This window comes from Lygodium microphyllum, chromosome 4 (assembly GCF_053477565.2).
Source record: "Lygodium microphyllum isolate KBCC chromosome 4, Lygodium_microphyllum_v1.1.10, whole genome shotgun sequence".
Taxonomy (NCBI): domain Eukaryota; kingdom Viridiplantae; phylum Streptophyta; class Polypodiopsida; order Schizaeales; family Lygodiaceae; genus Lygodium; species Lygodium microphyllum.
The window spans coordinates 117,124,341-117,196,429 of NC_141138.1; the positions used below are offsets into that span (position 1 = coordinate 117,124,341).

At 39.9% G+C, this 72,089-nt stretch overlaps 1 protein-coding gene and 1 pseudogene across 1 annotated transcript; both read right to left on the bottom strand.

Annotated features, from left to right (window-relative positions):
• Positions 1-13,738: 13,738 nt before the first annotated feature.
• LOC148037520 (uncharacterized) lies at positions 13,739-29,279 on the bottom strand (annotated as a pseudogene).
• Positions 29,280-56,347: 27,068 nt separating this feature from the next.
• On the bottom strand, positions 56,348-57,155 carry LOC148037521 (18.1 kDa class I heat shock protein-like). The gene has a single exon (XM_087677320.1). It carries the CDS (start codon positions 57,003-57,005, stop codon positions 56,490-56,492), a length of 516 nt encoding a protein of 171 aa, XP_087533446.1. The 5' UTR covers positions 57,006-57,155; the 3' UTR covers positions 56,348-56,489.
• Between the last annotated feature and the right edge of the window lie 14,934 nt (positions 57,156-72,089).

Genomic DNA, 72,089 nt, shown 5'->3' on the forward strand with positions numbered 1-72,089 from the left:
TGAAGCTGAGCACAGATGCAAGTGAGCTTCTAGAAGACCCTACTATGTACAGACGCATAGTAGGAAGTTTGATTTATATGACTATTACCAGGCCAGATTTGAGCTATGGTGTTGGATTGGTAAGTCAGTTTATGCAGGCTCCAAGGAAACCACATTTGGATGCGGCTAGACGCATACTCAGGTATGTGAAGTCCACATTGCAGTATGGACTATTTTATGAGACTGGGGTTCATATACAGTTGCATGGATACACTGATGCTGATTGGGCTGGTAGTATTTCTGATAGACGATCTACCATTGGATATGTGTTCTCTTTTGGGAGTGCTGTAGTCACTTGGAGCAGCAAGAAACAGCCTACAGTTGCCTTGTCGAGCACAGAGGCTGAGTACAGGGGTGCAGCAATGGCTGCATGTGAGGTAGCTTGGTTGCATAAGCTACTTTATGATATGCATCAGTCTACAGATGGGCCAGTTGTCATTTATTGTGACAACATGAGTAGTATACACTTGGCAAATAACCTAGTCTATCATGCTAGAACAAAGCACATTGAGATGCATTATCACTATGTGCGAGAGAGGGTTTTACTAGGTCTTATTGATCTAGTTTATGTCAGCACAGAGGATCAGGTAGCTGACATATTCACGAAGGCATTGGGCGTAGAGAAGCTGCGCAAGTTCAGAGACCTGCTTGGTGTGCAGGAATTGGGATTGAGCTCGAGGGGGAGTGTTGAGATATCGAGCTCCACTCGTGATATGCCAAGGTGACCGTTATGTATTTATGTCACCGACTTGTCAGTTGCAGACGCGGTTGGTACACCGCCCATGAATAATAGCTACATGATAGCTATCCTTATCTACTCTAGTTCGTGGCTCAGTTAGTATGCCACCTTAGTTAGTTGAGTTTGGTTTGAGACCCATATATAGGGTTCTTCTATTTCTTTGTACTTTAGTTCTTTTGGCTTACACAACTAAGAAGAGGAAAACTGTTTTCAGCCTCCACCCTTGTGTGTATTCCCCCATTGTGCAAGCAAGAAAGCTACAAGTGAGACTCCTTCCTTCTCTCCCACAATCTTGACAATGAGCATACAAAATTTTCATTGGGATATCATGACATTCCAATGTGGAAACTAGGTAAGTGGAAAAATAAGCATAGGCTAAGGAAAAGGGACTTGCAATGTAGGGATAGGATGGATGCAAACTAGGTCAACAAAGAATGGTTGATGTATCCCAATGGAAATCTTGGATTGGTACATGAGTGTGTATTATTTTCAATAAGGCCCAAAACTTTCATAAATACAAAGTAAAAATGTTGGTCAACAAAGAAAGTAAAAGGCATAGCCAACAGATAATGTCAAAATTTCTTTACCAGCAAACACCATGGCTAAACCTTCTCTCTTTGGCCTGGAATAGTTCATTTTGGTATCCATGAGTTGTCTACTAGCGAAACTCACTGGATAGTCTAGACTGTGTTCACTAGGTTGGAACAACACTACTCCCACAATAAACTTTGAGGCGTTAATGTGGACGTGGAAGGTTATGGTCCCATTTGGGGCTCATAATATTGGTGGGGTTGTCAGAGACTTTTTCAACTCTTCATATGCACGTTGGCATTCCTTAGTCCATTTGAATACTATCAGCAGTTTGTAGAGTGGTCTAGCAATTAATGCATAGTTTAACACAAATCACTGGTAGTATCATGTATGCCCTAGTAAGTACTGAACTTCCTTGTAATGGTTTGGTGGTAGAAGGTCAACAATAACTTAACTTTCAAGAAGTTAGTGGCAATGCCATTCTTGGACACCACATGCCCTAGGATGCATCCATGCTTCACCCAAAAGTGGCATTTAAGGGGGTTCAATGAAAGACAATATAGTCTGCAATATTCAAAAACTGCATAGAGTTTGTCTAGCTGTTCTTTCTAGCTCGTGTGAACACATAGGTCATCAACAAACACTTCTAATCCCCTGCCAAAGTATGTCCTTGAAGATGACACATATGAGCCATTGAAATGTGGCTGGTACATTTGTTAGCCCAAAGGGCATGACTATGTAGGCAAATATGCCCTACTCGGAAGTGAATGCAGTCTTATGCTTGTCATGAGGATACACTTGCACCTGATTGTAACTTGAGAAGCCATCCAAGAAACTGTAGGCTTCTTTGCCAACTACTCTTTGGAGCACATGCTCAGTGTACGGTAGTGGATAGTTCTGTCTTTGTAGCAGTGTTGACTTTCTTATAATTGATGCACACTTTGATATTTCCATTCTTCTTCAATACAATCACGATGGGAAAAACCTAGTCTCTGTGTGCTATATTTCTTAAATGAATCTAGCTTTTAACACCTTATCGATTTCCTCATTGACGACATGAGCATGGTTGGGATTCATAAGATATGGTCACTGCTTGACCGATGTTGCATTAGGTGTCATGGGGATATAATGAATCACTACCCTCGGATCCACTCCTTTTAGCTTGATGAGTGACCAAGCAAAGATGCCTATGAACTCTCGTAGGAGAGTAATGAGACTTGCTTCTTCCTGCTTTCTCAAGTCATCGGCTATAAAGACATGTCGAGGTGTCTCCCCTTCCTCATCCAAATTAACCTCTTTCACTTTGGTAGGTCCTTCTATCGGTTCGCTCACTTTTCCTTGTCGTTTGGTTCCTAGCAAGATCACTACCCTATCACCTTTCTTAAACTTTGTGAATCGTTTTGGTAGGCCTTGCAATTTTGTATATTTCCTAGCTTCCAATTCCTTGGATTTCCTCTTCCTTTCCTCCTTCAACCATCGGGCCTTAGATGGATCAGTAGGTCTCCCTTGGTGCATTTTGTATTAGGAGGTAGAGGTATCTCATGGTCGCTATCTGACCTTAATTTCAACTTAGAGTCGAACTCTCCATCTTCACTAGAAGAGGAAGTCTCTCTTGGTGGTTGTAGTGTTGATGGTGATTCTATTCTTAATAGAGGCATGACACTTGGCTTAACTAACCATGTTTGCTCATAGTCTATCATCCCTAAATGGTCTAGCCAAGTGCAATCACATTCGGTTTTGAAAACTCATCTTTCAATTCTAAACGTGTTGGCACTCTCCGTGGCTTTGAGTCTACTCTGATCCGCTCAATTTCCCAACCATCTCCATGTCGTATTCTATTGTGTCGGTATCCTCTTCACTGTCTTCGTTCATGAGAGAGTAATTCTTGCACTCATCGTCTAAACTGTCCTCATCATCTCCTAGGTCTTGATACTCCATTTCTTTCTCTTCGGTGACTAAGGCCCAATTATACATCAAGTTCAAATCATGCACCTTGGTCCGCCTTTACTTGGGTTTGTCCAAGAGATCCTTGAGGGGTTTGAGATTAGTGGCTGGGTTGCCAGCTAGCTCGTTCATCAAGTGCTTTAAGATCTTGTGGAGCTCTAGCTTGTTGTTCTTTAGGTTATGGAATGTGATAAGGGTGGGCCGTCTACTAGGGATTTTGGCCATCATGCATAATGGCACTGAGGATTTGTCCTTGGGCTCACCAATTTTATTAGCAGCTTGCTCATATTCCTCATTGTCTAAGAATAGCGTATCGATCATAGCTAGCACGTGCATCCAATCACACTCATCCTCAGGGAAAGGGATATACTTCATTGGTAGCCTGTAAGATTTTCTAACCTAAGTATCACCCTTGGTGTCTCCTAGTGCTAGGACTGGCAAGACCACATGCATCTATATGCCTTTCCAAAAAGCATTGACACATAAGGACTTGGGCACTGAGTGTAGCATCAAGCTCAGTATCTGCATCACTGTATCATGGTCATGCAAGTCAACTACTGAAGCGGTCCTTCCACCCACTGTTCCAACTCTTGCCACAACATTGGATGCTACCTAAGCAAGTCTCCTAAGCTCAAAGTCATTGGGGTGGATAGTTGTCAAGATTGTGGGAGAGAAGGAAGGAGTCTCACTTGTAGCTTTCTTGCTTGCACAATGGGGGAATACACACAAAAGGTGGAGGCTGAAAACTGTTTTCCTCTTCTTAGTTGTGTAAGCCAAAAAGAAGTCTAATACAAAGAAATAAAAGAACCCTATATATGGGTCTCAAACCAAACTCAACTAACTAAGGTGGCATACTAACTGAGCCACGAACTAGAGTAGATAAGGATAGCTGTCATGTAGCTATTATTCATGGGCGGTGTACCAACCGCGTCTGCAACTGACAAGTCGGTGACATAAATACACAACGGTCACCCTAGCGTATCACGAGTGGAGCTCGATATCTCAACAATAGTAACATCATAAGAAGATCACCCATTACTTTCTTATCTCCTAATTTTGCAATCCTTGGCCAATGGCCTTGGCTAGCTTGCTAGCCCATGGCATTCAAGCTCTCTATGTTCGACACTGGTTGAGGTGCAATGGCATCTCTCGACTTCGGTCGCATAGGTGAAACCAGTGTGCTCACACTAGAGAGATCATAGATTTCATCCTCCAAGATGGGCTCAACGTTCTCTTTATGGGCTTCTCTAACCCACTCCTTGACCTTATCTATGGTTTCAAGTTGGTGCTTCGAATTGGGGTACTCCCTGACCACCTTAGCACTCCATTTTTCTGCAGTCTTCGGAGCGAACGTTTCTGCCTTTGTGCCCGTGACTTTCTTCCCTACGGGTATTGTTGTAGCACTCTCAATTTTAAGCATAATCTTTGCTTCACTTTTCTTCTTCCTTCGCATATGGCTCTTCTTTCCTATTGAGGCTACGTCTAGGTTGCTAGGCCCTAGCAGTGATACACAAGCCTGCTTTGTCTATGCTTGGGTCATAACATGCAACAGCATGGGCATAGCCTCTCCATCATGCATTTCAACTCCAAAAAGCCCCAACGGTATTGATGGCATGATTGTCGAGCTAGAGGATCGTTTTTGTCTAGGGAAATCAGCAAAAAATAGGTGGGTAATTCCACACTCTACGCATCTAACGTCATCCTTTTCTGGGTTGGCTTACTCCCTCTTGGGGTAGTGTGAGGAAATGTGCCCTGGGTGACTGCAAGTCCAACAAGCAATCGACTCTTGGGTTTGCCCTCCTAGGCCTATACCTCTGCCTAATGCCATCCTCAGCACTGTGGTCGATAGTTCATAAGGATCAGATTTTCCTCTTTGTCGTATGAGACGTAAGTGTTCACATATGCTTCTTCGTCATTTGGCTCCTCTACATAGTGGACTAGAGCATCGCTTGGCCGGTGGGTTACAAAAGGTTCAGGCGGCTGAGGCATGCCTACGGGATTAATTTCCATCCTAGGGATGGTTGGCTTCGTTTCATTAGGTACTGGAAGAGCCAATGAGGCTCCTCTCCCAAAGAAATTCAATGGCCTATTCCCTAGGTACGGTTAGTTGTAAGGTTGCAAGTATGAAAGTCTCCTTCGTAGTCTACAATGCATGGCATCATGACTGAACCTATCACAATTGGCGCAAGGTAAAGATTGAGGGTCTTGACACTCTCCTAGAATGTGGTTTCTGTTGCAATGCACACATTAGACATGTGGATGCGTAGGTCTCATTATGTTGAGGGTTGAGATTACTTGCTTTTTTGGATGACTTTTGTTGTTTTTGTGGACTGAATGGTTTATTTTTTATGGATTTTATATGATTATTAGTTGTTTTGGAAGTTTTTGGGAGTGTTTTGGATTATGTTGATTATGTTTTGGAAGCTCATGATGTTTTATAGTGGAGATACGATGCTATGACATGTTTTGTTAATGTCTTGTCAGTGTCTGATTGGTTCTGTTTGAGTCTGTTGAGCTTCTATTTTGCTCTATTTTCCTTCTGTATGAGGGATTGAAATAGTGATTGATGAAGTTTGAGAGTTTTTGGAAGCTTATTGATTGATTCTTCATGGTTTTTAATGAATTAAGTTGAGCTAAAGGCTTTATGATGTATTTATGTTAACCCTCTATTGACCATCTGTAGAGCCTCTATCTCTGTTCTGTTTTGTTCTGTATGCCTCTATAAGTGTGACGATGGATGTATATGTAGCTTGGGAAAGTTTTCCAACCTTGGGAATAGATGAATATAAGTTCAAAATATCTTGAAGAAGTGGAAGAAGTAGCTGCTAAAGACTTGAAGTAAAGACTGAAGTGACAGTGATAGTAGTGAGCTCTCAAATGACACTATAGTGGTCTTGGTGACCTTTCATACTAGACATACCTCCTTGGAGGGTTATCCATGATCTAAGAGGAGTTATCAATGATAATTTTTTATTATCTCATTGTATTATTGTAGAGCATTAGAGAAAGAGAGAGAGTGTGTGTGTGTGTGAGTGAGTGAGTGAAAGATAGCCAAATCTATGCAAAACAATGTATCTATGAGTGAGAGATTGTGATGAGAGAAAGCTATAAACCTTTGAAGAAGAATACTATTGTTATGATTTCCATTCAAGGTAGTGTATTCTCTTGTGTCTTTGTGGTATCTTGATGAATTCTTTGAAGAATATGAAGAGCATAATAAATGTTGTTCAAGTTAAAGCCGTGGGAGAATTGTTTCTATGAAGATGCGTGAAGATTTCTTATTCCTGGTAATCTTTTCCTTTTTGTGGTCACACCAAGTATGAAAAAGATATTTTTTTATAATACAATATAGATTTTATTATAGTAGAATCCCTATTTTCTTGGTGTTCGTCTTGTGGCTCCATGTTTTGGTGTGCAGCCAAGGAAAACTACCATCAACAAGCATCAGAATAGGTTGGAAATGAAGGAAATGGCAGTACCAAGAGGAGAAGAATTCAATGGATTCTTGCAAGGTTCTTTCTACCACTGAAGAATTGGAGATTCTCATTTCCAAAGCCACTTTCTAAAAGAAGCTCATCCCACAATGGTGGAGACATATTACCCTCATGATGTAGGCTCTATGTGGTGGACTATTTCCTCACACCTTGTTGAAGCAATAGAGATGTGCATCTTGGTAACAAACTATTTGGGAGCAAACTAAAGTGCAAAAATAGAGAGAATGATCATCCATAGGAGATTTAGCATTCATTGAGAAGTTTCCAGACATCATCAAGTGGAAGATTGTGAAGAACCTTCAGCAATTGTGGTCAGTGGAAGTTCACGGGAACAAGAAGGAAAAGGGTTGGAATCTGTTCTTGGATGCTCAACAGTAGGATATAGGGGATGCATGATGCACTGACAACCTTCTATTTGTCCAATCAGCAACCCATTGGAAGTTGGTGAACAGAGTGATCTTTACAACATACACTATGGAGACCATCCAAAGTTGGCATCAATATAATGATGGCACCACAACAATGCTCAAAAGAATGAGTTTTGATACCTTCATAACTAAATACCTTCCCCTCTATAGTGGATTGAAAGCTGAATTCAGAGATGTCAAAAAGATGAAATTAGAAGAAATGTTGGCAAGAGAGTCCTCTAGAGACTAAAGCCCTTCTGATTCTGTTGTGTGGAGTACATACCAATTGGGTGGAGCTAACTCCCTGATGAATGACACAATCAGAATGAGTCCAAAGGTATGTGAGACGAGAAAGGCAAAAATTAAATCCAAGAACTAGATAATAGTAGAAGCCTCCTTTGATGCCTTAGCAACACTCTTTATAGAAGTCTCCATGGCGACTCAAGGTTCCCTTCCTAGTCAGATCCATCCTAGAAATATTGATTGATAGGCCAACAAATGTAGTCCCATTGTCCATCTTTAAAGGAGAGTACAATGAAGACCCTGATCTTCATGTAGTAGAGTTTATGGTAGCGTGTGTAGCTAGCAATGCCAGAACCCCCGAGCGTTGGTTGGAAATATTCCCCGCCACTTTTAAAGGTGCGACATTTCAGTCGTATGAGAGACAAGCAGTAGGAACCTGAAGTTGGTCTTCCTCACTAAATTCAGGCATGAAGGTTTTGAAGAGTGGATGAGAGAGGCGTTCATGAACCTAAGCCAGACCTCTGGTAAATAGGTGGAAGGATATGTCTCTAGAATGGAATCCATATTGAAAAGATGGACCAACCATTACTTGGATGAAGGTATCCAAAAGGGAGTTTTCCTTAGAGGCCTACAACCAAAAGTTTGTAAGTTTGTCAAATTGCGAAGACCAGTTAATCTGCAAGCTGCGGTGGAAGATGCAAGACTATATGATCAAGTTGAAGCAAGGCTATCAATGACCTCAGAAAGAGGTGTCCTACATCCTCCCATGCTAGGAATGGTACACCCACCAAATGCAATCCGAGAGACAGTTCCCTACCCCTATCAGGCCCCTACCCTCAAATGCAAACAATCTTGTAATGTAGTGCATCGAATCCACAGTGGCTACAGATGACAGTCCCTCAAATGATGGTTCAACCACAACAATAATGGCCTCAAACGATTCCCCCAATGGAAACTCAACAACAACAATGGAACCCTAACAACCGGAATCAACAATCTCCAGTTGCACAATAAGAGCTTTGAATAAGAAATCAGAACTAAGGACCCTCTGGAGGATCAACCCAACCAATGTACGTAGTGATTACAAAAGCTTCCCAAAACCCTATTGCAAGTACTTCAAGAGGTGAAAATTTGAAGGACTACCTGTCCAATTCAGTCACAAGCATTAAGAAGGAGTTGATGATGTGATTACAGAATAGCTATATAGCTGAAGGAAAATACAGCCAATATATCCAGTCCAGCAGGAGGCAAAAGAGATGTGATGCAATCTAATACATGGTGTGGAAAGTTCCATCAAAAGTGGAACATTTAGCTATTGATGAATGTACTTGAAAACTAACCATTCATGGAGCCTTCTATTCATACTGATTGAGGAAGAACCATACATAAGATATCTACTCTCTGAAAGGAGATGCATAAAAGAAGAAAGAAAGATGAATAAATGAGGTTCAACTTGTTGGAATCAAAGATGACTACACAAGATATTGGACCAAAGCCTAGGGAGTTCAGTCCTAATTTGGGCCTAAGGAGATTTTCCTCTCAAAGTTACAGAGAATGACAATCTGTTGGCAATGGCCAGAGATCAGAAGTGGAGTGTTTCACATGTGGAGAAAAGGGTCATATCTCACCAAATTGTCGAAACCCTAGAAGGTCCATGGACTAAAAACCCTTATGCATTCGATGCAAAGGAGAAGGCCACACTGCAAGAGATTGTCCAAGTCCAGCTCCTATAAAAGCTACCTTTAATACCCAATAGAAGATGCAAAAACCTACTTTTAATTTGGTGGAATTGTAGGTTTCCGCAATAATGAGTGCAAAGAACAGAGACCCTATAGTTCCAAAAGAGAATGTTCCCTCTGGCAAGATAGTGAAATTCAACCTTCCCAAGGAGAAACAAAATTATGCAAAGAAGAACAATGTAGTATAGAGCACTGCAGGGCCACAGAGAGCTACAGAGATAGTTACAAATATAGGACCAGAGGTCCAGGATATAGAAGATACGAAAGTATGTCCATAAGTAGAAGAAGTGCATATGTTGCCATTCCTAGAAGAAAGAGGGAAGATAAAAGTGGGTGTTGCCCATTCCCTAGGCGATAGGAGAAGCTTGCACATCCTATCAAAGAATATGACTTGGTCAAAGACCTAGAAATCTTTAAACCAAATCTAACATTTCAAAAGTTGTTGATATTGTCTCCTAGCTATCAAAAGAAATTCAAAATCATACTAATGATAAGAAGAGGTCTAAGGATTTCTCCCTCCATAACAACCAAGTCCAACAAAGCCCCAAAGCTCGTGAAAGAAGTGGATGTGGATAATGCCTTCTTGGATCCTCATACCCTAGAGATCGTGTGTGGATTGAAGGATGCTTTATTGCAAATGCATTGATTGATAAAGGTTCTTTAGTGAACATCATGAGACGGATGTGACAATGAAGGATCTAGGCTTGGAAGGGATGCATCCTATGCAGTGGCTTATCAGATTAGCAGACCAAAGAAGAATTAAGCCTTTGGGCATTCTCTGATATACGTAAAGACAACCCTCGTAAGAAGAGATTATTGGCTAACATATCTAGTGAATACCTCTTGCCTAAACCCAAATTGACTTCTAAAGTCACCTATGATAGCGAGATAGAAGCATGTATGTACGTATTCTCCCTGTTACATGGTCGTAGCAGAGCCAGAGACAGAGACAGACGTAGAAGCAGAAGGAGAGGACATGATAGAGAGCTTGTTCTTCTCTTATAGAGCCCCCACAAAGGAAAAAATAGAGTCTGAAGAGGAGGAAGATGGCAGTGAGGAAGAAGACTATGATAGTTGGTTGGAAGAATATATCCTACTAGCAGAAGAGGCACAAATGAGAAAGAAGCTCTAGAGACCATAGAAGTAAGGGACAACCCTCGCAAGAAGAGATTATTGGCTGACATATCTGGTGGTCAAAACCAAATTTCTATGGGACCTCATAACCTCTGCTTTGCTGGGAAGACCATGGCTTTTTGAAGCAAGGGCATATCTGGTGAATACTTCTTGCCTGAATCCAAATTGACTTCTGAAGTCACCTTTGATAGCAAGATAGAAGCATGGATGTACTGTTTTCCCTATTACATGGCCGTAGTAGAGCATATGCAAAGACAAACACAAACACAAAAGTAGAAGTAGAGGACATAATAGAGAGCCTGTTCTTCTCTTATAGAGCTCCCACAAAGGCAGAAATAGAGTCTAAAAAGGACAAAGTTGGTAGTGAGGAAGAAGACTATGATAGTCGGCTGGAAGAATCTATCCTACTAGCAAAAGGCACAAATGAGAAAGAAGTTCTAAAGGCCACAGAAGCAAGAGATCCCATGCGGTTAGACAGAATGACTTTGATACCTTTTGGATTGGCTAATGAGTCACATTATGTGCAAAATATCCATAAGAAATGGATTAAGAAGAATAAGCCTTCCTTCAATAGTGGCTCTTGTTGCCCTATCCATGCTTCTTAAGAGAAAATGATGACGATGCACCGTGCCAACAACCACTAGTTTGATAGCTCAAACAAAAGTCAGAAGGTTCCTGTTATGTGACATTCTTAGATGAATCCTTAGAAGATGAATCCTCGATTCAAGAGATAAATAACCCTCCTATAAGATCTGAAAGAGCTCTAATATCTTTCAACTTCCCAAGGAGCGAGCTAAGTCTCCATTGACAGAGGACATCGGTTTGAATGGAGTATCAGAAGAGAAGACCACTCCCTTGAGGGAGTTGGATCTCTACCTAGAAGTAGTCCGTGGGACATTCATCTGTGAAGTGGACGGTGAGAAGCAATTGACATTCCTAGATGCAGATGGCACAAAACGTCACCTAAAGGTTGGTATCAGTCTTCCAGAAGAAGAACTGTCAATCTTGCATGACCTACTAAAAGAGAACTTGGACGTGTTTGCATGGTCATACAAATATTTGAAAGGGATTGATCCCATGGTATGTCAACATCACATTGACCTAGAGCCTGATGCCAAGCCTATAAAGCAAAGACAAAGGCGCATGAACCCAATTTACTCTGCCTTGGTGAAGGCCGAACTACTGAAGCTCCTTGAAACTGAGTTCATCTATCTAGTGGCCAATAGTGAATGGGTTTCACCCATTGTGGTAGTACCCAAGAAGAATGGAAATCTATGAATATATGTGGAATTCCAAAATTTAAACTCCAAAACTAAGAAGGATCATTTTTCTATCCCTTTCACAGACCAATTGTTGGACACAATGGCAGGCCATGAGCTTTATTTAGTCCCTCTTGGATGGATTTAATGGATATAACCAAGTCCAGATCGTAGAAAAAGATCAACCTAAAACAACCTTCACAACCAAATGGGGAACCTATGCTTATAGAGTGACATCGTTTGGACTCTCTAATGCTCTTGTGACCTTCCAATGAGTGATGATGGCTGCATTCTAGAACCATCTGCATGATTTCATTGAGGTGTACCTAGATGACTTATGTATCTATAGTCTGATCCGTGAGCATTGGGGATACCTAGAGCAGTGCTTTGACAGATGTCGAGAGTATGGGATCTCTCTCAACCTCAAAAAATGTGTCTTTGGAGTCTTGTTAGGAGTTCTTTTGGGCCACATTGTCTCTCCACATGGTATAGCAATAGACCTTTCAAAGATTGAGAAGATTGCAACTTTAATAGTGCCAACTAACCTCAAACAGTTGAGGGGATTCCTTGGCCATGTGGGATACTACAGAAGATTCATTGCACACTTTGCAACAAAGGAAGCTCCCTTGCATAAGCTCCTCAGAAAAGATGTAGAGTTTACATGGACCATTGATTGTGATGAGGCATTCAACACCCTAAAGCAATGCCTTATTGAAGCACCCATCTTGCAACCTCATAATTGAACAAAGGAGTTCAATGTGCACACTGATGCATCTATTGAAGGCCTAGGTGCAGTCTTATGCCAAAAGGGCTCCTCAAAGTTAGATCAACCTATCTATTATGCAAGCCAAAAAGTAATCGACAAAGAAAGGAACTATACAATGATGGAGCTTGAGTGCCTAGTAATGGTGTTCACCTTGGAGACGTTTCGACACTACTTGCTATCGACACACTTCAAATTCTACGTGGATCATGAGGCCCTATCCTTCCTAATGAACAAGGTCGATGTGAAGGGAAGAATGATGAGATGACTCCTTTTGTTTCAGAAGTTCCAACTTTGAAGTGGTTACCGAACCTGGTCGTTCCCATATCCTAGATGATCATCTGTCACGAATCCCTCAGAGTGACGAAGAAGAGTAGGATGATCCAGACCTTTCTCATACTTCCCTTTTTCTAGTTGAAATTGTTACCCCATGGTATGCAAACATATCCAACCTCTTGGCAACCCAACAGTATCCCCCTAGTATCTCTAGTTGCTATGAGAAGAAGAAGCTTTTGCTGGAATTAACCCCCTATACCCTATTAGGTGGCACTTTGTACAAGAAAGGCAAGGATGAAGTGTTGCAGGAGATGAGATTGAAATAGTAATGAAAGCATGACGACACGACGAGTGTTGAAACGCATGGATCTGGAGTATGATTATGGCAGATGGAACACAAACATAGATTAGAGAGACCAATTGTTACTCAAGTGAATTAGGTTCCAAGATGGAAGCTTGGACTCATAAACACAATCTTGAGTATGACACTAACTATGACTGAAAGGACAAAGTATAATATTATTCCAACATTGAATGATAAGAAGGTACATCACTTTATAGGCTCATGATGGTTCCCTTTTTCTCCACTATGCTTATGGGATTCATGCATCCTATATTTTAGGCATCCTCTCTAGTAAACTGTTTGAGTCTTGCCCTATTGCTCCATACAAAGAGAATGTCACATGGGTGTGATTGCATAACTCTCAACACCCCTCCTCAATCACAACCGTAAAGAAAGCACTAAGTGTACAGAGGCCGTCATGAGTAGAACCTTGCTAAGTGTGGGTATGCCACAAACATGGTAATCATCCCCAAAGGTTATTGCAAAAAAGACTAAGTGTGGATACCAAAAACATGGCTAATATCCAAGGACTATTACAAGGCCACACTAAGTGTGTAGGGGCTGTTATGCATAGGTTACATGAGGAGTTTTATAAGGCGTATGACAGAAGCATTAATGGCAAGTACATATAAGAAAACATTATAGTGAAAAGTTGAGACAAGGACTGCTGACAGGCCCTTGTGGTTTTCTTCATCAGATATGTCATGATAGGGATAGCAGATATTCTTTTCTTTGCCTTCTTCTTTAATGTAGTCCGCTTTGCTTTCTTTGATGGTCTTTTTGTCTTTATGGTCTTCTTTTTCTTGGTAATCTTTTTTTTGGTCTTTTTAGTCTTCTTCTTCTTTATTGACTTTATCTTCTTCTTTATGGTGTTTCTGGTCTTCTTCATTGACTTTGCTTGCATTAATCTTCGTGTAGATGTCCCCCTCAAGCAAAGGTATCATCATCTTTAAGGCAGCATAAATGTCTTCAGAGTCTTCAAATAAGATCATTGATTGCCCTTTAGTATGGGCAGCTACATTTCTTCCTTTTTTTCCAATAATAAGACCAAACTGTCTGAGAGTGAGATGGTGAAATGGCTCCACACCAATAAAATGCAGGAGGAGTGAGACTGAGAGCTGGATGTTAGGAGCCGCTTCTGAGCCGTGCTTGAAGCATTTGAGGCCGTTTTTCGGAGCAAGAAGTGCCTGAGAAGCACCAAAGACCAAATTTTCATGAAAAATCAAATGGTGGTGGATGGCCAACAAGCTAGAGTTTTCCTAGAGGCATTTTGATGCTAGGAATCCAACGCAAGTCTTGGTTCATCAATCAGATGTCATTTGACCCCCCATTTAATCCCCGTAAGGTTTGGTTTTATAAAGCAACTATTGGATCTGGGAGCCAAAAAGTGTGCGACAAATGCCAAGTTTATAGATTTCGATGTTGCGAAGCCATCTGTCCAAACGGATCTCGAATCAGAGTTCGGTTGCCCTCTCAAAACCAAAATATCCACTTGGTGATAGTGTGAACACAAAAAAACTAAACTAGTTATTTTGAAGTTTATAACCTTAGGCTTAATAAAAGCCTTGAAATCAACTAAAAATTTAATAAACAGGAAGGGGGGGAGGGGGTGCAAATTTTCCAAATCCCTCGATGCCTCTCCAATTCACATCATTCTAGAGAGGGGGAGAGAGAGATTCTTGATCAGAAGAGAGAAAGGAAGGAGATGTGTGTAAATTTTTTTATTTTCATGGAGCATTCAGAATTCTAAAAATTCAGTATTTCTCTCTCCTCTTAGCGGCTATTCATATGCATCAATTCAAGAGAGAAGGAGAAGGGTTGTGATGACGAATCCATAGCAAATGATGATGCTAGAGCGATGGAGGACATAGATCAGACTAAGAGAGTGCATCAGCAGCAAAGAAGAAGCATCAACGGCCTCCTATCTATGAGATACGAGCCTCGAAATTGCGGTTTCTATGCGTAAGTGAGCAGTTCTTTTGTTTTACAGAAAATGGTTGAAAAAAATGCTTGATTTTGTGTGTTTTTTATTTCCCATGTTGCGTGCTCGCTGAAATATGAAAGAAAAACCAGAAAAATATAATGGTATAATAATTTTCCACGAAACACGCAAAATCCAAAACTTACAAGTTTGATAAAAATAATGGAATTTGGGATTTTTGTTGAGTGTTTTGGGATCGTATGGGATGAAAATGAATATGAAAATGGTGATGAGTGTCTTTGATTATTAAGAACTCATAATTCTGAAATATCACATTTTTATGAAGAAAGAAATGAAAAAAAATAAGTAAAACTAAGAAAAAATTAGTTTTCTCACCTAAAATTTTAGAAAAAAATACATTTTACATCTGTGAGCATATAACAAGGTTGGATCATGAGGATCAAGCCTCGATCAAGCCTTGTTTCCATGTTATAGTGTATTTTCATCGATTTTTACATGAAAAACTACATAAAAATGAACCCTACACCTACCCAAGGAATGTAAAACCTAATTGGTAGGAGGGAAGAGAGATTATGAAAGTGAGCGATTACTGAAAATATTTTAAATTTTTATTTATTTGATTATGCATAGCATATAGGCCGATCACTATTTAAATTTAAGAGAGACTAGTAGAACGAAGAAACTCAGTGCTAGTCTCTAGCAATGTCGCAATTATGAGTAGCTTAGAAATCATTAAAGGATTAGTTTTGCACATCATGTGGCTGGTTTTTTAATCATAAATTGCTTGAGCATGAGGTGTGTCGTCCACAATTGCATTATGCCTATCACATGGTAACTCCTGGATGCATAGCAATTGATTGCCAATTACATGATCTACATTGAGTTGTGAGAAAACCTAAGCTATAGGATAGATAAACGGTTTCTGGGGGGCAAGCTTGGTAAGGAAAGATCAAATCTCCTGGATCATTCGAAATATATAGGAGTGGAGACTACTTATATGTGCTTTATGTTAGAGCAGTGTATTGAGGGGCCAATCCTCTTGGTGTAGAATTGGTGTAGAAGAGCTACAGTGGGGCCACGACATTTAGCCAGAGGGGTATCTCCTTTATGTTTGTGTTACATGGTATATTATACCAAGATGTATGAGATCTCCCTCTGAGGAGTAAGAAAGGGCAATCATTGGACTACATTCTACTACAAATGCATTATCTACAATAACGAGATTAGGGCAGTATAGCCCTTAGATGCTTATGGCCGCTCGTGAGACTGTGTGGGGTTATCTTGTGAGTGTTATAGAGGCTCGGCTAGTATCTATAGCTAGTGTCGAGCCTATTTTATGTCCCGAGAGGTGGTGCATTTATTAGGAGCTGCCTACAAGTGGGCGGTTTCTATGCCTTGGTTGATTGGGACCTATTTTCTAGTGTATGCCAGAAATTAGTGAGCTAGACTCACAAGACCATCAAGTGAAGCTCCAAAAGCAAGAAATGGCTGAACGAGCTAGATGATGGGCTAAGATAAATAGAAGATACTCTCTGTAAAGGAGTGGCCCGATATCTTTGGAAGGGCGGGATTTTAATAACCCTAGCTCAGCACACAATCCATTAGGGGGAGGAAGCTCTAGTTCTTTCCCCCCTCAAATCAATCCCTCCACTTCGAGTGGAGCTATAGTCCTAGTTGTTCGAACCCCTATAGAAAATTTAATTGCTACCATGGCATGAAAACCTATTGCTATACCTACTGGAATGGAAAATTTTTTAGCTTTAGGTTTCCCCTTGGCCATCTGTAATGGGTTAGTGGAGGAGGATACAGAACTGCACATTAACGAATTCCAAAAGTTGATGTTCAACTATCGTATCTGGGATGAAGGAAATTTAATGATGTTATTTAACATGACTCTCAAAGGAAGAGCTGCTATATGGCATCATGATGACCTAGAGGCCAGAACCATAACCACTATTGATTTATTTTTTGAAGCCTTTTGAAGGGAGTTTGCCCCTGAAAGGGGTGGTCAATATTGGCTACGTGTACTAAATGTGGCACGTCAAGAGCCACATAAGGATATCCGAGCATATGCCAAGAAGTTAAGAGAGGTCTTTCACAAATTGCAAGCCTCTATCTCTATCCCAATAGCTACACAACTGTAATATTTTTTGCATGGTCTGGATTTCAACATTCAGGTGTAGTTGAGTAGTGTCACTTTGTCGAATGTAGACACTGCTATTAGATGAGCACAAGATGTAGAATCCCAACTATAAGTGGACTATGCCTCTCGAACCAATCTTAATATGGGTCTAGTTTCAAGAAATAATTTGGCATTGACCAATGGCAATGGAAGTCAAGGGATAGCTATGACTAACTCAAATGTGAGAGGAATCATGGTCCAAAATATACCTTTATTGCCAGCTCCTCCTAGTGTGACTATGTCTATGGCTAGTCAGATGGCTCCACCAAATGTTGGAGGCCAAGCATCAAAGTCTAATGTTGTTCTTGTGAGTCAACAACCAATGCCCCATAAAATTGTTAGGCCAATGGAATGACCAATGGATGATCATGGCTATGAGTCAAGTGCATCGAATGTCCTTGCGAAGTTAAGGATATGATGAAGCACTACACTAACAAAAATTTCTGAACAATATCGACAAATAGTTGTTGATGTTAATTTTCTTAAAAAACAACATAATTTGATAGAAAGTAGATACCCTGAAGAGGGTGCACCCTCAAGATTTAGTTGTACATGGTGTGGCGGTCTCATATTTCTACCGAGAATCATCATGAGTTTCCAAAACATAATCAATATCATCCAAAACACTCTCAAACACTCCCATTAACAACCATACATCACTCTAAATCCATAAAAAATCAACCATTCAAACCTCAAAAATAACAAAAATTAGTCTTTTTTGACTCTCAACAGATCCCCGCACTTAGAAAGGAAGCGTCCTCGCGACCTAAGGAAAAGAAGAATGTAAGTTCAGTAAAGAGTTCAATTTGATCTTCCGTAGTATCTTCAATAATCACTCCACCATGACCCCAACTTATCACCTGTATCTAGAAAAGAATAATACTAAAGAAAAACTTCGTTATTCATTAACACATCTGATAAACAATAGAAAGTCATAAAAATTTTGTAAAGGATATCAGAGGTTCTTTAGCTTTACATCGTAGGCTTGCCATCCACCATCACCATCAATAGTTGAAAAGAGAGCTCTCGAACAAATAATTCAACCAGCACGAACTCATCACATACAAATTATTATAGCACAAACACAAACACAACCATCTGAATGGCACCTTCCAAAAAATATCTCATTAAGAAGCATAGAAGATACATTCAAGGGTATCAGTGAAAATGATCCCTCTTAAAAGCTTGGCAGACATGAACCTGTCTTGGAAAGATTGACAGACTAGCTTCCAGAGAGGATCAGAGTAATCATTGAGAAAGACACTCATGAAGTGTTAATCACCTTCTTGACATCGAGGACCTCTTTAGTCTGCTTCTGTAACAGCTTGAGAATCTCGTCATTTGAGAATAACTATTTGGCTGTAACAAAGGGTTCTCCTTTGTAAGGAAGAGACAAAGCCTTCCCTAACCCTCTAGGTATCATGACCATGGAAATACCATGCACGAAGCCCGATTTCTTACTGTATGATGCAAGAAACTCATCACAAAGGGTTGGATAATCTGGAATCGGAGGGAGTAAAGCAGCCACAAAAGATGCAAGGCCAGCTTTCGTAATAGGCTCAAAAGTCAGTAGGGAAGAATAATCCCTTATCAATGGGACATACTGAACATGAGAAGGAGCTTGAGGCACCATTCAGATGGAATATACACACACACCACAAACATGGACAATCACAGTGAATTCCTGCAAAATAACAAAATAGTCATTAAAAAAAAATCGATCAAAATAAACACACACATGCATAGCTAACCAACTGACCACCCCAAACATCCCACATCCTAGAAAAAATTCGACATGACCCCTACACATATGCGACCGAAAGCTTCATGCTATGCAATAAGCAGGCACCCAAGACCCCGTATCGGGCAGAAAAGAAAACTACAGGCACCCGTAATCGTATCACACAATCAAACCATAATACCTCAATAGCCTAATCAAGACATAACCAAAACTTTGATAAACATTGTCAGCTTAAAGGACTATACGTGCCCATCCCATGAAACATATTTATTAAAAAGGGAAAAAAGTACAGTGAGGAAAATGATTTTAGTGAAGGGTTCATTTTAATAAATTATTAACAATGGTTGAAATTTTATTAGGTTGTAAACCTTAATAAGAAAACGGCGGTTCATTTTTAAATTGTTAGTTACAATTTATTAATACGAAGCCCGGACTTCAATACCTAGACTCAGGTCTCTAAATGCATATTCATTGATTAAAAATTTAATGTGTCTTAAGCGCTCTTCTTTTTCAGCGCGTGCATTTTTATGACGGTTGGTTCATTGTTATTTAAAATTAAAGTACCTCTGAAGCGCATGTACCGCATGCAAAGTGAACGACAGGTTGATTTTAATTTATTAGAAAAATATGTGTTAAGTGTGAGCGCGCGTGGAAAAGTGGGTGAATAAATTTCATTTTAACAATTAACCATAGTAAAGAGATGTCAAAAACTAAATAAAGCACGAAAAATAGATACATGGTAGGGGTGTGTATGCAAGAGATTGAGGGCGCACGGAGTAGTCCCAAATGCAAGGAATCCAACAAAAAAGTAAAAAACCACTGATTGAAAAAAATAAAACATCTTATTATTTTTAAAAATAAAACAAATATTAAGACGATATTAGTGGGATCACATTTGATTTAGGTAAAATTTTGATTAGTATTTGGGTGATATTATTATTGGTTTTTTAATTGTAATTTAAGAGTGTTTTTTTATATTTTTTAATATTTTATTTATTAGGATATCAATCAAACCTAAGTGAGAATGAAACCATCGGGCTTCAACAATGGATCTGTAATTTTTTTGTAATTTTGCAACCCATTTTTGGAATTTAAAATAATTTTTTATGAATTTAGATTAAAAGTTTATCATTTTGATCCGAAAATAATAGAGTGATCATGTGTCAAGGCTTTTTCAACTTATAAAATATTCTAAAAGTAGTCAAATGCATTTTTGGAATTTTTGTGATTTTTGAAATTTAATTTTGATTTTTAGGGATTTTTAATGATTTTTTCTCAATTTTTAGTGAATTTTAAAAAGCATTTTAAATATTGTTAATTTTTTGTAATTAACTTTCTATATTATAATCAGTGAGATAAATTAAAAAATTACCCAATTTAGTAAGGATTTTTAAGCTTTTTTCAATTTGAAATTTTATGAATGTTTAAATGTATTTAAGTGTTTTTAGGAAATTTTAGGTATTTTTTGCGTGTTTGTGAAAAATGAAAGGAGATACCTGGGCTGCGTGTGAAAAGCTACGTGTGCTCGGGGACGGCACGCACAACCACACAGATAGGACCAAATGCATGTCCTCGCGCGTGAACACCCGCTGGCAGCTCACGTACACACATGCACACCTTGAGGCCTGCGTGAACATATGCACACAAGGGACCACCGGGTAGCAAGGGGGCCTGCATGTGGGGGCTGGGTGTAGATTTTTGTTTTCATAAGAAACGGGGGTGGCTGCGTGTTTGCTGCGGGTGGGGGTGGTGGGAAAGGGGGCTAGGATAGGGGTAACTAGGGTTAGGGGGGGTAGGTTTGGTTGGGGGAACTAGGGTTGGGGGGGTTAGGTTTGGTTGGGGGAATTGGGGTTAGGGGGGGTTAGGTTTGGGGGGGGGGGGGGGGGGGGGGGGGGTTTGGAGGCAGGGTTGGGGGTAGGTTTGGGGGGGTGGAGGAACAGGAGGAGGAGGAGTGGAAGGAGGTGTGGAAGGAGGAGGAGTGGAAGGCGCTATAGAGAGAGGGAGGAGGTGAGAAGGGAGGGAGGCGCGCGGGAGGGAGGAGCGCTACGGGAAGAGGGAGGAGGCGAGAAGGGAGGTGCGGAGGAGGGAGGAAGGAGCGCTGCGGGAAGAGGTGGAGAGGGAGATGGCACGCATGAGGAGACAACAACGCAAAGGAAGGAGAGGGGGACCGCGCAGTGCGACAGGTAGAAATGCAGTTTTTGTTTTTGTTTTTTTTTTTTTTGGGTTTCCTTTTATGTTTGGGTTTTATTGGTTCTTTTTTTTTCTTTGTGGTTGTTTTTTTTTTCATGTTTTTGTTTTTGTTTTCCTTGTTTTGTGGTTTTTTCGTTTTTGGTTGTTTTTTTTTGTTGGGTTTTCCCTCTCTCTCTCTCTCTCTCTCTCTTGTGTTTGTTCGTTGTGTTGTTTTTCTTCTTTGTTTTCTCTTTCTTTTTTTTCTTTGTTTTTTCTTTTGTTGTTTTTTTTGCTTTTGTTTTTGTTTTTTTCATGTGTGGTTCTGTTCTTTTTTTTCTTTTTTGTCGTTTGGGTTTTTTTTTGTCTATTTGGTTGTTTTTTGTTGTTTTTATTGTGGTTTTTTTTTGTTTTTTAAATTATGATTATTGTGTTTTTGTATGTGTGTGTGTGTGTGTTTTGTTTTTTGTTTTTGTTTTTGTTTTTTTAATTGTTTTAGGGGTGTTGTTGTGGGATTGTTTTTTTGTTGTTTTTGTTTTTTGGTTGGTTTTCTTTTTTGGAAAATACATTAAATGATGAATGCACCTCCGTCCCACGCACATGTGAGGGACGGGAGAAATTTTTTTTTGCATTGGTGGGATCAGACGGGGCGGGGATGGCGACACACGAGGCATAGAGGCCATGAGGTGTCCCGAGGCGCTTAAAACCAAAAACATACGTGTTCACACGCGACACGAAAGATGCGGCCACATGTCAAGAGAAAGAAAAATTAATAAAACCCAAACCATACACCGGATCGAAAGACCATAAAAAGGAAAAATGTGCCAAGAGATGAGGAGAAGATGACAGAAAACTACGACACGGGTGCCGGGTCAAAATCAGGGTGTTCACATACGAAAAACACGAAAAATGGCTCCAAAAATACATACGAGGATTAATATGGAAAAATCCGCTCGATAGAATGCAGGGAAAAAAGAAGGAAAAATATACCAAATAACGTGCCTGAGAAATCTATCACATCAACACATGGTTTCGACTGAGAGAGGACACATTCACATGGAAAAAACCCAAAAAAACGGACCCGAAAATAGGCTCAAAGGTGAATACAAAAAGAATCGAGCAGTGAAATGAAGGGTAGTAAAAAGGAAAAATGTTCGTGGGAAGGGGATGCACAAGGCTGTCATGGCAAAACTCACTTCGGGTGGAGGTAGAAGGGGTTCACATGCGAAAAACACAAAAAACATAATTGAAAATATATTGAAAAATTAATAACGAAAAATACAGTGGTCGAAATAGGGTGGAGAAAAAAGGAAAAATGTGAGAAAAGGCTAGCAAGACACAGCAGTCAAATGAAACTAGAATTCTGGTGAAAATAGGGGATATTCACATGGAAAAGTGTTAAAAATATGCACGAAAATGATCCAAAAATGCACAAAAATTAATATTGGATTAACTGTGCATCAAAAGGATAGGGAGAAAAAAGGAAAAATGTCAAGGGGAGGATGGAGGACAAGGCTTTCATGCCAGATTGTTGTTCAGAAGCAATAAAGGTGAGTTCACATGGAAAACTGCCCAATTTACAAAAAATGCTTCAAAAATTAATAGCTCAAGAACTGTCAGCAAGAATAGGGGTTGGTAAAAAGAAAAATGGTCAGGTCAAAGGGACGAATAGGGCTGTAAGGGGGATGTGGGTTTTGGTGAATGTAGGATGCGTTCTCATGGAAAATCGTCACAATAAGGGATAAAGGGAAAAAGAGAAGGAACGGCCCCAAGGGTGGGTTGAACATGGACGAGTGGGTGGGGAAGGAACCTCATCAAGGTAAAATCAAATCATGGCATACATGCATGATTAAATTGAGGCATATGTAGGGGGTATGCATCATAAATGCGCAGGGATGCGTCCCCACACTGAAAACCTTAACGAACAGGGTTAGATGCAGCAACACAACCTAGGACTCGTCAACCAACTGGACTCTGGTGTCCCCACACTTAAAACATATCGTACACTTACAATCATTAGGATAAGGTTAGAAAGACTTGGCCTGTTTTGCATATGGTCGAAGGAACCATCACTACTAAACAGAAGGGTTGGAGTCGGCTGCAGGAGGTACCACGACTTGCTCCAACATTCAGCTAGCATGGCAGGGACCATGTAGCAGCACCCATGGAGGTAGTTGGTTGATAAAGCCTGTCGGGGTAGGTATCGTTGACAAAGGATAGTCACTCAACTCATGGGCACTCAAGAGGATGATAAAATAGTCACTCACCCCATGACGCACATTACTCAATGAATAAGCATGAAATCCCATAACTCACGACTGGTGTAGAATTGAATAAGGGAAAACTGATTTGGAGGGAGTATTCCAGTGTGCGCAATTGATGGTGCATTCATGCGTTCCACCTATCTGGCATAGGTGCAAGGAGGAAGGCTAGGGAGCCATGTAGTGCAGTGCAGAGAACAGAGTGGCGTGTCCTGTGGCGATGGCAAAGACCCATCCCATGGGTGCATAGGGAAACAAAAATGTACTTAACGCCAATGGTCGTAACGTCCCTCAATCCTCACCTCTCAATAATTGATTGAAGAAACACCAGTCACACTCAACCCACCCTCTGTCTCACTCTCTATTGAAAGATCTAGGAGGGCAACCCGTTCCTGAAACCCATTGATGTAATCCTCACTGTCACTTGTACAGAGGTTGTATGTCTTGTGCACATTTGATGGTGCAATTGTGCATCCCGCCATGCGTCGACATACAATGGAAGAAGGAAGGTCAGGGAGCCGTACGGTGCAGTGCATAGGAACAGATCGTGCATTGTGCATTGAGAGGCCCATCCCGTATATGCAATACTCAAGTCACACATCTCACCTCTCTCTTGATTTGAAGGAAAAGACTGGTCACTCAACCCACCCTCTATCTCACACTCACTGATAGATACAAAGGGCAGCCCATACTCATGTCCCCATCCTGTTAGGATGAAAGCTTGCATCACTCAGGGGGTTGGTGATGAAGATCATGTCCGCTCTTATTATCATCAGGATATTGAAGATGAGGTGGTACCCAGGGAGGCAGCCAACAAGTCTGGTACTTCAATAATTTGTAAGAAAGGTCGTTTGTTAAGAAGGGCAGACAGATTGAGATTGCAGAGACAGCGCACCAAGGGAGGTGGCTTCAAATTACTTGTTGGAAAGGTTCTACTGGTGAGGCAGTCATCTTGAACTGTGGGGTATTACCACATTTTCCACAGTCAACTTCCTGCCCAAGGGTGTTTCCACCTTTTCTTGGAACGAGGCCTGTTATGACAGGGAATTTCTTCCTTTTCTCCCATAACAGTTTTGTTTGTTTTGTTTTTCTTTTCTTTTCTTCTCTTTTTTCTTTCTTTTTTTCGTTAATAAAAAGAATGGTAGAAATACCATGTGTTAGGACCAACCTCGCCACCGTTGTTGGATCAGACGAGAAGAGAATAAGGTAGGGTTGAGAGGTATCTATGAGGGGCTAGCAGAACGAGACCGCCTCATAAGGAAGATCATAAGGGCTATCAGAAGCACGAAGAGAATGATAGTGCAACACCCAAAAGGGAAAGGGTGGGTAGACTGTGATTGTCAAGATCCCCAAGGAGGGAAGTACTTCTTTAGACAATAGCCATTGATCAGAAAAGGATCATAAGAGGTATCAACGATCTGCACCTGAATAGAGCCATTAGGATTGACAGCAAGTACCTTGTACGAGCCCATCCACTATTGTTGAAGCTTGCCAAATCTCGAATCATAGGCCAGGACAAGATTACCTTCTTTGAACTCCTTGTGCTTGATGAAATTGTCATGATAGGGCTTGCCTCGCGCTTGAGTGGTTTCCATACATTGTAGGGCCATCCATCGAATCCCATCCAAACATTCCAAGTGTAGGAGGCGGTGTTGTAGTGACTCATCATGTCCTATAGCTACCTTATGGGAGGTTATGTATGCCCATAGGGCCTTTGTAAGTCAATCGTCCCAATTGCGACGATGTGCGGCAATCGTTCTTGTCAGGATCAAACAGAGGATGAGATTGTGGACTTCAACTTGGCCATTGGCTTTGGGATAGTAAGGAGTGGACTTACCATGGCGAATCTTATACAGCTCTGTCAGCTCCTCCATGATTTTGTTAAGGAAATGAGTATCTCTGTCACTTACCAGCTTGAGGGGACTACCAAAACGGGTGATAATATTCTCGTACATGAACAGAGCTACGTTGTTACCATCATCCCGCTTCAGAGCTTTAACTTCACACCACTTTGTGACATAATTCGTACATACTAAGATGTATTTGTTTTGCTTCCGTCTAGTAGGTGGATCAATGGGACCCACAAAATCAATCCCCCACTTCTTGAACGGCTTTAGGGAAAGAATAGGTTGCAGTGGCATGGCACTTGTTTTGGTGGGTTTCTCCATTCGCTGACAAGCGTCATATCTCTTGCAGTAGTCATATGCATCCTTGTGGAGGGTAGGCCACCAGTATCTTGCTAATAGAGCCTTTCTGGCACAATTTGATGCATTTATTTTAGGGCTGGTAGGACCCTATTTCCTCCTTGGAATGGAGCATTTTGTTGAAATTCCGAAGGGGGGATATATAGAAGTTGTTTTGTTTTATTCCATTAGGCCAAGAGGGCTGGTTTTTTTCAAGGTTTTAATACTTTATTTCCTTAGACCAAGAGGGCCATATGTTTGTTTGGTGCAAGTACGTTTAATGGTTTTTTGTTTAGGTGGTTGCATTACACAGATTGGATGACATGCTTGGCGGGAGCCTTTGCTACGGAGGAGCTTCTTGTGTCCATTCCAAGTGGTTTTGTTCCCTTTTCGAGTCTTTTTGCCTTAAGCAAATAATATTATTATTTTTTTGTTTGTTGGGGATCGGCAATCAAGGCATGAAGTCCCAGGGTTTGGTTAGGTATATCTGGGGGAGATTTGAGCAGTTGTCTACCTCTTGTTTGGACATTGTTAGGTGTTCATGACCTGTGATAGAGGGTAGTCCTTGTAACCCTGTCCTACCTACTTGCTAGGTGGTTGTTCTAGGAGTCCTTGTTAGTGTGAGGCAGTTAGAGAAGCATGCCTAAATATCGAAGAAGAGCAAGTTTTGAATCTATCTAAAAATAAAAATTAGAGAGGTGTGTAAAAAGGGATTCTAACCCCTGAATAAGAACAAAAAGGAAAAAAGGAAGAAATTTTCTAAAAGCAATTAATTATTGCCTTGCAAAGGCATGGTAGGTTCTTGGGGATGAGTTAGTAGACCCAAGGCCAATGCCCTGTCTTCCTAGGGGTAGCAGCTAGCCGAAAAGAAAAGAAAGAAAGGTTGGAGCAAAAATAAAAGTAAGTGCTAATAACAGATTACATGTTACCTCGTAAGAGCTTGGTAGGTGCTTGGGTACGGAGTCATGACTTGAGGCCGATGCCCTATTCTCCTTGGGTCACTCTATGCTCAAGTCCCTCCTTTTTACACGCGCGAGTATGGAAACCCTGAACAGAAAATGTGTTATAAAAAGAAAATATGATGACCAGGCTATAGGAGTCCTCACCTAGTAGGAGGTGCTAGTCCAGTTGTCCTAAGTTAGATAGTAGTTCAGACGACCACTAGGATGACCCCTTTGATAGGCTTTTTAGCCAGTCCATGTTTGAGCAGTTGGTTAGAGACTTGTTATGGATTTCTGCCAAATTATGTTGGGCCTCCCTTGTGGATTTTCATGTCTTGATTTTGTCAAGGGGTAGGGTGAGAGTTGTGATGTGTTTTGTTGTGTATTTTTTATATCAACTTGATGCTCTTTATGATTATGCTTTGAGACATTTTTTGGAGCAAGAAGTGCCAAAGACCAAATTTTTATAAAAAATCAAATGGTGGCTAATGGCCGAGTTGGAGATTTATAGATGCATTTCGATGTCAAGAATCCAACGCAAGTCTTCGTTCCTCGATCAGAGGTCGTTTGATCCCCCATTTAATCCCCACAAGGTTTGGCATTATAAAGCAGCTACTGGATCCAAGAGCCAAAAAGTATGTGATGAAGGCCAAATTTATAGATTTCGATGCTGTGAAGCCACCTGTCCAGACGGATCTCGAATCCGAGTCCGGTTGCTCACTCAAAACCAAAATATCCACTTGGTAATAGTGTGAACACAAAAAAACTAAACTAGTTATTTTGAAGGTTATAACCTTAGGCTTCATAAAAGCCTTGAAATCAACTAAAATTTTGACGAACAGAAGGGGGAGGGGGCACAATTTTTTTTGTGCCCCTTCACCTGATGCCTCTCCGATTCACATCATTCTAGAGAGGGAGAGAGAGATTCTTGATAAAAAGAGAGAGAAGAAGGAGATGTGTATAATTTTTTAAATTTTCATGGAGTATTCAGAATTTTGAAAATTTAAGCTTTCTCTCTCCTCTCTCCTCTGAGTGGTTGTTCATATGCATCAATTCAAGAGAGAAGGGGAAGGGTTGTGATGACGAATCCAGAGTAAATGATGATGTTGAAGTGATGGAGGACGTAGATCGGGTTGAGAGTGCGTCAACGGCAAAGAAAAAGCATTAGTGGCCTAGCGTCTACGAGATACAAGCCTCGGAGTCGCAGTTTTTATATATAAGTGAGTGGTTCTTTTGTTTTATGAAAAATGGTTGAAGAAAGTGCTTGATTTTGTCTGTTTTTTATTTCCCATGTTGCATGCTTGCTAAAATATGAAAGAAAAACCAAAAAAATATAATGGTATAATAATTTCCCTCGAAACACGCAAAACTTGCAACTTGCAATTTTGATAAAAATAATGGAATTTGGGATTTTTATTGAGTGTTTTGGGGTCATATGGGATAAAAATGAATATAAAAATGATGTTGAGTGTTCTTGATTGGTAAGAACTCATAATTCTGAAATATCACATTTTTATGAAGAAATAAATGAGAAAAATTTAGATTTCTAATCTAAAAAATTAGAAAAAAATACATTTTACGTCTATAAGCGTATAACAAGGATGGAACATAAGGATCAAGCCTTAGTAAAGCCTTGCTTCCATGTTATAGTATGTTTTCATCAAATTTTACATGAAAAACTACAAAAAATGAACCCTACACCTACCCAACGAATGCAAAACCTAACCGGTAGGAGGGAAGAGGAATTACGAAAGTGAGCAATTGTCGTTGAAAATGTTTTAAATTTTGATTTTTTTGATTATGCATAGCATGCAAGCTGGTCACTATTTAAATTTAAGAGAGACTAGTAGCATAAGGAAACTTGGTGCTAGTCTTTAGCAGTGCCACAATTACGAGTAGCTTGGAAATCATTAAAGGATTGGTTTTGCACCTCACGTGGTTGGTTTCTTTATCATTAAATGCTTGAGCATGAGGTGTGTCATCCACAATTGCATTATGCATTTTACATGGTAACTCTTGGATGCATTGCAATTGATTGCCAATTACATGAGCTACATCGAGTTGTGAGGAAACCTAAGCTATAGGGTAGATGAATGGTTTCTTGGGGGCAAGCTTGGTAAGAAAAGATCAAATCTCTTGGATCGTTCAAAATATATAGGAGTGGAGACTATTTATATGTGCTTTATATTAGAGCAATGCATTGAGGGGCCAATCCTCTCAGTGTAAGAGAGATGCAGTGGGGCCACGACATTCAGCTAGAGGGGTGCCTCCTTTATGTTTGGGTTACGTGGTATATTATATCAAGATGTATGGGATCTCCCTCTAAGGAGTAAGAAAGGGCAATCATTGGACTACATTCTCTTACAAACCCAATATGTACATTAGCGAGGGCAGTGTGGCCCTTAGACACTCCTGGCCGCGAGACCATGTGGGTTTGTCTTGTGAGTGTTATAGAGGCCCAACTAGTGCCTATAGCTAGTGCCAGGCCCGTTTTAGGTTTCGACAGTGACTTGGAATAAAACAAGTCCATTGAACAATTCAAGGAAATAAAAAAATAACATTGTACTTGCTTTCTCTTCTCCACTTGTTTTGTCTGGAAGTTTCTTATGGATCAGTGTTGTGTACACTGTATAGAAAACAGCTGATACAAGGCAGAGTAAGTCGCCCCACGCTAGATTAGTAGCTATGCTGCTACCTGCCTCTAAATCTAATAGGCTCACAACTATTGTCCCTACCATACAAAGAAGCACACTCCATAGCTTTACCCATGTGAACTTCACTTGCATAAATTTCAGGGATATGAGGAATGTGAACAGACTGGAAGTTGAACTTAAGATTGTATTGGAGGTTACTGTTGTGTACTTGAGAGATAAAATTGAATGTGAACTATGCAAGGAACCAAAAGGGGCATATAAAAAAGCTAGCATAGGCGATTTCTTTCCTTGTCCACATTCGCGGGGATGCATAAGGCTATGAGGCCTCTTCTGTGACAGTCAATTTTTCGTAACCAACATCAACATGTTCAGCCATGCTAACCATATTATCAACTGAATTAGATTTCTCAACATCCCCATCTTTTTCCCTTGTTTAAACACCTTGCTCTTTTTCAATCCCATCCTCTAGAAGGTTTCGGTTTTTGATCCCACACCTTCCGGTGTATAGACTGGCATGCTGAGATCTGTGTAATGGTGTTGCCATAGCCGAGCAAATAGCAGCTACAAGATTTGGCTCGCTTCAACAATAGGTAAGTATACAAGAAAGAGCATGTTACAGATGTACGTGACTAGAAACTGAGAGACTTTGCTATCGATGACCAATTGGAAAATGAAGCTAGCCACAATCTAGATGACATGGATCTAGAAGCTCCAACTAAGGTATGTCCTTTTGCCTATGGATCTAGAAGCTCCAACTAAGGTATGTCTTGATGGCTATGGCTGCCATGGAAGCTAGCCACAATCTAGATGACATAGATTTAGAAGCTCCAACTGAGATATGTCCTACTGGCTATGGCTGCTATGGAAGCTAGCCACAATCTAGATGACATAGATCTAGAAGCTCCAACTAAGGAATACCCTGCTAGCTATGGCTGCCATGGAAGGTCAAGTGGGAATAGAGATGGAAACTAAGGTCATGAGCTAACAATGAGCTGATCAAAAGTAAAGAGGAGCTAAGAGAGTAGAGAAGGGAGGTAAGCCATGCCCAGCATGGCTCTGATACCATGTTGAAATGCATGGATCTAGAGTATAACTATGGTGGATGGAACACAAAGACAATGTTCATAATGACATAGATTAGAGAGACCAACTGTTACTCAAGTGAATTAGGTTACAAGATGGAAGCTTGGACTCCCTTCCCTCATTCTTGTCTTGTACCAATATTTTCGCTACACAAAGGAAAGGACAACTGGATCCACAGATTCCTTCTTCCTTGCAAATAGTACTTTTTGGATCTATGCTTCCACATCTAGTTTCTATTGTTTATAATGCTTTGGAGACTTCCATGGCTTCATGTCTTCAAACCATTTATACGGGAGTGTATACTCCATTGCAAGACAAGGTGGATTATTTGACTAGTCAACTTAGCCAAGCTCTTGTAGATTAAGCTTCTGAAAAGACTGCTTTGAGTGATATCCATACACAAATGACTGTAGCTATAGTTTTTATGGATTCATAGCAGGCCATGATTAAAGAGTTAGAAGCTAAGGTTGCCACTTTAGAGGAAGCAAATGTGTCGTTAACCAAAGAGAAGAATGCCACCCTTGAGGAAATGATTGAATCAACTCACAAGCTTGGTATTCTCAAGAGACTGTAGAGTCGCAAAAGAATTTTATTGATGAACTTAATTAGAAAATTGCCTCTCTTTTTGTTCCTCCTCCAGCCACACCATGATGTCTTCTTTGTTGTCTAAGGAAGAATTAGATCATTTGCAACAAAAGGCTAAACTATGTGATCGATTTTTTGCCAAAGTCGAGTGCCTTCAGCAGTGTATGAATTGTGTCCAACAAGATTTTGTCCATTATGCTAAATTGGTGTCACCCCCATCATCCTTTTGGATTCAATATCAATAGCATCACTTTGCTTTGTATATCTCCTTGAGTAATGTGTATTTAGAACCTCTAGAGGATGGGTGGCATAATATGTGGTCATTAGATTTACTCAAAGCAATATTTGACAAATTTGTTGATGACTTGATCTTTCATGAAGCTCAACTATTCTCTTTTATGTATCTCCAAGGAGATCTACATATCCGTGAATGAGGAGGATATAAAATTTATGTACGAGATGTGATTTTGCAAGTATTCATGTATGTCCATTCAGCTAAAATGATTTTGTTTGATGACCTAAAGGCTTATCATCAACATACATTATGGTGTAAAGGCTATACTTAGCATCCACCTTTGAAGGATGATGTTTTGGAACCTTGCTGTCGACATAGTGTATTTCACAAGTCAGATATTCATCCATTGAGATCCCAAATGTTGAACCATATTGCTAACAATCCTTTTTTCACTAAGGATTTCTTCTCAGCTTTTGATTTTCATTGTTCCATTTATCCTTATGATCCTCATGATATCCTATCGTATTCTTTAATCTCCTATCGATTTCCATTGTATATTGCCATTCTCCAATCTAATCTAGATAGTATTCCTCTTTTATCTTTTACTCTTGTAGTTTCCCCTCACATTCCAATTTTTACTACATGCCCCTTTATTGTTGATCTTATATCCTTGCCTACTCCTATTGAATCTACTTTTGTTGTTCAACCTATTCCTTCTATTTTTCCAATAGAATCCCTTCAAAAATTTCTACTTTCTTTCCCTTCTTTCCCACCCTCATTATCCCTTCAAATATCTTTGTTCTATGATTTATCTTACCCCATCTTCATTGTTCTCCTATTATCCCTTTACCCTCTCCATCTGATTATATTAATCTTCCTCCCCAATCAATTATGGATACTCTTGGATATAATAGTGATATCCTCCATCGACTACAATGGACATTGAACAATTCTTTGATAGGACCAATGTTTAATTGGCCTATCATTCATGGTTCTTGAGCTCGGGGGGTCCACTAATGTTTACCGTATGGTACCACGTGAGTGTAAGGGAGGGGGTTATTTAAGGGAAGAAGGGTACATTTTACAAGGTAAGGTCCCATAAATAGGGGGTAGATAAGGGGTATTTTCATATATTTATTGCACGTAGGTGACATCTCCTTACTATCACTAGTGAATCCCCCGTGTTCCTAGGACACTATAGTGCAATGTTCTTCTTCTTATCTTCAATTTGCTAGAACACATGCTTCTTCTGAGGATACTTCAGTATGCTTAGCATCTCATTTTTTCTGATATCTTGCTTTTATGCATCAGTAGTCTCACCTGAATACTAGGAAGAGTATTCCGAACTTGATGATTAATCTAAATGAGGATGTGGCTGTTGCTCAGATGGATATTCTGTATTATTTTGCACAAGCTTTTCCTGCTAGATTTATTGTCCTATTAGGAAGGATGAGTTTCTTACAATTTCTTCAGAATGTGCCTCTACATTTTGTGGATTAGAATAAGAGCCTGGAACGTCTCAAGTTGAGTATGAAGTTCAATAAAAAATATCTTCATCCTACATAGTCTGTGGACACTCTCTTGGATGTTTTGATCCTTTTTAATGAAAATATTCTCCTTTCTCTTCAGTTTTTGGGAGCATGTGCCATTTAGACCATTTAGACTACATTGTCTTGTATCCGTGAGTTGTGTATATGTTCTATGGTGTATATATGGTATTTTATCACTCTTGCATGGAGTTAAAGATGAAGATGATGCTGATTGAGAAGATGAGTAATGGTGGTTTGAGATTTTATCCATGCAATGGATGCTTATGGAGAAAGAAAACAAACCTCTTATATTCTTTAAAAGTTTGTCATGATTTTCTGTTTCAAAGCTATGATAATGGATAAATGTGTTTTCCTTTTGTTGCAATTCTTTATTAGAAATAGGTTATGAGTTGCGGTCATGTTTGGATGGTGTTTCTTGAAGAAGCTAAAGAAGATCGAGCTAAGCTAGATCTTGAACTTATATTCTCTCATTCCTAGGTCACGAGGACACTCCCTGATTAAGTATGGGGATATATTGAGGGTTGAGATGACTTGATTTTTTTGCTGACTTTTGTTGTTTTTAAAGACTTGATGGTTGATTTTTTATGGATTTTATATGATGATTAGTTGTTTTGGAAGTGTTTGGGAGTGTTTTGGATTATGTTGATTATGTTTTGGAATCTCATGATGTTTTATAGTGGAGATATGATGTTATGGCATGTTCTGTTAATGCCCTGTTAGTGTTTGATTGGTTCTATTTAAGTCTATTGAGCTTCTATTTTGCTCTATTTTCCTTCTGTATAAGGGATTGGAATAGTGATTGATGAAGTTTGAGAGTGTTTGGAAGCTTATTGATTGATTCTTCATGGTTTTTAATGAATTAAGTTGAGCTAAAGGCTTTTTGATGTATTTTTGTTAACCCTCTATTGACCATCTGTAGAGCCTCTGTCTCTATTCTGTTCTATTCTGTATGCCTCTATAAGTGTGACGATGGATGAATGCGTATCTTGTGGAAGTTTTCCAACCTTGGAAAGAGATGAATATAAGTTCAAAATAGCTTGAAGAAGTAAAAGAAGTAGTTGCTGAAGAGTTGAAGTAAAGATTGAAGTGATAGTGATAGTAGTGAGCTCTCAAGGGGCACTATAGTGGTCATGGTGACCTTTGAGAGAGAGAGTGTGTGTGTGAATGAGTGAAAGATAGCCAAATCTATGCAAAATAATGTATCTATGAGTGAGAAATTGTGAGAGAAAGCTATGGAACCTTTGAAGAAGAATACTATGCGATGATTTCCATTCAAACTGGTGTATTATTTTGTGTTTTTATGGTATCTTGATGAATTCTTTGAAAAATATTTGAAGAACATAATCAATGTTGTTCAAGTTAAAGCCATGGGAGAATTGTTTCTATGAAGATGTGTGAAGATTTCTCGTTCCCAGTGTTCTTTTCCTTGTAGTGGTCAAACTAAGTATGAAAAAGATGTTTCTTGATGATACAAGATAGATCTTCTTAGAGTATAATCCCTATTTCCTTGGTGTTCCTCTTGGGACTCCACCTTACTATTTCTTACAGTCTAGCTAGCTCCATCTTCATTTTTGCTAGCTCTCTTGACTCTAGTCAACGTTTTCCCCTTTATCTTGGGTGCTTGGGATTGACCGTTCGCTAGATGTTTGGGCCCTTTTTGAGGATCTATAATGAGCTTCATCCCAATTAGAGCTCCTAGAGCTTCTCTCCTTGAGCTGATTGTCCACTTGTATGGCCTCTTCAAAGACCCTAGGTAGTGCATCTCTTTGAAAGCTCGAGTTTCCTACCAAGGCCTTGTAGAGTTCCTCACTACGTATTCCGTTGATAAAGACTATGGAGACCTCTCTCTCGGTGGGTCATTTTTTAGTTGGAATTCTCTTATAGAGACTTCGTATGTGGGTAACATAGTCCCTAATGTCCTCTTTGTCCTTCTACTTGACATTTATCAGTTGAACTATGAGATTGTTAGAGTACCCAACCTTAGAGAATCTCTTAATGAAGAGAGTCTTAAGGTTGTTAAAGTTATTGGATTCCAACATGTCTAAACTCATGTACCATGTCCTATCCTTATCGCCTAGGCATAGTCCAAAATCTTGTGAGCGACGGTGCTGATCAAGATCTGTGAGGCCATTAGCCTCACAAAACTACTTGAATTGTTCTATGAAACTATATGGGTCGTTGCCCAGCTGGTATTTGTCTAGCTGGTTTGCGACTGCATGGATCTTTGATTGGCTTTTGGAGCCCTGGGTGACTCCTAATCCTACAAGCAATGAGGTTGCTAAGGCTGCTGCGCTCTACTCCATTGACATATTGTCAATGAGCCACTTTGTGAGAAGCTCACTCAACATTAAGTTTGCCTCTAGTGCTCTGTGTGTGTGTGTGTGTGTGTGTGTGTGTGTGTGTGTGGTCTTGTTCGATTCCTATTCGCTAGAGCTAACACCCGCTCAGACTTCTCACATCTCTATGTCCTGTCGCAATTTCCTAGTGTGCTACTCTTGGTTGTAGGCTGCAATCTACAATGCCTTATGTGCTAATTTCCTCTCTTCCTCGAGATATGCGATGATGTCCTCTGATGGCCTACCATGGTGGTCCATTTGGGTTCATAGATCGTATTTGCTCACCATTTGTTAGATTTTGACTTGGAAATCTCCCAAGTTGAGCTTGTCACTTCCATGGTTCGCACTGCTATGTCTATGGTCTCTTGCTCCACCAAGTTATTGATGAGGTTGATCTAGTCTCGGGAAGTGTTGTGTCTCCAATGGTGTCAATCCTTCTATGCGTTTGGTTTTCCATGTCGGGTCTCTCTTCTGGTCCTATAGATTGGGATTCTTAATAGCCCGTCTAAGTTTAAGAGTCGTCTCCTATTGGTGGGTTCGTTTTGCTTATTATTTTTGAATGTGTTCTCAACTTATGTACACTCCGTGTGTGTGGTATTCTTTTCGTGCATTGTGCAAAATCAGGCTTTCAGTTTTCACGAGCCATCCAATGCATCTAGAGGGCTATTTGAAGTTTTCCATGTTACGGAAGGTGCTCTTTTTCGCTGACCGGCATGTGTTGGATCTATCTATTTTCACTTCGAAATTTTGGCTCAATTATTTGACAAGGTCTGAAATCTCAGTATCCGATTCTCATAATTGGACATTTGGTCCGATTTTCAATTTTGTCTGAGTTTGACGTGTCCAATTTCCAAGCGGTCCAATTTTGGAAGGTCCGAGTGTTCAATGGCTGATAGTATGAATCAGTATTTTTGGACATCAATACCATGAAGAAAGTCATAGCAGTTATAGTCCATGGAGTGGCAGGTTGAGGAGTGCACTAAAGAGAGTAGAAATTACACAAGGGAAGAAGCCTATGGGTGAAATTTTTGAGGATGAGTCTATGGATGATGAGTTTGGCATACCACATGTAAGAACTTCAGGGAAAAAGAGTGCAAGAAAGTATGTTCCACCACATGCAAGAAGGGTTGAGACATCATCTAGTATATTGCAGTTGAGGAGTTCAAATAAACTAAGGCATTTGGTGGATAGATTGACAAAGATTGGAAGAATGTTATGGATGAAGAGATGGATGCACTAACAAAGAACAAGACAGCTGCCATCCAATATCGGATGGTTCAGAAGGGGTCCAAATCCAATTCTCAGTCTTGTGTCTGATCAAACGGTTTGAAGAGTGTCTCGGTGTTCAATTGTCTAGAATCGGACAGGTTTGATTATTTAGAATCAGATGTCCAAGTTCGATTCCTAGAATGGGACACTGTCAACTTAGTTTGATTCCCATGCCGCAACAACAATGAAGGCAAAAATCTAATTCATGGTGACGATTTATGGCATGTTAGGTCACATACACTTTCAAAATGCAAGCATGGACAAGGGACAAGGTTTGTATATACTTGGAATGGTTGAAAAAGTCATGGACAAGCCAATCAATCCGCTACAAGCTCTAGGTATCTCTCTTCTATATATATATATATATATATGCTGAAGCTAAAAATGAGCCTTCAGCCTCCCTTTCTTGGGTCTTAAACCTTTGTTCCAATACCCAAGTGTTGCCCTGTTAGTGCTCATGCCTTGTTAATGGATTTCAACCCCGTTTTTCCCTTGTTTTTTCCCTGTTTTGGGCCAATTTATAGCAACAACCCTAAGGTGATTCACTTTGATCTCTTGATCCTATCCTACTCTAAATGCAACAAAAATTAAAACTCAAGTAGTAAAATGATTTATCCTACTTGCCAAATCATCAAAACCCAAAATACTTACTTGCATTGAAGATTAAACTCCAAAATCTCCTACTTATATCAAGCACCCATTCCAGGATGAAACCCTACTTCGACACTCGATTTGAAGCATGCAAGTGCTCAAGCTTGAGTCCATCAGTCCCGGCCAACAGAACCAAAATGTAGTGGAAGCTCACGTGCTTGACCGCCAAGATCCACGAATTGCTTATTGTTCAAGCGTTTCAAGTGAGCTCTAATGGCTATCTCTCAATTAGCCAATACGCTTGCGATCCTACGGGTGTAGTGAGCTTACCTTGATGCCCGAATGAGTAGCCTCCTCCCTCAAGCACTTTGATAGCCCCACGATCCTAGATGCAAGCTCAAGCCTCCTCCCTCAAGCTCCATCCTCCATAGTCGTGCGTGAGACAAGAGAAGAGAAGAGAAGAGAGGAAGATAAGAAGAGAGGAGAAGATGGAGAGCTTATCCTCCCCGATCCCTCACCCTCAGACACTCACTCTCTTACACTCTCACACTCCCTCTCTCAACACAAGCATGTGCAAGCAAGAAGGAGAGAAGAAGAGAAGAAGAAGAAGCCACTTTAGCCACACACCAAAGAATACATATAACATTTGTTCATCTTTAGAGGTGCTTGGTTCTTCTTTGGATTTTACCTTCTTTTCTTCTTCTAGCAAGGAGGCCATAATATCAACCAGTTTAGGACTAGGCATGTTGATCAATGTAGTTGACACGTTATTATAGTCAAGAGGAGGCATGCTTTTTAACAACATGCCCATACAAATATTTTCATCCATCTTAAGATCAATTCCTACAAGCTGAGTTAAGAGACTTTCCATGTAGTTTAAGTGAGTTGTAAGAGATGTGTTTGATTTCATATCTAGCTTGAAAAATTCAATCAGTAATCAATACTTAGATGAATTTGATTGTGCACCAAACAAAGTATCTAATCTCTTCCATGTATCATTAGAGGTTTCACAAGTATCCACATGGTGGATGTACCTGTCATCCAATTCTATCTTAATGGTGGCATGTGCTTTGTCATCATTCTTTTGCCAAGTAACTACAAGGTCTGCATCCCGAGGATTCTTCTCCTTGCCATTGGTAATGGCCCAAAGACCCTTCTTTATCAAAATGAGCTTGATGCAGGTTTGCCATGTGTGAAACCCAACCCCTTTGAACTAAATAGTTGGAGAGTCTTTGCCCATGTGCTGGAGTAGCAAATTAGCACCAAAAGACTTAGATTTGAGTAGCACAATATTTAATTATGTCAAAAGACACAAGGAATGTAGTGTCAAATAACACTTGATAAGTATCAATAGATACTTTTAAGCACTTGAGTTTGATGCTTTGATGCTTGGATTTCTCCCCTCCTTCTTGATTTGATGGGAAATGCTTGATAGAAATAGCTTCAAAATGGCTTCACTTGATTGAGGTTGATCAGTAAACGAAGTTGACTTGTAGTGTGTTGAAAAACACAAGCAATGGTAGCATTAAATTTCACTATGCTTAATGATTGTACTTCAATGAAAGCTTCAAATCTTCAAAATATTTCCAAGGCTTGCTTGTTGGATACTGAAATATTGCTGGAAACTTTAATTCTCAGTGGATTAGAGTGGCAGAGGTTTGGTTTAAGTGGCAAGAGAGAGAAAATGAAGGAAAAAATGAGCTTGAAGGTAAGTGGCTATGGCTACCAGTTATGGTTTCAGAACAATAGTCTGATATTTTCACTATAGCAGCTCATCCACTAGACCATTTGAGTTGAGATTTTGTCAAGAGGTAACTTGTATGATAAAATTCAAAATCCTTATGGTAGCCCTTGAAATTGTGAGGTGTAATGATGGCACCATCAATTGAACAACAATAGGCTTGCTATGGCTTCTTGCAGTACCACCTTTGAGTAATCTTCTAATATCTCTCTGCTAGAGTGGAATTTTCTCAAGCCCTCTTAGGTGAAGTAAGTCACCTATATGACCAAAAAATGCCCTATGATAACTCATGAAATAATGCTCACAGTAGGGTGAGAGAATTGACAGACAAAATTTGTGCCAGATCTATGTATTTTCAACAATGTTGGACCATATGTTGTACAATATCAGACAATTTTGGTTTGGAAAGATGTGTCTTAACCTGAGGAACAACTCTTGAGAAGAAATCTCGAAGAGATATGGATGCTCCAACAGATGTAGATATGTGTTATCTATGGCAGCCAAGAGAGATAGAGTGAAGATGGAGGTGGAAGATAAAGGGTTTATGTCAAGCTGAGCTAATCAAAGGTTGAGAGGAGCCTTGTTAGAGAGAACTAATCTTGCTCCAACAAGTACTAGCTAAATGACCAGACTTCTGACATATGTTGCATTTAACATTTGGATAATTCCTAGGGAAATGTTGGCCACCACACCACTTACAACTAAATCTTGGGGGGGGCGCCCTCTTCAGGGCATCGACTCCCTATAAAATTCTATTGCTTCTTAAGAAAATTGACATCAATGGCTATTTGCCTATATTATTCACTAATCATGTGAGTATAGTGCTTCATCATATCCTTGATTTCGCCAAGGACATTCAAGGCACTTGATTCATAACCGTGATCATCTACCTGTCACTCCATTGGCCTAACCACTTGATTAGGAATAGGATGTTGATTTCCTAGAACAACAGTAGGATTTGTCATTTGGCTTCCAGCATTTGGTGGAGCCATCTGACTAGCCATAAGCATGGCCACACTGGGAGGAGTTGGCAACATAGGCACATTTTGAATCATACTTCCTCTCCCATTAGGAGGACTCATGGGCATCCCTTGATTGCCATTCGTCAATGCTAAAGTATTTCCAATTCCTAGACTTTGATTCTAGTTTTCCCTAGAGGTATAAACCGCTTCTAATTGTGATTCTACCTCCTCTACTCTCGTAATAGTCGTATCAATGTCGACAAGAGCAACACTACTCAACTGCACTTGAATATTAAAGTCTAACCCATTCAAAAAGTATTGCAATTGAGCAGTAGCTGGAATAGGAATATAAGTTTATAACTTACGAAATATTTATAGGTTTATAACTTATAGGTTTATTAAAATAGCCATAACCTTTTATCCAAAACACAGATTTCAAATTTGTTCAAATCATTGTAATCTTGGCAAAGAGCTCTACATTACAATTTTCTTACTTCACCTTAACTTTTGAGAAATTATTTAAAAACTCAAAATTTAATTTTGTGTTTTTCCATCAAGATTTCCTACCAGTATCTCAAAAAAGTCAATAAAACTAATGTCTTCAGCACTCCCAAAAATTGTTACTCTTTAAGGTTACTACTATGCAATAAAATATGCAACATCCTCGATTACTTCTATCACTAAATATTATATAAAATATGCAACATCCTCAATTACTTCTATCACTAAATAGTGTATAAAATATAAGATACTAAGTGGATACATTCAGTGATGAACACATACCAAAATTGTTTCAGCCAAATCCAACTAGTAGATATCAAAGTTAATGTTGTCATGTTTACTCTAGATAGGAACATTAGAAATAGGCAATGTTATATATATAAAAAATCACAACAAGGGGACTAGAGCTTTACATTTTTCTCTCTCGCTATAAACTCATGTAAAATTATTAACAAAACCATTTCAAGATAATGCCCATCCACTAAACTAACCTTTCTATTGCTACATTTTTTATCTAGTGGTCACCTTCGAGCTCTCGCCAAGTTACTATAATCTTTTTAACCTCAAGATTTAGTAGGCTTTTCACTTTGTCTAGGTATTGTCTTTACTTTTATAGCCATTGTTTACTCTACAACTTGTCATCCACATATTTTTACAGCTAGTCATGATCCACCACTAACTAAGATCCGTGTTTTTATTGTTTCCCATCCTACTCATTTTCATTCGATGTCAGAATTTACTACTAGCTCTCTTTAAGGTACTTCACATTTTCATTTTTTATATTCCATCACTAGAGGCATATTCATCATCACCATTCACTTATGGACAAATGGTTTTTTTATCCTTTCATTACTATCCACCTTCATTTGGTGTCTTCTTTAATATCCCCTTGTTCCAGAAAAGACTGTATTTTTCTCCCATGACATAGACACTCCTTCAAGAGTTGCCACCTTGATTAGTCAAACCATACATTTATCTCAAATTACACCTATAAACTCTAGATTCTGTTGGCCCACCTTTAGCCCTAGTCTTAAAGACATGGAGACTTGAGGCCGATTGTATCATTATACATCATTCATGATTTCATTCATTTTGTAATCTTTTGAGTTCGTAAATTTTTAGTGTTTTTTGTACACCATGTTTTCTCCACTTCAAGTCCTATTGCTTCTTCACAAGCCTCTCTTAGAGGGCTACTAATTTTGCAAAGGCACATGAATAGAAACTCATAAGTAGGTTGGAGACAAGGGAGTGCAACAAAATGCCATAGGTCAACTGTATTCAGGACAGCCTTGATCTTCCATGACTAAATGATGACATAATTAAGCCCATCTAACTTGGTCAAGGAGGAGATTGGGTAGGACAGTTGGGCACTTATACATGTGGTGTAAGTAGAGGGGGGTGAGGATGAGACACATTAAAAGAGGATAGGGGAAGGGAATACACAAAAAGATGGTAGATAGGAGGGATAGTGTGATCATTGAACCACATTAGGATTGAGTTAGCCTTGGTGTTGGTCCTCCTAAACATGATAATATTTGTGATGGTCCTCACAGTCCTGGTGGTCTTCATGGTGGCGATCCTCATGGTCTTGATTCAACTCTTGATCATACCCTAGTGGTCCTTTTATAACCATAACACACTTTGGAAATAGCAAAGGAGTGTGCACATGGATCGAGGATGTGGCTTATTGATGCAATGACTATACCATGGTGAGTGTTGGTAAGTGTGTTTTCTATTCGTATCAAGTAGTTTGATTCATCAAGCATGTGAGTAGACTAAGCAAGAGAGAACCGTGTGCTTTGTAGGTCAAAATCCTTGAAGGGATAAGAATGCATCCAAAAGTCTCAATTTTGATTTTGATGCACAATAAAACAAATAATACCCTTGATTACTTCTATCACTAAATAGTACATAACATCTAAGATACCAAGGTGGATACACTATAGTGAACAAGTGTCAAAAGTGCTTCAATCAAATGCAATTGATAGATATCAAAGCTAATCTTGTTTAGTCTACATAGGAGCATTAGAAATAGGCAGCATTAATAATGTTTACATTCAAAATAAGGTGACTATAGCTTTATATTTTTGTCTCTCCCATATAAACTCATGCAAATTTATTAAAAAATCCCTATTAAGAGGAAGTCCATCGATTAAACCCATGGAGTTCACTCTTTGTAAAGGAGACAATTATCACTATGCAAAAAATCATCGAAAATCCTATCTACGACTCGTGCAAGAGTCATATGACCCCCCTTTTTACACTTATATGATGTATCAAAAAATTTTATTGCGTACCTCCTTTCTTGGATATAAGATTTTATATTCTATATATTTTCTCATATTGATTAAGCTTAAAGACTAGAACATTTCTAACTTAATAATTACACCTTGCACTTTAACGGTGATACATTGTCACATCACTCCAAAATTATATTTCATGACAGTGCATTATTTTGAACACCAAAAAGGTAGTATTTCAAAAATGTAGCGGGTAACTTATATTTCCCTTGCCTCCCTCTTTCCCCCCACCCCCTTCCTTTTATGATTGGAGGGGGAAACTAATGGGGGTATACATATGCTTATGTACTTATTGAAAAAAAAAACTCTCCCTTGCACGTATGTGATTCCATAAGTTACCCATGGGAAACTCCCCATGCCATTAAATATAGTAGTTTTCAACCTCTCTACTACTATATTTTTAATATGCTGGTCACCTTCAAGATATAACTAGGTTGCTACAATCCTTTTACCTAAAGATTTAGAAGGATTTAAACTTTAGCTAAGTGTTTTCTTTACTTTTATAGTTGTTGTTCACTCTACAACTTGTGCCCCACATATTTTTACAATTTCCCATGCTTGAAGAGATTTCCAACACTAGTAGCAAATGTAACGTACCCGCCTTTGATTACGTGATGAGTAATGTTTTTAGTAGTCCCCCAAAGTTTACCTTCCAGCCGTCTCCACCCGTACTCTAAACAGAATGATCAGATCCGGCTGGTTAACCCTGCAAGGGAAGCGTCCTGTCGTTACCCACAGAGGACTGACCTGAAGGTTCCTAATTGATCTAACAGTCACCTATCAACAACTAACTCACATCCAGAGGTGTCCTTCGAGAGGCTTCTTGTTCGAAAGGAGAAACTACCATTACCCTTGGTTCATGGATTACAACGCTTTTTTCTAGTAGCGGACTAAGGATTTATGAAATCCCTCGCAATGCTCTGGCACAGCCGTCGTACCTTTCCACTAAGATAATTTACAGTTCAGGTTTTGAAACCAAACCCTAGGTAAGTCAGTGAATCGGCCCTTCCTAGGGTTTCTTCCTAGTGTTTGTTTTTGGGGAAACCTCTCCGCTAACCAAGACCACCCGGCCATAGGACTAGATTCGTCGAGAATCCATCCACCCGCTTCCCTCTATGGAAGTTCTTAGTTATCTAATTACCTACCACATTACGTGAAACATATAAAAATAGCTTTATTAATTAATATCCTTTTATGCATAGTTGTTCGTTTACGTAATTTACTCATGGACGTACAATCAAAATAAAAAAAATTCATTGATTATGTTTCATAATGTGTGTTCTCATCCCCATACAGGAGAAAATTTACAATTTCACGTGCTGCCATCCAACGCATCTGCACGTCACGTGATGCCTCATCCAGTGCATCTACACGTCACCAAGATCAAATCCACCTATAGCTAGCGTTTATAGGTGTCCCAAGTAAAACTCAGGCCATACAGGGGACCAAGTAGTTCCTAGGTGCAAAAAAGGATTTACTAGCCAGAGCCCCCTTGGCACCTTTCCACCCCCTACTTAATACGATCCTTGATGGGAGACCTCTCGCCATCGAAGCTGCTCCATGCTTCTGCGACTGTAAAAACATTCCCTCTTGGTATGGGGATTCAGCACCTATCCTTGGGGGAGGTATAGGGCTCCTCAATTCTTCTCTCTTCCAATTCTTAATTTAATCAGAATCTAATCTAGAAGATCACAAACAAGATTGATGTCTACAAGCAGTTATGACTTCAATCAATCATGTAGCTTTCAAGTGCTGCTTAATTCTAGTAGCAATCAACCTCGGGGCGGGGGGGGGGGGGGGGGTCACTTATGAAAGTTCAAAATAAGGGGTTTTTAAAACACCATTTTTATACATTTTTTACATACATAAGGGTGTCATATAAAGAGGTTACTTACAAATTGAATAGAAAAGGGTTGTGTTTTATTCAAGAAAAATTCACAAATTAGGATATTTATAAATAGGCCATGAATGCACATTATATAGAGAATATGTATATAGTGAACCCCCCAAGCAATCGACACTTGAGTTTCACATAATGAAATCTTCCCCTTGGAATTTAACTAAGGGCATCTAGATTTTGGGATCTCTAACTTCCAAGTTCTTGTAACCAATTCTCTTGGCCTTAAGTCAGTATTTCTCAAGAGACTTATCTTATTTGGATAGAACTTTTTTAGAAAAACCTGTGGTATCGCGGTTGGTAAAGGGTTGTCATCCTCGCATGTGACTCCGTTAGTGACTCTCGTGCTCGCAACTCCCACTGTTGCTTCCACATTAGTAGGGTTATTTGCAATTTCTGCTTCTCAACTCTTTTTCTTCGAGGCCATGATAGAGTAGAGATGAGAGTAGAGGTATGATAGAATAGGATAGAGTTCTTCAGTGTCTTCCCTTCTCAGATCAGAGTAGAAGAGGATGAGAGACCTTCAGCGTATCCCTTTCCTTGGGTTTAACGGGATGATGTCTCTTCATCTTGTGGAATAGAGTCTCCTCCTTCTCAATTAGTGTCTCATCCTCGTCAAGATTTATCGTTGTCGCTCCTTCTTCTCGATTAGCATCTCGTCCCATAAGGATTGCTCTTGTTGCTCCTCATATCGTAGGAGCTATGGAAGAAGCCTAACGAGTTTGGGCAGCGCTTCCGCGTAGGGTTGGGGAGAGAGAGAGAGAGAGAGAGAGAGAGAGAGAGAGAGAGAGAGAGAGAGAGAGAGAGAGAGAGAGAGAGAGAGAGAGAGAGAGAGAGAGAGAGAGAGAGAGAGAGAGAGAGAGAGAGAGAGAGAGAGAGAGAGAGAGAGGCTGATTACAGCAGAGCTTCATCACATCAATAGCAGCAGAGAGACTTCTGCATGGGTTGTTGTGTGTCTCTTACGTGATGCTCTACCCCTGTTTATATAGTAGTGAGAGAGGGGGGGGGAGGGGTAAAGAGAGAGCGCCTGCTTTTTGGCTTTTTTAATGGCATCATTGTTGACAAGATTTCTTCTTCTTTTTTCCATGCAACTTGTTTTGATCATAACTTCGTCATATGAACTCCAAATATAGATGTTTGGGTACTTAAAACGATCAGAACATATTTGATCGACAAGCTATTGTGAGAAGAATTGCAAAAATCCATTAAAAAAATGCAAGAATAAGGATTTTTGTAAATCACATTATTTTTATCCATCTTTTATCTTGGACGACTTATTCCCTTCAAAATAAGTCATAGTATATATTTGGATCCATCTAAGGTGGGAATTAAGTTATCTAAACATGATATTAGAGATTTCAAACTATTCTAGTAAACTAGTTCGGCTTCCTATAAATCCTGTAGAGATTCTGTAGTTTTTTCTTTTCCATGTGTGGACGTGAAACATAAATCAATTTTCTTTGGAATGTATATGCACATTGTTTATTAAAATAAACTAAGTAATGGGGGCATTACATTCTTCCCTTCTTAAAGAAATCGAGATGTCCTCATCTCGAGAGAAATTGGGGGTATTCTTTCATAAGGGTTACCTCATCGATCCAAGTGGCATCCTCTTGAGGATAATCCTTCCACTGGATGAGATATTCTCTAAGGGTTCTATTCCTAAGGATTCTTTCTTTTACATCCAAGATTCTATCAAGTTGAAGTTCAAGTAAACCTTGGCTTGGCATTACAACTTGCTGATCATCAAGAATATGATCAAGATTAGGTACATAGGGCTTCAAGAGACTGACATGGAATACATTATGAGCTTTTAGGGTTTCAGGGAGTTGCAGCTTATAAGCATTTGGTCCAAGAGCCTTTATGACTTTGTAAGGTCCACAATATCTTGGGCTTAGCTTCTTGAATTTTCACAAGGATAAGGAACTCCTCTTTAGGCGTACACTGATAAAAACCTTGTCCCCTTCTTGAAAGATTCACTCTTTTCTCCCTAGGTCAGCATAGGCTTTCTGCCGATCCTTGGTAGCTTGTATGTCTTGCTTGATGGTTTTGACTTGTTCCTCCATTTCTGCAAGCATCTTTTTAGAAGCTTCAACTTTCAAGGTAGGGTTAGAGAAGTTTAGCGGGGTTAGGCATTCTTGCCCATATAGAGCTTGAAATGGGGTCATTTGGATGCTCTGATGATAGGACGCATTGTAAGAAAATTCCACCAAAGGTAGATATTGTATCCACTGTCTAGGTTCTTTGCAACAATATGCCCTAAGTATGTCTTCAATGACCTGATTTACACGCTCTATCTGTTCATCAGTTTGAGGGTGATAAGCTGTACTAAAACAAAGCTATGTACCGAGAGCTTCAAATAATCCCTTCCAAAAATGTAAAGTGAATAGAGAATCACAATTGCTGATAATTCTCTTTAGTAGTCCATGAAGTCTAAAGATTTCTTTGACAAATAACCTGGCAATATCTGAGGCTTTATAGAGCTGGTTTTGACCAGAATAAGGTGGGTAACCTTAGTCAGCATGTCCACAATTACCATGATCGAGTTGTATCCACCTTGAACTGAGGGTAATCCAACTACAAAATGCATACTAATGAATTCCCATTTCATCTTAGGAATATCAAGTGGTTGTAGCTCTCCTGGCAGCTTAACTCGTTCGGCTTTTATTCGTTGGCAACTCAAGCATTCGATTACATATTTAAGTACGCCACTTTTGAGCTTTTCCCAATGATAGCTTTTCCTAACTGCATTGAGAGTTTTGGCATAGCCAGGATGTCCTAAAAATGGGGAATCATGAGCTTCCCATAAATCTTGTTCTGAAATAGGCAAGCCCTTTGTCAATGGAGAAGTTAAGATATTGTCTTAATCTTAGAGTCTTGTTCTTTATTCTGTATTTACTTCACCATTTGTTGATATTTGGGATCATTATTCACCTTCTCCTTCGCTAGCTCGATGATAGGATTGCTAGGCATTGATATCATTGTAGTTAGTGTTTGAGCTCTAAGAGGTTCTTCTAAGATAAGTGCATTGAGAAACGATTTGTGGCTTAAAGAATTTGCAATTACATTCTCTTTGCACGGTCTATACTTGATCTCAAAATCATACTCTTGCAAGACTTCAATCCACCGATGTTGCCTCATATTTAGATCTGGTTGAGTGAAGATCCATTTAAACCCTTTATGGTTAGTTACCAGTGAGAATTTCTTCCTGAGTAGATAATGTCTCCATAACTTAAGAGCGTGGATAATTGCAAGTAATTCCAAGTCATGAGTAGCATAATTTCTCTGGCGAGTCTTCAATTTTTTGGAGGAATATGCTACTGGATGTCCTTCCTACATGAGTACACATCCCAAGGCAAGAGAGCTTGCATCGGTCACCACTTTGAATTCTTTGCTAAGGTTGGGTAGTTTGAGGATCTGAGTTGTGACTAAACTTAGCTTGAGCCTATCAAAGCTAGACTATTCAACTTGGGTCCATTTAATGGCAATCTACTTCTTGAGTAGGTCGGTGAGGGGTGCAACAATCAAGGCATAATTCTTGATAAAAACCATATGCCATCCTGTTAAACCCAAAAAGCTACGAACTTTGCTTACAGTGGTTGGAGGCGGCCAATCTTGTACATCCTTGACCTTGGCCGGGATCTACTGAAATTCCCACTGCTGAAACTATAAACTCTAAATACTCGATTTCCTTCTTGAAGAACGCACACTTGTTCTTCTTAGCATAAAACTTGTGAGTCGCCATTGTCTCAAGAACTGCGTGTAGTTATGACTCATGACTTCCTTCATCCTTGGAATATGTTAAGATATCATCAAAGAATACAAGGATGAAATCATCAAGATAAGGTTTGAATATATCTTGCATTAATCTGTTGAAGGTAGTGGGGGTGTTGGTTAATCCAAACAACATTACAATAAACTTGTAATGACCGTACCTTGTGCTAAAAGCAATTTTTGGGATATCTTCTTGCTTGATTTTGATTTGGTAATACCCCAATCTGAGATCAATCTTGGAGAAAATCTTCGCTTCTTATAGTCGATCAAGTAGTTCATCGATCCTTGGAATCGGATACTTATTTTTTATTATTACTTGATTTAGCCCTCGATAATCAATGCAGAGATGGAGAGTCCCATCCTTCTTTTTCTGAAATAACACCGGAGCTCCCCAGGGTGAGTTACTGGGTCTAATGTATCCCTGATCTAAGAGATGTTTGAGTTGTTCCTTTAGTTCTATGGCTTCTAGAATGGACATTCGATATGGTCATTTTGCAACTGGTGCAACTCCTGGTACTAGCTTGATTTCGCGGTCGACTTCTCTTTGTGGTGAAAGTTCAATTAATTCTTCAAGGAATATGTCAACATATTCCTTAAGCCACGATGGTTCATCTTCAACTTCTTTATCTTGTCCAGTTTTATTTAATTTGATTAGGTATGCAGGTGAGCCTTTTCTTAAACCTTTAGCAATTCGAGAAGCTTTCGCTAATTGAATCTTCGGTTTTCTTGCTTCTCCTTGTGTGGTCGCTTGTTTTCCTATAAGATTCAAGAATGTGACTTGGCCCTTTTCACAATGAATATGAGCGTCATTGGGAATTAACCAGTCCATTCCTAACAGGCACTCATAGGTTTCTAGGTTCATCACTCTGAATTTCATGTTGGTCTGATTGCCACCCAGATTCAACTCCACCTTACTTGTTTTTTTATATTGAGGAAACTTCTTTTCCATTAGCTAACTCAACTATCAGCCCAGGTGCACGCATTGTGTCTATGCCTAGTTTTCTAGGACACCTTAGTGATATGAATGAATGTGTGCTTCCACAATTGATCAAAATTTTAAAGGGTTTACTGTTATAGGTTGATGGTGTTTGAATCACTAAGAATTGTCGATTTGATCCCTTCTTGTTGAGAGAGGCGTGAATTCTTGCTCTCTCCATGTCGATTTCCAAGGTGGGACCTTTGCGGTCTTCTATTTCCTTGAGGTTTATGCCAGAAAATCTTCCTCTAGCTGTGGTTGTCCATCTCTGGTTGTTACAGAAATTGCTTTGGCGTTCATTTTGTCCGAGTTTTGGGCATCATCTTTGGATGTGGCCAGATTCGTTACAATAATAGCACATGAAAGTGTATTTATTACCACTAGTAAAGTTCTCCACTACTAACATCTTAGACTTTTTGCTATTAGCAGATTGGAATTGACCTTGGGCTCTTTTTGCATAGCCCCTAGTTATATTTCTGTTTTGAAACTTAATATTCCAAGGCTTATCATTTCTTGGTTTAGACTGGAGTTGTTGTATAATCAGTCTTGCTCTTATCAATGCATCTTGGAGGTCAAATGGATGCATTGATTCAAGCCATGTGTTCAAGGGATCATCTAATCCATGGCAAAACTTGGATACTAGCTGCGCAATGTCCATAGACGGTGCATACTTGAGAAGTGTTACAAACTTTGAGTAATAGGCTTCCAGTGTCATTCCAAGTTGCTTTAGACCAAAGAATTCATTCATCTTTTGTGTGCGGTATGTTGGTGGAAGATACCCACCTCGCACTGCATTCTTTAATACGTCCCAATTTACAAATGCTTTGGAGATTCCTTGATTTTTACACCATTGTTTCCACCAAATTCGGGCTTCTTCTCTTAGCTTTGACTTACCGATCATTGCTTGATTAGTTGGGGTAATTCCAGCAGCAATGAAATAATCTTCCATGGGCTCAACCCATATTTTTGCTTCAATCTCGATATTTTTGCCTTGGCCAGGAAAATTACTCATATCTTAGGCCATAATACCAAGTTTCTGATTTCTTTTCTCTCTGATACCACTTGTAACATATCCGCCTTTGATTATGTGACGAGTAACATTTTAGTAGTCCCCCACAGTTTACCTTCCAGTCCGTCGCCACCCGTACTCTAACCAGAATGATCAGATTTTGTTCGGCTGGTTAACCCTAGGTCTACCCCACAAGGGAAGCGTCCTGGTGTTACCCACCGAGGACCAACTTGAAGGTTCCTAATTGATCTAACAGTCACCTATCAATAGCTAACTCACATCCGGAGGTGTCCTTCGAGAGGCTTCTTGTCCGGAAGGAGCAAGTGCCATTACCCTTGGTTCATTTGGTTCATGGAGTACAACGCTTTTTTCTAGTAGCGGACTACGGATTTATGAAATCCCTCACAATGCTCTGGCACAGCCGTCGTACCTTTCCCCTAAGACAATTTACAGTTCATGTTCTGAGACTAAACCTTAGGTAAGTCAGCGAATCGGCCCTTCCTAGAGTTTCTTCCTAGTGTTTGTTTTTGGGGAAACCTCTCGGCTAACCGAGACCACCCTGCCATAGAACTGGACTTGTCACAAATCCATCCACCCGCTTTGCTCTCTGGAAGTTCTTAGTTATCTAATTACCTACCACATTACGTGAAACATATAAAAACAACTTTATTAATTAATATCCTTTTATGCACAGTTGTCCGTTTACATACAATCAGAATAAAACAAGTTCATTGATTATATTTCATAATGTGTGTTCTCCTGCCCATATAGGAGAAAGATTACAATTTCACGTGCTGCCTCATCCGGTGCATCTGCACGTCATATGCTACCTCATCCGGCACATCTGCACGTCATCAAGATCAAATCCACCTATAGCTAGAGTTTATAGGTATCCCAAGTAAAACTCGGGCCATACAGGGGACCCAGTAGTTCCTAGGTGCGAAAAAGAATTTACTATCCAGAGCCCCCCTGGCACCTTTCCACCTCCTACTTAATACGATCCCTGCTGGGAGACCTCTCGCCATCGGAGCCGGTCCATGCTTCCGTGACGGTAAAAACAACCCCTCTTGGTATGGGGATTCAGCACTTGTCCTTAGGGGAGGTATAGGGCTATCTAATCTAGAATATCACAAACAAGATTGATGTCTACAAGTAGCAAAAGTGAGGATTTTCGTAAATCGCGTTATTTTTAACCATCTTTTGTCTAGGATGATTTATTCCCTTCAAAATAAGTCACAGTATATATTTGGATTCATCTAAGGTGGGAATTAAGTTATCTAAACATGATATTAGAGCTTTCAAACTATTCTAGTAAACCAGTCCGGCTTCCTGTAAATCATGTAGACATTCTGCAGTTTTTTCTTTTTCGTGTGTGGACATGAAACATAAATCAATTTTCTTTGGAATGTATACGCACATTGTTTATTAAAATAAACTAAGTAATGGGGGGCATTACAACAAAGATCTGTGTTTTTTTTTCTCTCACAACATGTTCATTTTTCTTCAATATCAAAAGTTACTGCTAGCTCTTTTAGAGGTGCTTTACATTCACATTTATTATCTTCTATCATTGGAGCTATCTTCACCATCACCATTCTGTTATACAAAGGACTATCTTTTGCTCCCTTCACTATTCTCTATCTTCATTTGGTGCCTTCTTTTATATTCCATTATGAAGAGGATTGTATTTTACTCCCATGACATAACACACTCATTCTACAAGTGCTTCCACCTTCATAAGTTAGGATCATGCATTTATCTTGAATCATTTTATCAAATCTAGAATCTATTGGTTCACCCCTTAGCACTAGTCTTTTAGACATGGACACTTCGGGCCTATTGTATTAGTATATACATAATTCATTATTTCATTCATTTTGTAAGCTTTTAAGTCAATTAAATTTTAGGGTTTTTTATACACTTTGTTTTCTCCATTGCAAAGGTTATTGCTTCTTTGCAAGCCTCTCCTAAAGGGTTGTTGATTTTGCAAAGGCAGTTGGATAGGAACTCATGAGCAGTTGGGGATAAGGGAGTGTAATGAAATCTTGTAGGTCAAATGTATTGAGCAAGTTAGGAATAAGGGAGTGTAATGAAATCATGTAAGTCAAATGTATTGAGATAGAATTCATCTTGTATGACTAAATGATGACATAATTCATCCCATTTAATTTGGTCAATGAAGAGATTGGGTAGGATAGGGGCACCTACCCTTGCGATGCAAGAAGAGGGAGATGAGGATGAGATCTCTTAGAAGAGAGGGGAAGGGAACATGCAAAAAGATGGTAAATAGGAGGGATAGTCTAATTATGGTTTACATCTTGAACCACATAAATCTTGGCATTAGCACTCCTGAACATGACAATATTTGTGATTATCCTCACAATCTTGGTAATCTTCATGGCACTCCTCATGATCTTGATTCAGTTCTTGATCCACAACACGATCCTACCAGCCCTAATGGTCGAATGTATTGAATCCCTTGAAATTGTGAAAATGAAAGCCATAGAATCCTACTAGTCATAATGGTCTAGCATATTGAATCTTTTGATGATAAATTGCTATGAAAGGTCCATCATTTGAATCCTTGACAAAGCTTCCACATGACCAATTAAACATAAGATGAGAAGAGGACTGAATGGAGAGAAAACTTGGCATGTTTCAGAGATGGCAGTATGTTGGAGCATTTCTATACCACAGCGCACTTTGCAAAATATACTATGTGAGTGTGCAATATGCAAGCAATGAAGGGAAAATAGAGAGAAGAAATAGTATATGTTGAAGAAAATCAAACTCAAATATAATTGAGATGACTAGGAGAAATGTTGATACAATAACCATGCATGTGCACTTGGCATGTCAAGGCATTAGACTTCAAAAGGCAAGAAACACAAAAAACACACAAAAGAGAGAGGAGAGAAAATGATGGTTGGAATTGCGAGAATAGTAGGAAGAGGCTGGATGTATGCCATGCAGAGGACAAGTAATGGTTGCCACATAAGTAGAAAAAAGAAATATATTTGCTAAAAATATTTTGAAATAGGATTATTGAAAAGGTGCCAAGTGTTGCAAATAGAATGCCATGTGGATCAAAAAGTGGCAATCTACTGCCGATATACATGGCTTGGAAACTACTAGTAGTGGAAAATGCTACTAGTAGTGGAAAATGCTACCATTTGACTGCTCTCCTTTTCATCTCTTCCAAGATTTCACTTTGCCTTTGAGCTAAGGTTCTTATTCTCTGCTCTTGTTCCTTGATTTCTCTTTCTAGCCTCTTCTGGTCTTCTAGTTCTAGGACTACCCTCTTCTCCAAAATTTCCACGTTTTTTTAATATCCTTGGGCCCTCCTCTTTTTGTCTTGCTGTGAACTCCTCCATGGCATTCTAGGCTTTTTCCATCTATCCTTGCAATTCTTCTTGTTGCAGGATCAGGACCTTATACTCCCTTTGAATTCCCACTAGCTCTTGATTCTTGTCTTCAAGCCTTTTTCACCAGCTTTTCTCTTATTCCTCCTTAGCCATGAGCTCCGCCTTTCGCACACTTATTTCTTTTTGGTAACTGGCCACTTGGTGGGTTCTCTCAAGCTAGAAGGCTGGTAGTGTCTCTTTCTCAGCTTCTAACTTCGCAATGGCCATCTTATTTTCCTCCTTTGCTCTCTCTAGCTATGAAGGAGTTCTTTGATGTAATAATCATAATTAGATAACGATGACAGCGCTATAGGGAAAGTTGTTGTGGATGCTTCTATTCTTTGTCTCTTGGGATCTTGTCTTGAGGACTCAGCATCCGTAGTAGCTGCCAATCTCTTTGTTCCCTTCATTGGGGTTCCTCCACTTGCATCCTGAGAGCAATCTCTTTATTGACCAAAAACTACACCGAGGCCATAAGATTGCTTGCATCTACTGTGGTTGAAGTGCCTTGGGTGGGTGCAGAGATTGGGGTGGTAGGCACTAGGACAACTGGAATAGGATCAATCAGGCCCGTGCCCTCGCCTTCTGTTACTGGGGATGGCGTGATTTTTGGCACTTGGACACTTGTTCATGGGCCTTCTTCTATGTATGGGTTCATAGCAACCAGTTCCACCTACCTGAACTTTTGCTTTCCTCTTCTTCGTTCCTCCCTAGCTGTTATGTTTCCTTTTTTGTTCTCCTCTTCCTCTCCTCGGATTTCTTGGACTCCTCTTTTATCTTCTCTAACTTAGCCTTTTCTTTTCTTTTATTTTCTTCCTTTGCCTTCTTGGATTCTCTTTGTGCCTTCTGCAGGTCGACTTTCTCTTTCCTCATTCTCTCTTCTTTTGCCTTCTCTTGGGGGGTTCTCTTCTTGGACTTTTTGGCCCCTCCATGGCTAGACCGTGTTTCCTGCTCTTCTTCTTCATCACTGACAGTTCTCTCACTAGACTGTTCCTACTCATGGTGGGGAGGTGACATGTTTGGTGTCTCACCAACTTCTTCTTCACCTTGTGCTTCCCCTAATGCCTCCCTGATGATGGAAATCAAGACCCCACCAAATCCTATGGTCAAGGCCTTAGATGATGACTTCATTCTTGCCTTGGAGGCCGAGGACTCTCCACCTGCGGGTCTTCCACCTATAGCCAGTGCCTTTGGTGAGGTCTCGATTGTCTTCCGCACAAAGCCGTTCAAGTTCACTTCATCTAAAGATTTGGATGTAATGCTTTCGAGCATCAGCACGTTGATCCTACTCATTAGTGTGTTGTACCTTTGGCTGGAAAACAAGGCATGCACCATCTTGGCCTATAGTTGGACTTCTGGGTTAGGGATATCAGCTAAGCTGATGCCATCATTAGTGTGGACCAGAACTTTGTCCATTCCCAGTATGTTGTATACATCCCTTTTCGATCGTCTTTCCACTTTGTTGGCCAGGCCCCTAGGGAGTCCACCTTATAGAACATGTAAGATACCACGTGAGTTCAAAAGAAAGTGTATTATCTTTAGTAAAATTTACAGGATTATATTTACAAAAGGGGTTTTTAAATGCCACCATATTTGAGACTACGACACCTTGTGAGCTATCGTGTCTTCACTAAAGTGTCCTCCAAACAATTCTGTTATGTGCTTCTGTAAGTATGTCATGCATTTCATGCTCGCACACACACCTACATAACAAGCCATCTTGCCCTAGCCTATAGAGTTGGCCTGCTACCAAACTAATAGGGTTGTACTAGATAGGAACGTATAAAGTAGGTTGGGGATAAGGGAGTGTAATGAAATCCTGAAGGTCAACTGTATTGAGGATAGCCTTCATCTTGCATAACTAAACGATGGCATAATTCATCCCATCTAACTTGGTCAAGGAAGAGATTGGGTAGGATAGGTACCTGCACTTGTGGTGCAAGAAGAGGGAGATGAGGAATGAGATGTCTTAGAAGAGGAGAGGAGAAGGGGACATATAAAAAGATGGTGAATAGGAGGGACAGTCCGATCATGATTTCTACCTTGAACCACATTAGTCTTGGCAGTGATCCTTGAGAACACAAAAATATTTGTGATGATCCTCACAATCTTGGTCATCTTCATGGCGATCCTCATGGTCTTGATTCAAATCTTGATCCACATGATCATACCAACCCTAATGATCTAAGATATTGAATCCTTTCAATTCGTGAAAATGAAAGCCACATAATCCTACTGGTCGTATCTGGTAGCTCCTCTCATTTGTGGGAAATAATAGAAGCAAGGTTGAGAGCAAAGGAGTACACGTGTGGAGCAAGCTAGGTGATGCAACGACTACAATGTGGTGAGTGTTGGTAAGTTTACATTCTATTTGTATCTAGATTTTTTGATTCATCAAGTATGTGAGTAGGCTAGGTGAGAAACAATCATGTGCTCTATAGGTCAAAATCCTTGAACAAATAAGGATGTATCCAATGGTCCTAACGTTGAGCATACAGTACAACCACCCAAATTTCAATCTTTGTGTTTTTCACTCAAGATCTCGTGTCAATGTTTGATTACTTTTATCACTAAACAGTACATAATATCTAAGGTATCAAGGTAGGTACATTATAGTGAATGAGTATCAATTATTTCAAACAAATGTAATGGATAGATATTAAGGCCAATCTTGTCACATTTACTCTACATAGGAGCATTAGACATAGGCAACATTATACATGAGAACAATCACAACAAGGAGACTACAACTTTGTATTTTGGTTTCTCTCTTACGCACAAAGCACATGGGCTAGCGACGTACACTTAGCAAATGAAAATGCATTGCGTTTGGACTAATAGAGGTGTATGCTAGCTAGCTGAACATTCATGGTCGAATTCGAGGGGCATGCGCACAGGTTGAGATATAGGCGATTGACAACCACAAATGTGTAGCTTGCCACCTACTCGCATATGATGTCCGAAGAGGGGTTCTCGAGCCTCACTTGGTGCAACTCATGTTGCTTGCGCAAGTCTTGCTCACCCCGTAATGCGCATTGTAGGAACCCTTTTACCGAAAGAAAGAAGCACTAAGGCGCTAGCCCAAAATTAAAGAGGAAGGGGGAAACGAAGTGTGTGAAAATGTGTGTCGGTATATTAAGGTGGAAAAGCGATACAAAATGTGGGGGCTGTTGTCCCCTTTGTTGGGATGGGACTACAAAGAAGTTTCCGGACTGCATTGCACGTGTTAGCGTTACAGCATGGAAAACGGTGTTTTATTTGCAACCAGTATGGGATGGGTCGTAGAGAATAGGCTTCAGCCGGAGATGGGCACGTCGGTGATGCCGGGCTGGTTGGGCTGCTGAGTCTGGCGCTTGGGCACGGTGATGGTGAGCACGCCATTCTCCACGCGGGCGCTCAGCTCCTCGGGCTTGGCGTTGTCGGGCAGGCGGAAGCGCCTCAGGAAGCTGCCGTGTGCCCGCTCCACGCGGTGCCACTTGTCGCCCTCCTGCTTCTCCTCCTTCCTGCTGCGCTCGCCGCTGATGCACAGCACGCGCCCGTCCTCCACCTGCACCTTCATCTCCTCTTTCTTCAGCCCCGGCAGGTCGGCCTGGAAGATGTGGGCCTCGGGCGTCTCCTTCCAATCCACCTGAGTGTTGGCCACGGCCGATGCCTCGCGGGCCAGCTGCCGCGACGGCTCGCTGTCCAGGAGGTGGAAGGGCCAGTCGGCAAAAGTCCTGCTGAAGAGGGCGGAGCTGCTGGCCGGGAAGGGATCCCAGGAGAAGGGGTCGAAGATGGCGCCGCTCTGGCCGAAGAATGGGCTCAGTGCCATATTCTAATCGCTCTGCTGGCTTAGCCTGCACTGCTTGCGCGTCTGAGAGAGGGAGTGGAAATAGAGATAAAACGTCGTATAGTGGCGTAGGCTATATATAGCCTGTGAGAGCGTGGACGCTGATGTGAGATAAAGGCGGCTGGATTAGCTGCTCCGATTCGTCTCTGATGACCCCTTTCGCGGCATTACTTGGAGAAACTTCTAAAAACTTCTAAAAGACTCGAGAAAGTGCTAGAAGATTCTAGAACATTACTTGGAGGTTTTAGGAGACTGCTTATATCGAGACTTACATAAGCATGGCTCATATCACTGGTTATGTTAGTATTGCCTATGTCATCGATGATATCATCATCCTTTTACTAGCGCTTATATCATCTCATATCTAGAAGCTTCCCCTCAACCTTCTTAACTCTAGTATGAATAGGGGTCTTGGGCTACTTGCCTTTCAATCTTGCCAAACTGATATGAGAGGAACAAGAACTTGGCAAAGGGCATCACAATGAAGATGTGCTAGGGATTCTTCATCGTCATAGATACACTTTGTTACCCCTACACCATTTTTAGTCATACCTCTCATACAGTAAATCATTATTAAGTATGTGACACCATAGCATAGATGAAAGAAAACTTTACAAATGTTATCAACGTCTACCAATATGCCATTGAGCTCACCTGCTTTCATCTTGTGCAAAAAACTGTGAAGACTTGGCTATAGAGCTTGCATTTTCTTGCAACGGTACTAGGGAGGATTAAGTTCCAAGAGGGGTACTTGGGAGACTCAAGGAGCAATGTAAATAAGCAAGGAAGAACCCAACAAAGAAGGATGAAAATTTCTAGGTAGGAGTACACTCTATTTTCTTCATTGTCATCCTATCACCTTTGGAAAAGGTAAACAAGTGAAAGGACTATCTTTAAATGGAGTACCCTTCATTGCAAGAAAAGTTGGCATTAAGGTGATGAAATTAGCATCATAGTTGCTCTCGAATAATATTTTTGTAATGTGAGGTTATTTTCTTTCAACTCCCTTTTTGCCTTGTAAATGAGAAAAATAAAAACTTAGGCATCTCTTACTTTGGTCGTGTGAGTTATTTTTGATTGATTAACTCAGAGTATTCATGGTGGAGGCGAGGCCTTTGGTAGAGGCCACATCTAATAATGAATGTTTTGATTCTCAAAACACAAATGGAAGAAGAAAAGGAATTGCAAGAAAGTAGGGGGAGCCAAAGATGTCAACAGGATACAATCAAAGCTAGTGTTCTCATTTTCAACTCCCTTTTTGCCTTGTAAAATGAAAACAATCAATTTTTAGGCATCTCTTGTTTTGGTCGTATGAGTTCTTTTTGATTGATTAACTCCGAGTGTTCATGGTGGATGCGAGTCGTTTGGTAGAGGCCATGGTGTAGGTCGTCCATTTGAAGGCAACATCTAATAATGAATGTTTTGATTCTCAAACACATGTTGGAGAAGAAAAGGAAGTGCAAGAAAGGAGGGGGAGCCAAAGATGTCAAGAGGATATAATCAAAGCTAGTGGATACCAAGAGATCTAATATCTTCTAGAAAACTTCTAAAAGATTTGAGAAAGTGCTAAAAGATTCTAAGAAGTTCTAGAACATCACCGAGAGTTTCTAGAAAAGTAGTCATATCAAGACGTACATAAGCATTGCTTATGTCATCGGTTATATTAGTAATGCTTATGTCATCGATGATATCATCATCCTTCTGCCAATGCTTATATCATCTCACATCGAGAAACCTCTCCTTAACCTTCTTAACTCTAGTATAGATAGGGGTATTGGGCTACTTGCCTTTTAGCCTTGCCAAACTAATATGAGAGCAACAAGAACTTGGCAAAGACAAGGATTGTCACCTCGCAACTTATAAGGGATTGACTTCAAGAAGAAGAAGAACTTAATTCTTTATTTAAGAAGACAAAGTACAAGAGTATATTTCTCTATACAAGATTCTCTACAATGATGCTTGCAATAAGATTGGATTCATGATACAAGACAACGCAAGATCTTGATGCAAGGCTAGACTGAATACAAGACAAGACAAGAATCGAAGATACAAGGCTTGAACAAGGACTCGAGAGGACTTATGTTGCATGATCCTTACAACCAAAATTTCATTTTCTTATACCAAAACAAAGCTCTAGCTGCACATTAAAATATCCCTGTGTAGATGCCCATGCAAGAAAGTTTTCTTGACATCCATTTATATAAGATCCATATTATCCTCCTTGGCAACCAAGGCAAGCCCTATATGAAGGGTAGTCATATTGACTATTGGAACGAAGATGTCATCAAGGTCTATCCCCTTCTTGTGCTTGAAGTACCATGTTCTAAAGTGGTTGATGACCACAAGAGCAAGCTTGAAGCCCTTAGATTCTTACTCGAGGTTGTAACTCATAAGCCAAGGCATTCAACATCTTGAGAAAAGTAGTTGCTCTTTTCTTCTTCCCCCTTGATACTTCTATTGCTTGGGTGCATGTGCTTCTAGATTGTCCCTTTATCAAGGTGAAACACTTATCTCATAGGGACTCCACTGTCAAAACCATCAAGGTGATGTGTTGCCAACACTTCACCCTTGTCTTTCCTCCACCCGCCCTTGTTGACCGGACCCACTAGCTTTCCTCAGTAGTAGTGGTAGATACCTTTCAGCCTCATCCTAAGACACGAGAAGCAACGACCGAGCCCACCACCAACCCTTCCAAGGATGCCATGGAGAGAACCAAGGTGCTCAATGTTAAGAATCGCGTGGTGGGGGGACTTGCTCAAGATGCTGCGCCGAACACACACAAAATGCACAAGGAGAAGCTCACTCAAGAGACAAGAAGAGAGATGGAGGCCAAAACGTTTTCTTGCTGTTTTCTTCTTCTTCTTCCACACACTTTACAATGTACAAAAAGTATAGATAAGATACAACATAAAGGAAAGTGGCCTTCTAAGTCAAACAATGCATAACCGACTATACTAGTCAACTGCTGGCGTTATAACTATGCTAGCTGTAAATAGGTGTAACAACCTGAATATAATAAGTAATGAGTCAGTGTCCATGTGAGAGTCATAATGACCACTGACGTGCTAAGTGTAGACGTGTGGACCCATCTAACCAGGCGGTCCATCATTCATGTCCACATGTGTTGAGCTTGTCATCTCAACATTCCCCCTCAAGCTCAACTACATCTCTGCAACTCCAAGTAAGCTTCGAAACTTTTGAAGCTTCTCGGTACCCAATGCCTTCATGAAGATGTCAGCTATCTGATCCTGTGTGTTGACATACACCAAGTCAATCTCATCTGCTAGTACCTTCTCTCTCACAAAGTGGTAGTGTACTTTAATATGTTTTTTCCTGGCATGGAACACAGGGTTCCTAGCCAACTGTATATTGCTCATGTTGTCACAATACATGACAACTAGACCTTCCACTTGCACATCTAAATCAGACAATAACTTTTGCAGCCATACTACCTCACATGCTGCAATAGCAACACCTCTATACTCAGCCTCTGTACTCGACAAAACAACTGTAGATTGCTTTTTGCTGCTCCAAGTAACTACTGCACTACCAAGAGAGAACATGTATCTGCTAGTAGATCTTCTATCAGACATACTACTAGCCCAATCTGCATCTGTGTATCCAAACACCTGTATATCTGTACCTGCCTCATAGAAAAGTTCATAATGTAATGTGGACTTCACATATCTCAATATGAGTCTGACTGCATCCAAATGTGGCTTTCTAGGTACTTGCATAAACTAACTCACAAGACCAACAGCGTAGCTCAAGTTTGGCCTTGCAATGGTCATGTAGATCAAACTCCCCACTATCCTCCTGAACATAGTAGGGTCTTCTATCTCATCCCCAACATCAGCACTCAACTTTATATTCTGCTCCAACGGGAGTGAAAGTGGTTTGCATGCTGTCATACTATACTTGGACAACATATCCAAGCCATACTGTCTTTGGAACAGCCATATACCATCATTATATCTGATCACCTCAATGCCAAGGAAGTACCTTAGCTCACCTAAATCCTTCATCTCAAACTTCTTTTTCAAAAAGTCCTTAACTTCAGCAATCCCATTATCACTATCACATGTAATAATCAAGTCATCCACATAGATGACTATGATGACCAAACCTACATCTCCCTTTCTCACATAAAGTGAGTGATCAGCATCAGAAACATAAAAGCCAATATTGACAAGATACTCTCTGATCTTGTCAGACCATGCTCTAGGTACTTGCTTGAGCCCATAGAGCGCATTCTTCAACCTGCACACATACGTGGAATGCTCTAAATCTTCATAACCTATTGGTTGATCCATATACACTTCTTCTTGCAAATCACCATGCAAGAAGGTATTCTTCACATCCATTTGCTGCAACCTCTAACCTTTGGATGCTGCCAAAGCAATCACACATCTGACAGTTGCCATCCTAGCAACTGGACTGGAGGTTTCTTCATAATCTATGCCATATGTCTGGGCATAGCCTTCTGCAACCAGCCTAGCTTTGTACCTACTAATAGAACCATCTGCATTGTGCTTAATCTTATAAACCCACTTACATCCAATAGCTTTCTTGCCCTTTGGCAATGATACTAGATCCCAAGTCTTATTGGCCTCTAATACAGCCATCTCCTCATCCATTGCTGCATCCCAATGAGCATGACCAGCAGCCTTCTCAAAACACGTGGGCTCAACATCCTCAATCACTTTCACCATATAAGCATAATGGTGAGCTGCATAACCTTCAAAACCAAATCTTTTAACAGAGTATCTGACCCTACTAGATCTGCGTATCACCGGATCACTCAATGGAGCCTTTACATTATTATGAGCTCTTTGTACACTTGGTGTCCTGATAGAAGGAATACCAAGCTCATTATCTAAGCTCTCTGAGCCACTAGAGTCTCCATCAAGAACTGCATCAATGCCATCTGACACTTTATTCTTTCCTTTTTCTTTACCTATAGTGCTACTAGATTCACCTGAAGATGTAGAGCTACTCCTTAGTCTCCCAGATCATGGACTACCAGATGACGTCTCTAGTCCACTAAGAGTTCGTGATTCTTGTTTTTCATCCTGCACATGAGTGTCATGATCATGATCATCATCCAATGCATCACCACTAGATGCATACCAACTGCTCATTTCATAAAAGATGACATCCCTGCTCACTCTGAACTTACATGTGACATGGTTATAACAGCGATACCCTTTCTGCTCTAAAGAGTATCTAATAAAGACACATTTTTCTGCCTTTGGATCAAGCTTCTTCCGTAGCTCATCTGGCACATGAACACATGCAACACAGCCAAATACCTTCAAGTGCGATACATCAAGCTTCTTGCCAGTAAAGCATTCTTCAAGAGTCATCCCATGAACTGTAGCTGTGAGAGTTCTATTCATAATGTAGACAGCAATATGGAGAGCCTTAGACCAAAAATGTTTGGGCATATTCTTTTCAGCCATTAATGCCCATGCAACTTCTACAATATGCTTGTTCTTTCTTTCTGCAACACCATTTTACTATGGGGTATACCTGCATGTGAATTGTCTCTTTATCCCATGAGACCTCAGAAAATCACCGAACTCATTCGAGAGGTACTCTCCCCTCCATCTGACCTCAAGCACTTTACTTTCAAACATGTTTCTCTTTCAACTTCAGCCTTGAAAGTTCTAAAGTGCTCAAACGCTTCACTCTTTTCCTTCATAAAATATACCCACAGCTTTCTAGAACAATCATCAATGAATGTGACAAAGTATGAACTGCCTCTAAGAGATACATTTTGTGTAGGCCCCCAAATATCTGTATATGCACAACATCAAGGATATTTCTACTTACATCTCTATCATGTGAAAAGGGTTGTCTTGCCTGCTTACCAAACTGACATGCTTCGCATATCTTATGAAATTCTGCAATTCTAAATGTAGGCAAACTTGTAACCAACCCTTTGGACTGCATTAATTTCAGCCTTTGTACATTTGCATGTCCAATGCATTTGTGCCAAATTTCAATATCTATAACAACACATTTTCCTTTAGCATACATAGCAGTATTCATAGTAGGAATTCTAGCATCCAGAGTAAACATACGTCCAACTCTACTTCCCTTTGCAACCAACCTACACTTGTCATTGAAGTTTTCTACAAAGCAACCCTTTGCATTAAATCTAACTTGCAGCCCTTGCTCTACCATCTGACTGACTAACACCAAGTTCTTTGTAATAGATGGCACATGTAATACATCTAAAAGACTCTTTGTCTTACCATCATGCGAGGACAAGGGAACTTTTCCAATGTGTGAGATTGGGTGGCATGAATCATCACCCCTCTACACATAACCTGTATTTTGCAAATCCTGCATCTCTCCAAACCATTCTGCATGGCTGGTCATATGATTGGATGCACTTGAATCAACATACCAAACATCATCATGTGTTCCCTTTCCTATAACAGCATTCAACATATGCTACATAACAAACAGATGTTCATTTTTGTCTTCATTCTGTCATGAAGACGATGCATAGTTTCCTTGCAACTTACCACTGCAAATATCATCTTTCTTAGCATAACATTGGGCTGCAATATGACCTGTTTTTCCACAGTAGTGACACACAATACCAGAGTTGTTAGAACCTTTGTTCTGCCATCCAGCTCTTCCTCTAAAGCTCCCCTTGCCTCTAAAGTTACGACGACCTCCTGAAACCTGCATATCGCCAAATTGTTGATTCAATCTGTTTTGTTGGTTGTCACTACCACGTCCCGCAGGTCTGATACCATGTCAAGAATCGCGTGGTGGGGGGACTTGCTCAAGATGCTGCGCTGAACACACATAGAATGCATAAGGAGAAGCTCACTCAAGAGATAAGAAGAGAGATGGAGGCCAAAACGTTTTCTTGCTGGTTTCTTCTTCTTCTTCTTCCACACACTTTACAATGTACACAAAGTATAGATAAGATACAACATAAAGGAAAGTAGCCTACTAAGTCAAACAATGCATAACCAACTACATTAGTCGACTGGCGCTATAACTATGCCATCTGTAAATAGGTGTAACAACCTGAATATAATAAGTAATGAGTCAGTGGCCATGTGAGAGTCATAATGACCAATGACATGCTAAGTGTAGATGTGTGGACCCATCTAACCAGGCGGTCCATCATTAATGTCCGCATGTGTTGAGCTTGTCATCTCAATACTCAAATCATAGGAGCAACCGCTCTATAGAGTGGTGAACACCAAGTCCTCAATAAGGATGATCAGTCTCCCAACCCCTCTGCCAAGCAACCTGCTAAACAAGGTCCTACATCACAAGAGCCTCACCACCTCTGGTCCCCCAAGAAGTCCAAATCTACCACTAACCTCTTGGCCAAACTCACTCTTCTCAATCGACGGCCCAAAAATGCCCAAGGGAGGAGGAAACTACATATGACACCAAGCTTCTCATTCCTACTTTTTCCCTCACTAGTCCTAACAATACATCTCTTGCAGCCATGACCCTCCTTGCCAACTTGTCCCAATAGCTCATCATCATCCCACCTGAATTCAGTTGGGAGATAGCCTATCAATCATTGAACTTCATCAATGGATTCTTGACCAAGCAATAGCATCAGTAGAGCAAGACTTGGTAGTGTAAGTGGATTGCCTCAAGCAAGCCAATATCACCCTCTTTGAGAAACTCAAGTAAAAAATCTAACTTAGGACTATTTCCCTAGAGAAGCTCACAACAAAGATCATCTACCACAATATTCCATAGCCTCCCCTCTAGACTCACATAGACTTGTGGCTGCAGTAGTACCACCTCCAATACAATCCCCTCCCACCACTTCACCATCCACCTCTTGGCTAAGCAGGACCTCGATCTTGGCTCCACCCAATCCCAACCCACCTCACCCCTACTACCTTCCCTTCTATTGTTGGCCCATCACGCCCTAGCTCTTCGACCAGACAAATTTTAGGCAGACATAGAGGATGCCAGTAACATAAGTGAGTAACTTTGTAGGTCCGAGTTTACCATGCATGCCACTGTTAAAGGCGGAAGCAATTAGTGGGCTTTGAAGCTAGGAGCTGCCACCGGATGGTGCATTAAAGATCTGACGGGTACAGAAGCAGTAAAGAGCTAACGGGTACAGAAGCAGTAAAGAGCTGACAGGTACAGAAGTAGTAAAGTAAGGTAGTGAATCACTATTATTGTTGTTCAAACATACAAATAGTCATAGAGGTCAAGCAATAAAGGATCTTGTTGCCCCATGCCATATCCTTCTTGAGTCTTTTATGCTAGTCTTCTTTGATTGGCATCCTGAGTGCTCTCTAATAGTAGAGCTTGCATTGTACTTTCCCCAATCATTGCATTCGGCAGTAGTATTACTTTGGTCTTGTATTCTTGCTGTTGTTTAGTACTCTTTTGTTCTCAAGAATCTGTGTTGTAACCGCTCTGGTCCCTAACTGTTGTATTGATTCTTACTTCAAAACTATATTTTGGATCGAATCTTGAGTATACTTCTGTGTTTGATCTTTGTGCTATGAACATCTAACACTCTACAACCTAGGTGTTGAATGTTAAAAGTGATGTCAGTGTCCGTGTGTGTGTCAGTTTTGAGTATGTCAGTTGTCATTGATGTGGCAATTGTACTTGGACACCGATTATAGGAAATTTTGAAACATTTACTCATCTTGCAAATGTTTAGTACTCTTTGGTTCTCAAGAATCTGTGTTGTGACCCTTCCGGTCCGTAACTGTTGTATTGATTCTTACTTCAAAACTATATTTTGGATCGAGTCTTAAGTACACTTCGGTATTTGATCTCTGTGCTATGAACATGTAACACTCTACAACCTAGGTGCTGAATGTCAAAAGTGATGTCAGTGTCCGTGCGTGTGTCAGTTTTGAGTATGTCGGTTGTCATTGATGTGGCAATTGTGCTTGGACACCGATTACAAGAAATGTTGAAACATTTACTATCCATAAGTTGCAAAAAAACTTCGGGCCCTACTTAACTGAATTCATGAGAATATTTTTGGATGAATTCAGTGCCTTTTGCATAGCACTCCTACGTTTGCATCATCTTTGGCTATGCTTCACTAGATACTGAGAAGTAAGTCTTAGTTTTAACCCATGAAGCATGTTTTTGCTATAAAAGATGGTGTTTTGTTGCGCTATGCCATTTTAGGAGATGGGATTACTATGGACCCTTGCAAGGTGGTTGCTATTGTGCAATCCATGCCTCTAGAATTCCCCATCCGTTGTGTTGCACATTCTTGGGAATGTTTGCCGGCATGGTTCACCGATGTGGCGGTACAATGTATCAAGAAGTGTGCAGCACTTATGGTTTTTCGTAGACTTCATAATTTTGCTAACGTGGCACACATGCATTGGCCACATTCAAACACCTAAATCTCCATGCATCAATGGCCCTCGAAAGAAACTTTCTTATTATCTTTTGCCCTATTCTATCTTCTATTCCTATCATCACCATTTTGTGCTCTTGATGCACTTTGTTTGTTTTCCGTTCTTCTTCATTGATAGCTTCTTGCTATTGTCATCCATGTTTATCTCCTATGTTTGGCTTGATAGGTTAACACCATTACAAACTTAGTGCAAGGAGATTGTTAAGCCTTGTGGGCACCACTTGCACCTTGATGCTTCACTAGCTTTGTCCTAAGAGAGCATCCATGTCTATCCCACGGCTCAATCAATCCTTTGGAAATTGTATCATGACTCATAGGTTGAAGTGGTAGGGTATCAATATGACCTCACTCCCCATTGCATGTAGGAGCAGTTACTCCTCCCCATGGATAATGTGTTAGAGGCCCCTTCTCAACTCCCTAGCCCCAACATGGAAGTTATCTTTGGGCTTGCCAAAAAAAATGAGAATCACCTTGGTAGCGTAGTGGGCAACCGCAAATCAAAATAAGAGGTATTAAAATTTTTCTTGGAAGCACTGTACTTGTAGGCTAAGGCCTTCAATATGTCCCACAGAGTTGAATATATATTCTTCATGCCCAACACTCCATCCATAGCTTGGGTAGAAGTCTTTCTGAAAAGACAAAGTGGATGCAAGCAAGTGGTGACGTCTCCTTCAGATGTGAAATCCTTGAGGATCATGTGTGGCCATTTTCACTTTCCTTTTTCCCCTTGCTACCCCTATAGATCCTCCATGCCCTAGTCCCATTAATGCTTTCAGTATCCTTCACCCTTCTCCTCCACATGTTAGTTCACATGCCCAGCCAAATGGACAACCCAATGCAGTTTAGGCTTGAAGTCATGGCTCAATCTATCAGATGCTCCAAAAATGAAGCCAACAAGGAGTAGCTTGTGGCCGTAGAAGAAAATCTATTTTCCCCTTAGCCCACCTTTATATTAGAAGCCTTTCACTCTAACCAGAGCAAGCTCAACTTCAAGTCCCATTGTGCTCCACTGTTGTAGACCTCTTGTGGCCAAAAACATAGCCGGAAGGAAGCTTCATGGATGGCTAGTCAGATTGACACAATTGTTATTGGGACTACTATTCTCCCTATCTCAACCCCAGCCGAGATTGCACTCTCTACCTATGCTTTCCTTTATTGGTGTTTACATCCTGATAGAATTCTACCCAAAATCTTACAATGTTGCCGCAGCTATGTGGTAGTAGGAATTCCTCAACATCAACAAGTTTAGCAATAAGTTCACACTCTTAGGATAGAAATGGCGCATGTGTGTTAGGAGAATGCAACATCAATAGTATGTGGAACTCCGAGAGAAATGATAGAGCCATTTGGCCTATCAAGAGGCTCAACTAAACTTTGTGGATTCCATCTAGGAGTAGCTTTAGCAAGCATAAACACGATCCATCTTCCTACATGGATAGGTGGTAGCAGCCACTAATGAAGGCACATCTATGCCCATCTCTCCCAATACCTTGTAGGAGTTGGAGGAGTCCTTCCAAGCAAAGATATGTGAAGTTTGGGACAAGGCAGTGTAGCGATTCCAAGCTACATTGGTGGATCCTTATTCCTATTTGTTGCCTCTACTAGCTTATTATGATGATTAGATGTAGATATGTAGTCCCAACCTTCGATATAGCTATCGTTGGTTTTCCCTTCCTCGCCAACCAACCACTTTTCCTAGGGTAGGTGCTTCCTCTTCTTTGGCCCCTACTACCTCTCCTTCCACAATAGGATCGACAGCCAACCTCGAGTGGGAGCCTGACACTCCCACTAGGCCCTATGTTTCCCAAGATATGCCCAGTACACACCAATGAAACAATAGCCCCAACACCCATTTCAGTTGCCACAAATGTTGTAGCTTGTTGTAGGGTGGGTCTAAAGTCTTTCTCAATCCATAGAGATCAGACTCAAGAGAAGAAAGAGGACACTTTGCTATTATAAGTTTTGGTGACAGCCTTTCTTGCCAAATTCACATTTGCTTCAATCTCATCCTTTGGAAGATTGGAAGGGATCTTTTTGCATGCCATTTCAAAATCAACCTTCCACTTACCCTAAAAATAAGAAAGGAGGAAACAAAATTTACTAGAGACATAAGTCACAAAACAAAAGTATATCCATATGGCCAAGGATGGATTGGGTAAGAGGATACAACGCTATTCTTTCTGTGCTTGCTTCCAAGGCCCATGCTTTTTGAATAGACCTTTTCTCCTTGTCAATGAACCTATCAATAAATTCTTGCTCATCACATGAACACAAGCTACTTATATGGAACAAATATTCCTTGAGGTTTGTGACCATAATCGCATCCTCATTCAGCCTAGAAATTTACAACCACATGTATGTACCCCAATGAGAACTTAAAATTGATCAGATCCACAACATGAATGGCATATCTTTGCATTAGGGCAAAAAAATCTTCAAAAAAGACACTTGTAAGAAAATGATTAAGTTGCTAATTAGTTGAGATTTTGGAAGAATGAAAATGCCAAATTTGGTTACTCAGATGTGATTAATGAGAGAATATTGAATTCATTAAAGAGATCAACCATTAATTGTCCTTCATCTTTAATTTATGTCAGGGTCACTTTTTTGGCCGTTTTTTGCCTTGGAACTTGGGAGAATTTGTATTTTCGAGAAATGTCCACCTATATCGCGGTTTGTCCACTCTCGCGTATTCTTTTCACACACTCTTTATCCATGCTCTTTCTCCATTCTCTTTCAATGATTTTCTTTCTAACGAAGTGCTTCATTACTTAGAAATAATACCAGACTAATCCTTGCTATTGTCCCTCTAAAAATATTAAACAAACCCTATATGCTTCATTTTAATGCACACACTTGTATTTCTATGTAAAATTCTTAATATTTTTGCTTTTTTATGTGTTCATTTATTATGTAAGGTGTTTCTTATATTTCATGATATTTTTTCTATAAAAACACCCAGACCACTTTAACACACAAATGGATATAGGCTAAGGCAAACCACATGCTCTACAGTCATTATATACTCACCAATAGAGACAGAGGCTCTAGAGAGGGTTTACAGAGGGTTACAGAAGGTCATCAGAGAATAGCAAATCCTCATAACTCATACTAAAACCATTTCAAACTATCAAAAACTATTCAATAAGCCTTTAAAAAATTTCAAAATTCATCAATCATCAATCCATGCTTCATATAGAAGAAAATTAAAAAAAAAAACAGAAGCTATACAGAAGGTGTCAAAACCAATCAAAACCTCAACAGAACCTATCAGAACATCACAGAGCTTCATATCTCCACTAAGAATCATCATGAGCTTCCAAAACACAATCAATATCATCCAAAACACTCTCAAACACTTCCATTAACAACCATACATCACTGTAAATCCATCAAAAATCAATCATTCAGAACTCAAAAACAACAAAAATCAGTCAAAAATTCAGTCTTTTTCCACTCTCAACAGCTGTAAAAGAGTATTAGTAGTTTCTTGTTTTCAAAATACAATGCGTGGATGTGTGAATTATAGTGTAAGTGATAAATGGATCAATGAAGTACAAAGGAGATGTCAGTCACTAGAAAAGAGCACCAACAATTTCTTGTTTTCAAAATACAATGCGTGCATATGCAAATTATAGCAGCATAAGCAATATTTTATTAAATTTTATGATGAATCTTTTGTTTTTGTGGTGGAGAATGATTTAATATGCTTGAAATAATATAATAATCACTAACTTCTAGTAATTCACATAGTAAAAATCAAAATCGTAAAACCCACAATGTGAGATTTAGTAGAAACATGGTAATTTCATAGGGTTTTATGGTTGAAATGGTGTTCCTATAGAGTTATATTGAATATAATGTTGAATCACAATGCAAATAAGCTTCATAAATCTTTAAAAAAAACAAAAAGTAATATTAACTTAAATAATAAAAAATAGATTTTTGATGAAAAATTTAGTTTAAGGGTGAGAAAAATGACCTGCTCTGTTCCTGTTCTGTAGATCTTCTGTAAGTGTTCTGTAGAGTGTATGTATAATATGATGAGATAGAGGCCAATACATTGCAAACTCAAGGAAAGAAACATAAAGATTTGTGGGTGGATGGAAATATTTTTCCCAAGGATCCTTCAAAATGTAAACCTCTTAATTTTTTTAATATTCATGACTACGTGAGATATGTTGAGGAAGGTTATAATGGGAAGCTTGGCTATTGTAAAATATGATACTCTACATCTTACACATACATGGCTCAAATGAATGAAATGAGAAAAGTATTATTTATTGCATAGACAAATATTTTTTAGCTAACAAATAAGATTGAAGTTTTGGAAAATGCTAATAAGTCATTATAAGATAAGCTAGCACACTTAAAGAAAACTCCAATAGGATTCAGAGAGAGAAAGAGACCATTAAAAAATATAACTAGCTTGTGTGAGAGAGTAAAGAAAAGAAGATTGAATCTTGTAAAGAAATATGTCTCTAACATGTCAGGTATTAATATTTGAGAGAGTGAGGAGAGAATTAGTTTTTTAAAAGAGGCCATGAATAAGAATGATATTTTGAGGATTCTTAGGTCACCTCAGAATATGGATTTGAGAGGCCCAACTCTCAAAGAATTGGTCAAGGACTTAAAGGACATATTAAAACCAAACGAAATTGTAGAGACATGTGATACTATGGGAATTATTCGAAAAGGTTATCGAGCTATCTCAAGATTATGGTTTAAAAATCTAAAGTGTAATAGAATAACTGCATTTGGGTTACCTCGAGCCCTAAGAGTATCGATTGCAAGGACTATCGTGAATCGTAAGATTCCACAAGTTTTCGAGGAATACATTCATATTGAAGCATCTATGCCATATAAAAAGGCAAAAAGAAAATCTAGTTTTGAATACAATGTATTTAACAATATATAGGTTGATCTAAGAAGAGTGTAAATTGCAATGGTTCATATGTATAGACTCACGTTAGAGGAATGTCACGGTGTTTTGAAGTTTGCCTTGAAGTTAGATGAAGCACAGATTCAAAAAGGAAAAAAGATGGAAAGAGTCAGAATTTGCATCATGAATAGGGTATTGGAATACAACAATGGTGGGGGTCAACCACCAGTGCATAAGTTCCAGTCTGAGATGGAGATTCGGTGGGTTGGTGTAGCTTAGGTACCAATTGAGAATCATCAAACATTGAAATGGTTATTTACTCATACAGATATTCCAAACATTATTAAGTCTCAAAGTGAAGGAGAAATGTTGGTTGTTGATGGGTTTGGTAATTTTAATTTGGAATGGCACATGAGCGCTAACTTGAAAACTATCAAATATATGCAAATGTAAAAAATCATTGTATTTATTGCATGGAAAGTGTTGGGTCTAAAGATTGGAGCAACTTGCACCCTGTAAGAAGAGCTCCAACTAGAGACTCTATAGATCTAAGTTTTTTTTTTAAAAAAGAAAGATATATCACTACAAGGATATGGAGCTATAGCAACGGCGCTTTTCGACGCAAAATAGCGGCGTCGCTATTAGCGTCACAAATGCGATGCAAATAGCGACGGTACTCAGACGAAAAAAACACGGGCCGAAACCCGAGCGCATTATTTTGCGCGTATACACGAAAGAGAGAGCGAACATATTGCATTTGAGAGGGAGAGGGAGAGAAAGAGAG

Bases quoted from the DNA above. Each gene is read 5' to 3' on its own strand.
- LOC148037521 (XM_087677320.1), bottom strand. From the start codon at position 57,005: ATGGCACTGAGCCCATTCTTCGGCCAGAGCGGCGCCATCTTCGACCCC.